The sequence below is a fragment of the Stegostoma tigrinum genome, chromosome 45 (assembly GCF_030684315.1).
Source record: "Stegostoma tigrinum isolate sSteTig4 chromosome 45, sSteTig4.hap1, whole genome shotgun sequence".
NCBI lineage: Eukaryota > Metazoa > Chordata > Chondrichthyes > Orectolobiformes > Stegostomatidae > Stegostoma > Stegostoma tigrinum.
Genome location: NC_081398.1, coordinates 12,270,778 through 12,342,276, shown reverse-complemented (window position 1 = coordinate 12,342,276; position 71,499 = coordinate 12,270,778). Strand labels below are relative to the sequence as shown.

The 71,499-nt window shown below is 46.6% G+C and overlaps 2 protein-coding genes across 8 annotated transcripts; both read right to left on the bottom strand.

Annotated features, from left to right (window-relative positions):
• Nucleotides 1–14,113: 14,113 nt before the first annotated feature.
• LOC125448768 (lysophosphatidic acid receptor 6-like) lies at nt 14,114–22,662 on the bottom strand. 4 transcript variants are annotated; one of them, XM_048524284.2, is made up of 2 exons: nt 22,511–22,662; nt 14,114–16,230 (listed from the first exon to the last, which is right to left on the bottom strand). In XM_048524284.2, the coding sequence occupies exon 2, from the start codon at nt 16,198–16,200 to the stop codon at nt 15,094–15,096; it is 1,107 nt and encodes a 368-aa protein (XP_048380241.2). In that variant the 5' UTR covers nt 16,201–16,230; nt 22,511–22,662; the 3' UTR covers nt 14,114–15,093. The 4 variants fall into 4 exon arrangements, with proteins under 4 accessions (XP_048380241.2, XP_048380242.2, XP_048380240.2 ...); XM_048524285.2 differs by lacking the exon at nt 22,511–22,662 and adding an exon at nt 21,492–21,661 and having other exon boundaries at nt 14,114–15,973; XM_048524283.2 differs by lacking the exon at nt 22,511–22,662 and adding an exon at nt 21,492–21,595.
• A 9,949-nt stretch (nt 22,663–32,611) lies between these two features.
• Nucleotides 32,612–53,409, bottom strand: LOC125448767 (lysophosphatidic acid receptor 6-like). 4 transcript variants are annotated; one of them, XM_048524279.2, is made up of 2 exons: nt 52,821–53,409; nt 32,612–36,372 (listed from the first exon to the last, which is right to left on the bottom strand). In XM_048524279.2, exon 2 carries the CDS (start codon nt 36,360–36,362, stop codon nt 35,256–35,258), a length of 1,107 nt encoding a protein of 368 aa, XP_048380236.1. In that variant the 5' UTR covers nt 36,363–36,372; nt 52,821–53,409; the 3' UTR covers nt 32,612–35,255. The 4 variants fall into 4 exon arrangements, with proteins under 4 accessions (XP_048380236.1, XP_048380238.1, XP_048380237.1 ...); XM_048524281.2 differs by having other exon boundaries at nt 52,828–53,409; XM_048524280.2 differs by lacking the exon at nt 52,821–53,409 and adding an exon at nt 52,401–52,427.
• Nucleotides 53,410–71,499: the final 18,090 nt, after the last annotated feature.

Genomic DNA, 71,499 nt, shown 5'->3' with positions numbered 1-71,499 from the left:
GCGACCCACATTTCATGAATGAATATCATCTAAAAAAGTTCCTGACTGTGTTCCAGATGTCAAGATTTGATTCTTGCTATTCTTTAGGATTATTGCCTGGTCTCACTTCTTAAGATACCACGGTATTAGAGTGGATGAACACAGAAAGGCCAGGCAGAAGATCAGAGGAGCAGGAAAGTTGACATTTTTGGTCAGGACCATTCTTCAGAAATGGCCCATTTCTTAGAGGGATCCTGACCTGTTCTGTACAGTCTTTCTAACGAGAAAAAAGAAACCCAAATACAAAAAAAGCAAAGACATTTTTAACAGATGCAGGAAGAACATATTTATATTTTGAGACAACAGGGCAGGGGTCTGATAACTGAATGGACACCCACCCCCATTGTATTTTAGCAGGAAGACCTCAGACTGTGGTCCTTCCCCACTGCACATTGCCAATAGCTGCCCCAAGCTTTAGAGTTTCCCTCAGCACCAAGCCCTGGACCTTGGAATGTGCCAATCTGCAACACTCAGTTGGGGTCAACTCCGGAAGATCAACAGGTTCCAGGCAGACGAAACAGCGTCTTCCTCCAAGTCGATGGTCCTTCACATGCAGTCAGCGTTTGCCTCTGTGTGTAGAGCACAAAGTCCCCGTGTCCCAGAGCAGCTTTGGGGGTGAACCTCGGCAAAAACCAAAGCATCCCTCTCCAGACTTGTCTTTGTAAAGGCACGTTCCAGAAGGTGAGGTATTGGGCAGCACGGTGGCTCAGTGATTAGCACTGCTGCCTCACAGCACTAGGGACCCGGTTTGATTCCACCCTCGGGCTACTGTCTGTGTAGAGTTTGAACATTCTCCCCATGTCTTGTGTGGGTTTCCTCCTGGTGCTCCGGTTTCTTCCCACAGTCCAAAGATGTGCAGACTGGGTGGATTGGCCATGCAAAATTGCCTGTAGTGTTCAGGGATGTGTAGCTTAGGTGGATTATAGGGGGATGGGTCTGGGTGGGATGTTTGAGGTCCAGTGTGGACTTGTTGGGCCGAAGGGCCTGTTTCCGCACTGTAGGGATCCTATTCTCATCTATGATATATCATGGTCTGTTCACGCACACACACCCATCCTGTGCACCATCTGCTGCCACTTTGAGGGCAGTGTGTGGTGGCACAGACCAACTCAACATACATGAACGATCTCACAGGTAGTGCCCTTCTCACCGCCAGCCAGGCGATTTCATGGTGCTTGTTGGAAAGCTCTGGCGATGAGGCATTTGAGACTTTGACAGGCTGCTCAGGTGAGAGCCCCACGTCAGGAACCAGCTTCTCCTTCTGCCCAGCGTCTCGAGGACCCTACGTCCCGACCGCTTCCTGATGGTCAAAGGTGTTCCCTTTAACAAAGGTGTCCACAAAGGACAGGCGTTGCGGGATGGCCCAGCTTACTTGGGAGTGGTGCTGTGGCAAAGAGGCCAGGGCCACCCTTCACAGCACCAGGGACAGGTAGAACCTCGGTACCTGGCGACACTTGGTGTTTGTGCTCACCTTAATGCAGCCACATACAAATGTGACCGTCATGGTGAGGGCAGCATTGGCTACCTTCTTAAACAGACGTTTGTACAACGTGCCCATGCGACATGGCCTATCTTTGACCCCTGGATGAAGTGGAAGATGTTTGGATGACGGCAATGGCGCAGGTTCTGGGTAAAGTCCAAACCTGCGCCACGTACAACAGCGAGAGTACCTCACACCTGATGACCAAGGTTTTTACCCACAATGGAAAGGGAGCGGTGACCACAGAGCGGCCACTTGCTGCCTCACCTTGGCAATGCCCTCCTCCCAAGATTTTGCACGCATGCCCCAGGTCCCTCCGAACCATATTGCCACCACCTTCAGGTAATCTGTCCTGTCGGTGAAGGGGATAAAGGATCGGTTGGTCCAGTTCCCAGAGAATATGACCTCATGCTTGGCTCGATTTACCTTGTCTTCTGAGGGCAGTTTGAACTGGCCACAGATGCTCATGGGTCTGCTCTCTGACCGCAGATCCAAGCAGCCATCCATGTACAGGGAGAAGTTGACCATCAGGCCCCCATTGCCTGGAATAGTCAACCCTCTCAGGCTCACATCCTCCCTGGCAAAAGGTTCTACACAACACACAAGGTCAAATTTGAATGCAGGATATGGGTTAATGACAGGATTCTCAGCATTGTGGAGGAACAGAGGGATCTTGGGGTTCACGCCCTTGGATCTCTCAAAGTTGCTACCCGAGTTGATAGGTTTGTAAAGAAGGGGTGTGGTGGGTTGGCTTTCATTGGCAGGGGAATTGAGTTTAACAGACGCAAGGTTATGCTGCAGCTCTATAAATCTCTGGTTAGACCATACTTGGAATATTGTGTTCAGTTCTGGTCACCTCATTATTGGAAAGATGTGGAAGCTTTAGAGAGGGTGCAGAGCAGATTTACCAGGATGCTGCCTGGACTGGAGGGCATGTCTTATGAAGAAAGGTTGAGGGAGCTTGAGCTTTTTTCATTGGAGCGAAGAAGGATGAGAGGTGACTTGATAGAGATGTACACGATCATGAGAGGCATAGATAGAGTAGATAGAATGTACTGCTGGCATTGGTAGGATAGTCAATTACTTTAGGGACTCCATTGAAATGTGATAACCTGGTATTAGTTGAATGTTGAAAGGAATGAATGAACTACAATATTGGCATTGTCTCTGCTAAGCAACGCTACGGTGGGAACACCCATTGTGTTTGGCTCAAACAGAGTTCACCCACACAGTCCATGACTAAGGCCGCTATTGCCTTATCAACAAAAAGAAACAACAACCAGCAATGGAATAAAATTCTCCAAGGCACCTCACAAGTGAGCTATACAATTATGTTTCACTCGGGCAATTAAGATCATCAAAAATCCCCTGAAGCTCTGTGATCAAACACTGCATTACTGGGACAGGCGTTACATGATTCAGATGTTCAATGCCTGAGCGAAAAAAAAATCATAATTACATTGTACTTTTAATGAGATATAAAGCCATTGGGGCACTTAATGAACAAAGTTGGAATGCAAGAATACCCAAAACAATATTATGACAGGTTACCAAGTGAGTGGTGCGAAGGGAGAGTTTTGAAAAAGCAAAAAGAAAAATCTATAAGGCCATAAAACTGTTAGAAACAAAACAAGAGGAGGTCAGAGATAATGGGAACTGCAGATGATGGAGAATTCGAGATAACAAAGTGTGGAGCTGGATGAACACAGCAGGCCAAGCAGCATCTTAGGAGCGCAAAAGCTGATGTTTCAGGCTAGACCCATCATCAGAAAGGGGGGATGGGGAGAGGATTCTGCAATAAATTGGGTGAGGGGGGAGGCAGATCGAAGATGGATAGAGGAGAAAATAGGTGGAGAGGAGAGTGTAGGTGGGGAGGAATGGAGGGGATAGGTCAGTACGGGGACGACGGACAGGTCAAGGGGGCAGATGAGGTTAATAGATAGGAAATGGAGGCGCAGCTTGAGGTGGGAGGAGGGAATAGGTGAGAGGAAGAACAGGTTAGGGAGGTGGGGATGAGCTGGGCTGATTTTGGGATGCAGTGGGGGGAGGGGAGATTTTGAAGCTGGTGAAGTTCACATTGACACCATTGGACTGCAGGGTTCCCAAGCGGAATATGAGTTGCTGTTCCTGCAACCTTCGGGTGGCATCATTGTGGCACTGCAGGAGGCCCAGGATGGACATGTCGTCTAAGGAATGGGAAGGGGAGTTCCAATGGTTCACGACTAGGAGGTGCAGTTGTTTATTGCAAACGGAAAGGAGGTGTTCTGCAAAGCGATCCCCCAGCCTCCGCTTGGTTTCCCCAATGTAGAGAAAGCCACAATGGGTACAGCGGCTGCAGCATACCACATTAGCGGATGTGCAGGTGAACATCTGCTAGATGTGGAACGTCATCTTGGGGCCTGGGATGGGGGTGAGGGAGGAGGTGTGGGGCCAGGTGTATCACTTGCTGCGGTTTCAGGGGAAAGTACCGGGTGTGGTGGGGTTGGAGGGGAGTGTGGAGCAGACAAGGGAGTCCTGGAGAGAGTGGTCTTTCCAGAAGGCAGACAAGGGTAGACGACATACCCATCCTGGGCCTCCTGCATGGCCAAAACGATGCCACCCGAAGATTGCAGGAACAGCAACTCATATTCCACTTGCTTCAAAATCTCCCCTGCCCCCACTACATCCCAAAACCAGCCCAGCTCATCCCCGCCTCCCTAACCTGTTCTTCGTCTCACTTATCCCCTCCTCCCACCTCAAGCCACACCTCCATTTCCTACCTACTAACCCCATCCCGCCCCCTTGACCTGTCCTTCCACCCCGGACTGACCTATCTCCTGCCCCCCTATACTCTCCTCTCACCTATCTTCTCCTCCTTCCATCCTCAATGTGCCTCCCCCTCTCTCCCTATTTATTTCAGAGCCCTCTCCCCGTCCTCCTTTTCTGATGAAGTGTCTCGGCCTTAAAAGTCAGCTTTTGTGCTCCTGAGATACTGCTTGGCCTGCTGTGTTCATGCAGCTCCACACAAGAGGAGGTCATTTGGCAGCGCAAGGTTGCCCTGCCATACAATAGGATCATAGCTGGTCTGCCTGACACTACTTGTGCCCATCTTCCCCTGTAACACTGACTGGTGAAGAATCTATCTTTCTGTACATGACGACTTTGAACCCAACCCCCACAGCTTCTATGGCAAGAAGTTTGAAAGACTCACAACCATCTGAAAAAAGAAATTTCTCTTCATCGCAGGTTAAATTGGTGCCCCTTTATTCTGACACTGTACCCTTTGGCCCTGGACTCTCTCATGAGGGGAAAACATCCTCTCACTGTTTACCTTGCCAAGTCCCTTGAGAATCCAACATATTTCAATAGGATAACCTCTTATTCTTCTAAACTTCCCAAGCCGTTTAGTCATTGCTCATAAGACAATTCCTTCATATTGGCGATCACCCAAGTGATTTAGAGATAACAAAGTGTAGAGCTGGATGAACACAGCAGGCCAAGCAGCATCTTAGGAGCAGAAAAGCTGCTTGGCCTGCTGTGTTAATTCAGCTCTACACTTTGTTAACTCGGATCCTCCAGCATCTGCAGTTCCTATTATGTCTGATACAATCCAAGTGATTTAGAATTGGATTCAGTTTAATTTATTTACTCTTGCCACTTAGAGTCATCAAGTAATACAGCATGGAAACAGGCCCTTCAGCCCACATTGGTCCATGCTGACCACTGGTGCCCACTCAGCTATTTCCAACTGCCTGCATTTGGTCCATGTCCTTCTAAATCCTTCTAATCCATGTTCCTATCCAAATACATTTTAAAATGTTGCCATTGTACCTGCCTCAACCACTTTCCCTGGAAACCCATTGCATAAATACACCACTCTCTCTGTGTGAAGAAGTTGCCCCTCAGGTCCTTCTTAAATCTACCCCCTCTCACCTTAAACCTATGCCCTGTATTTTTCAATTCCGCATACCTGGGAAAAAGGCTATATGCATTCATCCTATCTATGCCCCTCACTATTTTATACACCACAATAAGGTCATCCCTCATTCTCCGACGTTCCAAGGAGGAAAGTCCTATCCTATCCAACCTCTCCCTATAATCAGACCTACTAGTCCTCGTAAATCTTTTTTGCACAGTTTCCAGTTTAGCTATGTCTTTCCTACAGCAGGGGGACCAAAACTGTACACAATACTCCAAGTGCAGCCTCACCAAAGACTTATACAACTGTGACGTAACGTTCCAACTCCTATACTCAATGCCTCGACCGATGAAGCAAGCATGCTAAATGTCTTCTTCACCACCCTGTCTATCTGTGATGCTGCTTTCAACAAACTATGTACCTGAGAAATTGTATAAATGGTAAATGGTAAAATACAGCATTCGCTAATATCAACAGATATTGCTAAAACTGAATTAGATGTTTGGTATGCTTGCCTTTATTGGTCAGTGCATTGAGTACAGGAGTTGGGAGGACATGTTGCAGCTGTGCAGGACCTTAGTTAGTACACTGTTGGAATACTGTGTGCAATTCTGATCTCCATGCTATGGGAAGGATGTTGTGAAACTTGAAAGGGTTCAGAAAGGATTTACAAGGCCGTTGCTAGGATTGGAGGGTTTGAGCAACAGAGAAAGGCTGTATATGCTGGGGCTGTTTTCTCTGGAGGATCAGAGGCTGAGGGGTGACCTTGTAGAGTTTTATAAAATCATGAATTAGAATGAGCTTTTATAGTCATGTGCACTCATTCGCATGAGGACAGTGATAAGTTTACAAGCTGCCACTTACCGGGCCATCGTACGTGCAAATGTACCGAGGTACAGTATCTTAGTACAAAGCAGAAAAATAAAGAAAACAAGTTAGGAAGTTAAACATTACAGTCATTCTTAGTACAGCATAGAAAAACAGAGAAACACAGTTGATAGTTCAACATCGCAACTACCCCCAAACCGCCAGACACCCTACTCCGGGCTGTCTGTCCCCTCTCTCACTGCCCCGGGGCTCCCCATTCCCTGTCTCACTGCCTCAGAGCTGCCTGTTCCCACTCTCACCATCTTGGGGATACCTGTTCCCGCTCACCGCACCTTGGGGCTGCCTGTTCCCTCTCTCACCACGTTAGGGCTGCCTGTTACCTCCCTAACCGCCTCTGGGCTGCCTGTTCCCTCTCTCACTGCCTCGGAGCTGTCTGATCCAACTCACCCCACCTTGGGGCTGCCTGTTCCCTCTCTCACCACCTTGGGGCTGCCTGTTCTGTCTCTCTCTCACCACCTTGGGGCTGCCTGTTCCCTCTCTCACCACCTTGGGGCTGCCTGTCCCCTCTCTCACCACCTTGGGGCTGCCTGTAGCCTCTCTCACCGCCTCGGGGCTGCCTGTTCCCTCTCTCACTGCCTCGGAGCTGCCTGTTCTCTCTCTCTCACCACGTCGGGGCTGCCTGTCCCCTCTCTCACCGCCTCGGGGCTGCCTGTTCCCTCTCTCACTGCCTCGGAGCTGCCTGTTCTCTCTCTCTCACCACGTCGGGGCTGCCTGTCCCCTCTCTCACCGCCTCGGGGCTGACTGTCCCCTCTCTCACCGCCTCGGGGCTGCCTGTCCCCTTTCTCACCGCCTCATGGCTGCCTGTCCCCTCTCTCACCGCCTCGGGGCTGACTGTCCCCTCTCTCACCGCCTCGGGGCTGCCTGTCCCCTTTCTCACCGCCTCATGGCTGCCTGTCCCCTCTCTCACCGCCTCGGGGCTGTCTGCCCCCTCTCTCACCGTCATGAGGCTGCCTGTCCCCTCTCTCACCACCTCAGAGCCTCCTATTCCCACTCTCACCGCCTCGGAGTTGTCTGTTCCCTCCCTGACCGTTTCGGGGCTATCTGTTCCCTCTCTCACTGCCTCAGAGCTACCTGTACCCGCTCTCTCCGCCTGTGTGTGTGTGTGTGAGTGTCTGTATGTGTGTGTGTGCGCGTGTATGTGAGTTTTTGTGTGTCTGTATGTGTGTGTGTATATGTGTGTCTATGTGTGAGTCTCTGTGTGTGTGTCTGTATGTATGTGTGTATGTGCGTATCTGTGTGTGTGTGTGTGTGTGTGTGTGTGTCTGCATGTGCGTGTGCGTGTGCGCGTGTCTGTGTGTGAGAGTTAGTGTGTGTATGTGTGTGTCTATATGTGTGTGTTTCTGTGTGTTTGTGTGAGAGTGTGTGCGTGAGTATGTGTGTATCTGTGTGTGTATCAGTGTGTGTGTATGTGTGTTTGAATGTATGAGAGTGAGTGTGTGTGTGTATATGTTTGTGTGTGAGTGTGTGTGTCTGTATAAGTGTGTGTATGGTTGTGTGTATGAGTGTGTGTGAGTGTGTGTGTCTGTATAAGTGTGTGTATGGTTGTGTGTATGAGTGTGTGTGAGTGTGTCTGTGTGTATGTGTGAATCAGTTTGTGTGTGTCTGTATGTGTGTGTATATGTGCATGTCTGTGTGTGTGAGTTCATGTATGTGTGTGCATATGTGTGTGTTTCGGTGTGTTTGTGTGTGTGTGTGTCGGTAGCTATGTCTGTATTTATGTGTGTGTGTGTGTTTGTGTGTGTGTGTGTGTGTCTGTGTTAGTGTGTGTATGGTTGTGTATATGCGTGTGTCTGTGTGTGTGTGTATGTGTGTGTATGAGAGTGAGTGTGTGTGAGAGAGAGTGTGTCTGTGTGTGTGTGTGTATGTGTGTGTGTGTTTGAATGTGTGAGAGCATGTGTGTGAGTATATGTGTGAGTGTGTTTCTGTATGTGTTTCTGTATGTGTGTGTGTGTCTGTGTGTGTGTGTGCATGCATGTGAGCGCGCATGCCTGTGTATATTTGTGTATGAGTGTGTGTGCCTGTATGTGTGTGTGAGTGTCTGTGTGAGCCTGTGTGTGTGAGTTGTATGTGTGTGTGTGTGTGAGTTTGTGTGTGTGTTTATATATGCGTGTCTATGTGTGAATGTGTGAGTCTCTGTGTGAGTGTCTGTATGTGTGTGCATCTGTGTGTGTGTGTGTGTGTGTGTGTGTGTGTGTGTGTGTGTGTGCGTGACTGTGTGTGAGTTAGTGTGTGCATGTGTGTGTGTGTGTGTGTCTGTATGTGTCTGTGTATATGTGTGTGTTTCTGTGTGTGTGTGTGAGAGAGAGTGTATGTGTGTGTCTGTAGCTATGTCTGTATATATGTGTGTGTGCATATGTGAGTGTGTGTGTTTGAGAGTGTGTGTATGTTTGTGTGTGTGTGTGTGTCTGTATGTATGTACATGGTTGTGTGTCTGTGTGTATGCGTGTATCAGTGTGTGTGTGAGTATGTGTGTGTATGTACGAGAGTGAGTGTGTGTGTGTAAGTGTGTCTGTGTGTATGTGTTTGTGAGTGAGTGTGTGAGAGTGTGTGTGTGTGTGTGTGTGTGAGAGAGAGAGTTCTATGAGAGTGTGTGTTTCTGTATGTGTGTGTGTATGTTTGTGTATGTGTGTGTGTGTGTCTATGTATGTACATGGTTGTGTGTCTGTGTGTATGCGTGTATCAGTGTGTGTGTGTGAGTATGTGTGTGTATGTACGAGAGTGAGTGTGTGTGTGTAAGTGTGTCTGTGTGTATGTGTTTGTGAGTGAGTGTGTGAGAGTGTGTGTGTGTGTGTGTGTGAGAGAGAGAGAGTTCTATGAGAGTGTGTGTTTCTGTATGTGTGTGTGTGTGCTTTTGTGTGTGTGTGCATGTGCGTGTGTGTGTGCATGTGTATGTGTGTGTTTGTCTGTATTTGTGTCTGTGTGTGTGTGTAGGTGTGTTAGTGGGTGTGTGTGTGTTTCTGTATATGTGTGCATGTGTGTATGCGTGTGAGTGTGTGTGTCTGGATGTGTGTGTGTGCGTGGGTGTGCGTGTGTATGTGTGTGTGTGTTTGTCTGTATTTGTGTCTGTATGTGTGTGTGTGCAGGTAGTTAGTGTGTATGTGTGTGTGTGAGTTGCGTGTGAGTGCGTGTGTGTATGTGTTTGAATGTGTGTGCGCGTGCGCGTGCCTGTGTATACTGATGTGTGTGTGTGTGTGTGTGTGTGTGTGTGTGTGTATTTGTTTGAATGTATGTGTGCATGTGTGTGAGTGTGTATGTTTCTGTGTGTGTGTTTCTGTGTGTGTGTGTGTGTGCGCTTGTGTGTGTGTTTGTATGTATGTGTATATGTGTGCCTGTGTATGTTGATGTGTGTGTGTATGCGTGTGCGCATGTGTGTGAGAGTCTGTGTGTGAGAGTTGTATGTGTGTGTGTCTCTGTGTGTGTATGTGTATGTCTGAGTTTGTCTGTGTGTGTGTATGATTTTGAATGTGTATGAGTATGTGTTAGGGTATATTTATGTGTGTGTACCTGTGTGTATGTGTGGGCGTGTGTGTTTGTGTGTGTGTCTGTGTGTATGTCTATGTGTGTGCACATGTCTCTGTGTGCGAGAGTGTGTGTATGTGTGTGTGATATGTGCGTTTGTTTGTGTGATATATGTGTGTGAGTGTGTGTATGTATATGTGTGTGTTTCTGTGTATGTGTGAGTGTGCAAAAGTGTAAGTGTGTGTCTGTGAATGTGTGAGTCTGTGTGTGTATGTGTTTGAATGCGTGTGTGTGCATGTGTGTGAGTATGTGTGTGTGTGCACGCATGTGTCTGTGTATACTGATGTGTGAGTGTGTGTGTATGTGCGTGCATGTGTGTGTGACTCTGTGTGTGTTATATATGTGTGTGTGTGTCAATATGTGTGCGAGTGTATGTATGTCTGAGTGTGTGTGTATGTTTTTGTATGTGTGTAAGTATGTGTGTGTGAGTGTGCATGTTTTTGAATGTATGTGTGTATGTGTGTGAGTATGTATTTGTTAGTGTGTGTTTATGTGTGTGAGTGTGTGTGAACCAGTGTGTGTGGGAGCTTGTGTGAGTGTGACTGTGGCTGAATGTGTGTCTGTGTATGTGTGTGTGTGTGTGTGTGTGTGTGTGTGTGTGTGTGTGAGAGAGTTTGTGTGTGTGTGTCTGTATGTGTGTCTATGTGTGAATGTGTGAGTCTGTGTGTGTGTGTGTGTGTGTGTGTGTCTGTATGTGTGTGTGTATATGTGCATGTCTGTGTCTGTGTGTGTGCATGTCTGTGTGTAAGCACATGTCTGTGTGTGTGAAAGTGTGTGTATGTGCGAGTGTGTGTTTGTGCGTGTGTGTGTGTTTTTGAATGTGTGTGAGTATATGTTTGTTAGTGTATGTTTATGTGTGTGAGTGTGTGTGTACCTGTATGTGTGTGGGAGCGTGTATGTGTGTGTCTGTGAGTGTGTGTGTGTGTCTGTGTGTGAGAGTGTGTGTGTATGTATGTGTGAAAATGTGTGTGTGTGTGTGTGTGTGTGTGTATGAGTATGTGTGTGAGTATGTGTGAGTGTGTGTGTGTGTCTTGTGTGTGTGCATGCATGTCTGTGTGTGAGAGAAAATGTGTGAATGTGTGCATATGTGTGTGTTTGTGTTATGTGTGAGTGTGTGTGTGTGTGTGTGTGTGTGTATGTGTGTCTGTGCCTGTGTGTGTGAGAGTGTGTGTGTATGTGTTTGAATGTGTGTATGCGTGTGTGTGAGCATGTGTGTGAATGTGTGTGTTTCTGTGTGTGTGTGTATGTGTGTGTGAGTCTGTGTGTGAGTTGTGTGTGTGTGTGTGTGAGTGTGTGTATGTCTGAGTGTGTCTGTATGTGTGTATGTTTTTGAATGTGTGTGTGTGCAGGTTTTTGAATGTGTGTGTATGTGTGTGAGTATGTGTTAGTGTGTGTTTATGTGTGTGAGTGTGTACCTGTGTGTGTGTGGGAGCATGCGTTTGTGTGTGTGTGTATATATGTCTGTGTGCGCGAGTGTGTGTATATGTGTGTGTGTTTGTGTGATATATGTGTGTGTCTGTGTGTGCATGTATATGTGTGTGTTTGTGTGTGTATGTGTGAAAGTGTAAGTGTGTCTATGTGTGAATGTGAGAGTCTGTGTGGTGAGTGTGTGTATGTGTGTTTTTGTGTGTGAGTGCGTGTTTCTGTAGGTGTGAGTGTTTGTGAGTCTGTCTGTCTGTGTGTGTGTCTGAGTGTGTGTGTCTATGTGTGTGTGTGTCTATATGTGTGTGTGTATAGGATATGCATCTGAGTGTGTGCATGTGCACAGACATGCAGCAACCTAGATGCATTCGAGGTGTGTCGCTGCACCTGTCTCTCAGCGAGTCCATTCTTCTGAAGTGGTTTCAACTGAGCGTATGTGAGTGTGAGTTAGCGCATGGTGGGGGCAGGCAGATGTAAGCCATCTGATAACATCCACAATCTGCATGTCTTTGCTGTCTTACTATGGATACAGTTTGGAATCAGTGGACAAGCAGTTGTTGCTGACCCCACTTTGTGAGCAATTATAACAAAGGGTATGTGGAGACAATGAAATCTGCTATGATCGTCAGGGTAGCAGAGCTAGCTCATAGGGCTGAATGGCCTACTCCTGCTTCTGTTTTCTTTGGTATATAGGTAGAATATATTATCAGTCATTTACACGGTGTTGTGACTAATTGTAGTTGTTTTTAAGAAGCCTTCCCCCGTTGCATCCTTGTCAAACCATCTCAGCACCTCTTCCCGGGTTAATTTTGAGTTGTTTTTCTTTGCCTAATCATTACCAAATCTCATCTCATGCCATAATTAAAAACCATCAATTCTGTCCTCCACCCATTTCCTCCGGGCAGTGAGATTGAAAAACACCCCAGTAAGGATGACATAGGCCGAGGCATGTGCAGCTCATGGCATTTCTACCTTGAAAGTTAATTGAGTTGTACAGAAGAGCTCTTTGATCCCTGAAGTGTGTACTGCCAACAATTTATGACTTCCGACACCAGCCTCTCTTTCCCAAGGTGGGCCCCATGGCCTTGAATGTTATGACATTTTAATTTCTCATCCAAGTACTTTTTAAAGGTTGTGAGGATTCCTACTTCATCTACCCTCCAAGGCATTGCATTCAGACACCCCCCCCCCCCCCGCCCCCGCATCCACCCTGCCCCACTCTCTGGGTGAAAATGCTTTTCCCCCCAACCCCCTGTAAGCCACCTGTTATTGTTCGTTTATGTCAGTGCATTTTATGAAAGCAGATTAAATGCTAACGCTGAAAAAAACCTCACTCCAATATTCCAGTGGCCTCAGTTTGCCTCAGTCTGATATATGTGCACAGAATCCCCTATGGTGGGGTGGCAGGCCTTTCAGTCCGCCGGTCCAAACTGACCCACTGAAGAGTCTGAACCCCTACCCTATCCCTGTGACCCTGCAATTCCCACCCTTACCTGCACATCCCTGGGCACTATGGGACAATTTAGCACGGCCAATCCACCTTAACCCGCACATCCCTGGGCACTATGGGACAATTTTGCACGGCCAATCCACCCTAACTTGCACATTCATGGGCACTACGGGACAAGTTAGCACGGCCAACCCATCCTAACCTGCACGCCCCTGGGCACTATGGGACAATTTAGCACGGCCAATCCACCCTAACCCGCAAACCCCTGGGCACTACGGGACAATTTAGCACAGCCAATCCACTCTAACCTACACATCCCAGGGCTCTACGGGAGAATTTAGCATGGCCAATCCACTCTAACCCACACATCCCAGGGCACTGTAGGACAATTTAGCATGGCCAATCCACCCTAACCCGCACATCCCTGGGCACTATGGGACAATTTAGCACGGCCAATCCACCTTAACCCGCACATCCCTGTGCACTACGGGACAATTTAGCACGGCCAACCCACCCTAACCCGCACATCCCTGGGCACTACGGGACAATTTAGCATGGCCAATCCACCCTAACCTGCACATCCCTGGGCACCATGTGACAACTTAGCACGGCCAAACCACCCTTACCTGCACATCTTTGGACTGTGGGAGAAAACTGGATCACCCAGAGGAAATCCACGCAGACACGGGGAGAACGTGCAAACTCCACACAGACAGTCACCCGAGGTTGGGATTGAACCCGGGTCCCTGACACTGTGCTAACCACTGATCCCATGTGTTTTTGAGTCTTTGGGACTTCCTGTCACTAAGAGCTATAGAAGAAAGCATGCTTGCTTACATTTAATGCTATGATAGGTAGATTCACAGACAGATAGATAGGTCAGTCGGGGAATCAAGGGTTAAGGGGTAAAATGCAAGAAAGTGGATGTATGCAATGTTGGATCAGCCATGATGCTATTGAATGGCAGAACAGGTTTGAGGGTCCTAATAGCCTACTCCTGTTCCAATTTATGACCATCTTGTGACAGGTTCATAGTGTTTATGAAGCAGACACTTGTGCTTTAATGTCAGAAATACTTACTCATAAATCAGAGCACCAGTTGCTGTGATTCATCAAGCATGTCTTCATTTTCAGAGACAGTTATTTCCATTTGAAGGTCCCCCGTTCCAGTCTAGCCCACCCGTATTTGGATGGCTCAGTGGTTAGCACTACTGCTTCACAGATCCAGGGACTTAGGTTCAATCCCACCCTCGGCCGACTGTCTGTGTGGAGTTTCTACCCATGTCTGCATGAGTTTCCTCCGGGTGCTCTGGTTTCCTCCTACAGTCTAAAGATGTGCAAGTTAGGGGGATTGGCCATGCTAAATTGCCCCATAGTGTTCAGGGAAGTGCAGGCTGGGTAGGCTAGCCATGGGAAATGCTCTGTTATGGGAGAGGGTCTGGATGGGATGCTTTGGAGGGTTGGTGCAGACTGAATGGGCTGAATGGCCTCTTCCAACACTGTAGGGATTCTGTGCTCCCTTGAGTCTTAAATGTCTTTCCTGGGGCATTTTAATGTGCATGAGAGGAGGGCACGGATTGAAAACCTGAAGCTATCATCACTTGACAACCAGCTGAATCCATTTCCTTTTATTGCAGTTTTTAACTAGAAAAGCATTTTGCACATATGCAATTAAAATTCTTCATGAGAAGCTGTGAATTGTAACAGTTCCTTGACATTGTGTCAAAACAACTACAACAAGGGATAAGAACAGAAAATACTGGGAAGTTTCAGCAGCTCCAACAGCATCTGGGGAGATAGGAACAGAATCAACGTTCACGTGGAAGGGTGAGGGTTACTACCCCAGGTGTTGATGTGTGTATGTGAGAGAAACAGTGTGTGTGTGTGTGTGTGTGTGTGTGTGTGTGTGCGTTTGCGTGTGAGAATGAGGGTGTGTGTGTCTGTGTGAGTGTGTGTGTGTGTGTCTGTGTCTGTGTTGGAGTGTATGTGTGTGTGAGTTTCTGTGTGAGTGTCTGTGTGTGTGTGTGTGTGTGTGTGTGTGTGTGTTTGTTTAGACCAATATCTACATTGACAGTAATGGAGTTGGCAGAACAGCTACTACACAGGATCTGGCTCCAAAGACTTCTACCAGCCTTCCCATTATTGCATCTCCTTCGCATTAATACAACTCCTTCACATTCACGTATCTCCTTCATGTTATTGCATGTCCCGGCCTTTATGGCACGTCAGTCACATTGCACAAGGGCCAATGCACTGACTGGAAGCAGCTCAGTTCTGAAAATGACCTTCACACTGCTCCGCTGTGGTCCCATCGTGAATGGGAACCCATCAGTACCTCATGGCCAGTGAGTAGAAACTAAGCCGGACTGTGGGGTGTCAATAGCCCGGACGGCGTTTTCAGTGACCGATTACAGAGACCGCTGAGGATTCCCTTTTTCCCACCAATGTAACCTTTTGGCGGAGCCAGATCACCGGCCGATTTCCTTGGCAACATAGCCTCCTCCAGTTGAAGGTGTTGCTCATGAACAAGTAGACGATGGGGTCCAAGCAGCTGTTGAGGCTGGTCAGTGCCATGGTGACCCTTCGCGCCGAATAGGTGAACTGGATGAGGCGGCAGCTGGAGAGCACCTGGATCCGTCGGAGGGTGTGGATCAGCTGGATGAGGTGGTAGGGCACGAAGCAAATGAGAAAGACCACCAGCACCAGCAGCACCGTGCGGAGGGCTCTTCTCTTCACCGTGTGCACTGTGTCCTTGCCCGCGTAGTGCTCCAGAAGCTTCTTGGCGATCAGAGGGTAGCAGATGATGATATTGACCAACGGGATGAAGAAACCGATGACCGCGGCTGCGATGCTGATCCCCGAGATGTGCCCGCTCCAGGTGTCCATGGAGAAATTCTCCAGGCAGGCCCTCTTGCCGTTAGGGAACCGATTAGTCAGGGGCTGCCCAATGGTCAGGTACAGGAGACTGGCGATCAGAAGCAGCCAGATGAGGCAGCACACTGCCACGCTGTAGCGCGTCCTTCGCAGACGAATCGAACGGATGGGATAGACGACAGCGATGTAGCGGTCCACGCAGATGCAGGTGAGGAAGAGCGTGCTGCCGTACATGTTGGCGAAGAAGAGGGAGCCGGTGATTTTGCATGCTACCTCACCGAAGATCCAGTCGTTCTCCAGGGCGTGGTAGACCACTTTGAATGGAAGCAGCGCGGCAAAGATGAGGTCGATGGCGGCCAAGTTGATCATGAAGACGTCGGACGGTGAGAAAGAGCCCTTCTTCCTGAAGAGGTACCAGAGGACACACAGGTTGGACACAGTGCCAAAGGCAAACACCAGGCTGTACACCACGGGAAACATGAGGTACTGGAAGTCGGCGCTGAACTGGCACACTTTTGTGTTATTGGTGAGGTTGGCACTGCCTGTCGAATTGGTTGGAGGTGACGTGTATGATGCCCATCCCAAGGACCAGTCTCTCTGGGTAACAGTGAAGCCAGCTTCAGCTGTCATTACTGTTGGATCACCTATGCTTCATAGGATCTGAAATTGTAACAACATTCAGCACAGGTTGTTCAGAGAGTATGGCTTTACATTTGACTCTACCAAAACACAAAATTTCCAACAGTCAGGCCATTCACCCCATTGACTCTGCACTGACCCTCCAAAGAGCATACTACCCTGACTCAGTCCCCGAAACTATCCCTGTAACCCCAAGCTGTTAGATACTATTTGCCTGAATGTTTTTTATCACACACTTTATTTTACAGTGTTCAAATTGAAGGATTGTCTGTCAATTGGAGTTCAATTAGTCCCTTCCCAAAATAATTAAATAACTATCCTTGATGTTCAAGGCAGGATTTGTTGCAGAGTTGCGGAAGGTCTGTTGAGTGAACAGACCATTTCAAATGCTTACGAATAAATGTGCGCAGGACACTTTAGCCAGAGCCTAATACTAATCTAGGATGAGTTCCTTAAAGATGTTTCAGTGTAGTGGCTCAATGGCATATATGTTCAGAGATGTTATTTCGCACCTTTGCAGTAGACGAGACTTAAGCCATGGCTTTCCTGGTTCAAAGGTAGAAACGCTACCACTGTACCACAATAGTACCATGGGGCTTGGGGTGTGGGTGGTCAACGAGAGATTTGGAGATTGAGATGAGTTGGATAACAGCATTGAAGAAGGGATGGCTGTCGGATGTCTTCTTCGTCATATTTGCTCAGAATGCCAAGGTACAGAAGTATTTCCTACTTTTAAACACTTCCATCAGAACAGCTAACAGCAAACTATAATAGTTGTGGGGAGAACAACAGTCTTGCGGTATTAAAGCTAAGCTTTTAATCCAGTCACCAGACAATGGGAAGGATCTGATTGCAAGTGAGAGGAGATTCGCCAGGATGTGGGATGGGATTGGAACAGCTCGGTTATGAGGAGGACGTGGGATGGGCTGGATTGGTTTTCCTTGGAGCAGAAGAGGCTGAAGGAGGATCTGATTGAGGTACACAAGATTGCATCTGAGACCAGAGGGCATAGGAGCGCGTGGTTAAGAGGGAATCTGAGAATTATTTTTCTCCGGCTAAGAGAAATATGGGAACCTGCTGCCTGAAAGGATGGTGGAAAATCCAGGGTGTGTTGGGGGTGGTGGGGGTGAAAGAGAGTGGGGCAGTTACCACTGGAAATACTGGAACACAACTCTCCTCCATGAAAATGCCTTCCAGCCCACTCTCCTTCATTTTGATCGGGACCATGAAGGCGAACTGATGGTGTGACAGTCACGTGCTGGAGAAGGGGAAGGCCAAGGTGGAGGTGAGGGAGGTTTCCTGAGGAAGGCAGTGTCAGCTCCTCCTCATCTGTTTGGAACACAGTGTACAGGGAGCTTTACTCTTTATTTAACCAATTTATGCATGATCCATGAAATCCACAGCCTCACAGAATAAACAGTTGCTTGGGAGTCTGTAAATCAACCCAACCAATGATAAAGCAGCACATTGAGGTAGCACAGTGGCTCAGCGGTTGGAACTGGTGCCTTACAGCGTCAGGGACATAGACTCAATATCCCCCCTTAGGGCGAGTGTCTGTGTTCCTTGTTCTCCCCGTGTCTGCGTGGGTTTCTTCCAGGTGTTCCAGTTTCCTCCCACAGTCCAAAGATGTGCAGGTTAGGGTGGATTGGCCATGGGAAATTGTCCCATAGTCTCCAGGGATGTGCAGGTTAGGGTGGATAGGCCATGCTAAATTGCCTCTTAGGGCCCAGGGATACACAGGTTAGTGTGGGTTGGCCGTGGGGAATGCAGGGAAAGGGCTAGGTGAGATAGTTCCAGCATGGGCTGAGTGGCCTGCTTACACACTGTAGGGATTCTCTCATTCAATGAAACGGTCAATCCTGTCTGGACATGGCCATTCTGAGGTGGAACATCAACCCCACTCTTAGAGCTTTTGCTTCTTGACAAATGACTGGATCTGTGTGAAAATAGTCCCCTGCTGTAAAACAAAACACATCTCTGCAACGCATCATCCTCCGACACTTCTGCCATCTACAATCCGACCCCACCACCCAAGACATTTTTCCATCCCCACCCCTGTCTGCTTTCCGGAGAGACCACTCTCTCTGTGACTCCCTTGTCCACTCCACACTCCCCTCCAACCCCACCACACCCGGCACTTTCCCCTGCATCTGCAGGAAGTGCTACACTTGCCCCCACACCTCCTCCCTCACCCCCATCCCAGGCCCCAAGATGACTTTCCATATTAAGCAGATGTTCACCTGCACATCTGCCAATGTAGTATGCCGTCTCCACTGTACCCGGTGCGGCTTCTTCTACATTGGGGAAACCAAACGGAGGCTTGGGGACCACTTTGCAGTACACCTCTGCTCGGTTTGCAATAAACAACTGCACCTCCCAGTTGCGAACTATTTTAACTCCCCCTCCCATTCCTTAGATGACATGTCCATCATGGGCCTCCTGCAGTGCCACAATGATGCCACCCGACGGTTGCAGGAACAGCAACTCATATTCCGCTTGGGAACCCTGCAGCCCAATGTTATCAATGTGGACTTCACAAGCTTCAAAATCTCCCCCTCCCAAAACCAGTCCAGCTCGTCCCCTCCCCCCGCTGCCTCACAAAACCAGCCCAGCTTGTCCCCGCCTCCCTAACCTGTTCTTCCTCTCGCCTATCCCCTCCTCTCACCTCAAGCTGCACCTCCATTTCCCACCTACCAACCTCATCCAGCCTCCTTGACCTGTCCGTCCTCCCCGGACTGACCTATCCCCACCCCACCTCCCCACTTATAGCCTCCTCTCTACCTATCTTCTCCTCTATCCATCTTCAGTCTGCCTCCCCCTCTCTCCCCATCCCCCTCTCTGATGAAGGGTCTAGGCCCGAAACGTCAGCTTTTGTGCTCCTGAGATGCTGCTTGGCCTGCTGTGTTCATCCAGCTCCACACTTTGACATCTCTCCTGCTGGTGCTTTGCAATAGAAATTAATAAAGGACAGTAGAAAGGACCAATAACAGAGCTTAAAACCCAGACCTGAGAGCTGCTCTCTAATGTAGAGCAGTTCTTGCAACTCTCTGACAGACAAAGACTAGGAAGTACGCAGTTATTAGTGGAGATTCCTCAGTCCTCACAATTTTGTTGTGATTCTAGTGACTTTATGACTGAAAGGGAAGGATGCTCAGGATTTGAAACTTCCATCTTATGCCAAACGTAACGTCTTGGGTCAAATGTTTGCAGGTTTTGCTACGAATGTAAGGCAGAAAAGTTCAGGACATTGAAGATGCCTGACAACTTTAAAAACCACAGGCCGATGTTTGGTTGAACTGTGCCTCGGGTTCCGGAACAAGGCCATTGACCATCTTATTTAAAACTCGTTCACGGAATGTGGGCCTCACTGGTCTAGCCAACACTTTAATGCCCAGGAAATGTGTAGCTTAATAAGATAACCATTACAGACAATCACTTTCGCTTGTGGGAGAAGCTGTGCCCGCTTGTGAAAGGAACAAGAGGGGCATCGATTTAAGGTGTTGTGCTCAGCAATTGGTATGGAATGAAGCACCTGGACTTTTGGTGGGGTAGGTTCAGCCACTCAGGAAGGGCATTGGATGATTAATTGGGTAGAAAAAGTGTGCAGGGACGTGGGGGTAAAGGTAGCAGATTGGCACCAGGTAATAGAACTGGCACAGGTCTTCTGGTCCCCCCAGCAATTCTGTGATTCTGGATTTGGAGTTACATGTAGACCAGGCCAGGTAGGGAATGGCAGACTTCCCCTCCCTAAAGGAGATGACACACTCCAAATGAGCTTTTACAATGGGTACATGATCACTCTTTGGTTATCTTTCTAATTCCAGATTTTGCTGAAATCAAATTTCCTCATCTGCCTTGGTGAGACTCAAACACATGAGCCCAGAACATCTGACTGAAGTCCTGAATAAATAGCCCACTGACATTGCCATTATGTGCCATTGTAAGTCTGTAAGAAATAGGAACATGCATAGGCTATTCGGCCCCTTGGGTCTGCTCTGCCATTCAGTAGGATCATGGCAGATCTGACATTCCTCACATTCCTGCCTTTTCTCCATAGCCCTTGATTCCTATCAATCTTAGTTTTAAATAATGACTCTGCATCCAACAGCTCTCTGTGTTCAGGTGTTCCAAAGACTCACAGAAAAAAAGAAATTTCTCCTTATCTCAGTCTTAAATTGACATACCTTTATTCTGAGATGATGCCTTCTGATCCCAGGCTGTCCCATGTGCGGAGACATCATCTTACCATTTGCCCTTAACAATTCTATATGTTTCAGTAATGTCAGCTCTCTTTCTTCTAAACTCCACTGAGCGAAGTCCCAAACCTGTTTAGTCTTTGCTCAGAAGACTATCCGTCCATATTAGAGATCAGCCTAGTAATGATTCCAATAAACATGCTACCTTCCCTTAAATAAGGGGATTGAAATTGCTCACAGGACTCCAAATGTGGTCTCACCAGCACCTTGTACAGTTCATAGATATCGTCATAGAGTCCCTACAATGTGGGAACGTGCCATTCAGCCCAACAAGAACACACCACCCCTCCAAACGATGTCCCACCCAGACCCAATCCCGTAATTTCCCACGTCTAATCCAAACATCCCTGAACATTATGGGCAATTTAGCAAGGCCAATCCACCCAGCCTGCATATCTTTGGATTGTGGGAGGAAACCGGAGCATCCAGAGGAAACCCACGTGGACACGGGGACAACGTGCAAACTCCACACAGACAGTCGCCCCTGGGTGGAATTAAGCCTGGGTCCCTGGTGCTGTGAGGAGACAGTAGTAGCCCATGAACAACCATGCCGTAAGACTTCCTGATTCTTACACTCCAACCCTCTTGAAATGAGGGCTGTCAACTCACATTCAATGTTTAATCCATTTCTCCCTCTGTGGAAATTGTCTGCTCTGCCTGGCACTTCAAACAGTTGTTTTAAAAATATTTGAGTTGTGCAGCAGATGGAGGCTGGCATGGTGAGGGTTAACACTTTTCTCTACTACGTCCCAACTCTCCTCCAAAATTGAAGCTGGAATTGGGAGGTTGTAGTAGGATATTAAGGCATTTGGGAACCTTGATCCACACCAGGACCACAATGTGTACAAACAAACTAACAGTCACACTTTCTGGATATTCTAGAGTATTGCTTCAGAAACAATTTTGAGGTTTTGAACTGCAGCAGCTAATTTGTCTGCAGTGTACACTTTCAGTGAGTAATTTATAGTAAACTCACTTCAGTTCAAGTGACTATTGACAGTGAAATACAAAAATGGGTTTACTTACAGAGTCTTCAGTCTCACACTTTGATGGGGCTGAAATAACGAAATTAATTGTGGGATCTCTGAAGTTGTGTCCTGTTTGTCTCTCCTCCAAGCTTTATTACTAACTACCTTGATCATAGCTTGTCTATTTCCCTGGCTTTCTCCATGCACTGGTACCTCCTCTCTACTCAAGTACTTCCCCTCACAGTTTCAGGAAGTGCTTATCATTTTTACTCCTGCTCCTCCCTTCTTTATCTCATCTTCTGCACTGTGAGCTTTTGTACTCTGTTCAAGTTTAATGACGATTGGTCATGTTCAACAAGAGTCTGTTTGCATTATCGCACTCTGTTTCTCTGTGGAAATGCTAAATTGCAAGCAAAATAACAACTGAAAGAACTGCGGATGCTGTAAATCAGGAGCAAAAACAAAGTTGCTGGAAAAGCTCAGCAGGTTTGGCAGCATCTGTGAAGGAGAAAACAGTTAACGTTTCGGATCCGGTATCCCTTCTTCAGAAGCAGTTGTCCCAGAGCAAGAATTTGTCCCAGAGCATTGAGCATGGGTTCGAAACTGGTCAGGCTCCCACACTGTTGGCAAACACGGAACACAGTTCCCATTATCTCAGAGAAACAAAGCAGTTGTCTGCTTAGAAGTACTGGTTCCCAATATGGATACGACTATTATCAATCCAGTCATCAAATCTAATGGGGTTTTAGTGTCATATAGTGTGGAAACATATCCTTTGGTCCAACCAGTCTGTACCGACCATAATCCCAAACTAAACCAATCCCACCAGCCTGTTCCTTGGCCAAATCCCTGCAAACCCTTCCAATTTCATCCAGAAGTATTTTAAAAGTTATCATCATACCCTCATCCATCACTTCCTCAGGACATTCATTCTGCACATGAACCACCCTTTGTGTAAAATATTTGCCCCTTGTATCTTTTTTAAATCCTCTCCTCACACCTTAAAAAGTGACCCCTCGTCTTGAAATCCACCTTCCTAGGTTAAATCCCTTTAGGAAAGGAAATTGCCATCCTTACCTGGTCTGGCCTACATGTGACTCCAGGCCCACAGCAATGTGGTTGACTCTTAACTGCCCTCTGCGCAATTAATGCTGCCCTAGCCAGTGACACCCACATCCTGTCAACAAATAAATACAGAGAACATCTTTCCCCTTCCTTCTCTGCTTCTTCGTCTCTGACTCTGACAGCATGACTGTCGACTTCCTTTTGTGCAAATATTGTCTGATCTGCTGATTACTGGTCCCTCAGCACTGTTTTTTTTATGGCCGGCTGAGAGCATTTAGCTTTTGAATATTCAGAGCTCTGTACGAGTAGGCCCCAGTCTCCCTCCGACCCCAAAAGCACCAACCACGAAGCTTGTACCAAGTTCAGGAAGGTTTAGCAGGCAAATTGCTGTCAATAAATTCTAGGGGAATTCTCTGACACTCAAACGACAAACAAAGAGTTATGATTTACAGTCATCACTGATTCTATTGTTAAGGTATGAATTGTGAAACGTTTGCCTGCTGATTCAAGCTGGTGCAATGTTTGGAATGAGATCTCTAATGAGGGAAACGAGGCACGTAAAAGTCAGAATGAAATGACAATCTCCTTCCTGATCTCTGGATAACTGAAAGCTTTTGACAGCTGCAACAGGCTCTTCAAGCCAGCGGCCAGACAATGACGAAAACATTGATTTTCTTTTGACGTGTGTTATCAAAAACAGAGAGCTGGTTGTACTCACAGCTCACGGCTCTGATGTTACCTAATGGCATCAATGGGTTCCTGAGATTGAGTGATGTCTGAAATTGGTTTCTCTGTCAGTCAGCCTGACAGTCTTTCTTTCCCTCTGACTCTAGCTTTTCTCCCCTCAACACTCTTTCCCCTTCTCTACACCACTCTCCCTTTCGTTCTCTCTCTCTCTCTCAAGTTTTCTCTTTGGCTCTCTGTCTGCTCTTTTGCCATATCTCTATCTCACATGAGATATAGGAGCAGAGTCAGGCCGTTCGGCCCATTGAGTTTGCTCTGCCATTCGATGATGGCTGACCTGTATCTCAATCCCATCCTCCCATCATTTCCTTTGACTGCCCCCCCCCCTCACTTTGCTAACCAAGGACCTATCTGCCTCTGTCTTTATGACACTCAATGACTTGGCTTCCCCAGCCCTCTGTGGTAATAGGTTCCATAGATTCAAAACCCTCTGGCTCAAGAAATTTCGTCCCACCTCAGTTCTAAACGGTTGTCCCCCTACTCTGAGTGCCTCTCTTCTTTAAGCGTTTCTGCTTCTTTTGCAAAGAAGAACCTAGTACAGGAGCAATGGCAGGCCATTCAGCCAACCCAGTGGCTAGCACTGCTGCTTCAAGGTGCCGAGAACCCGGTTCCAATTGCAGTCTCGGGTGATTGACAATACAAGTGGAGTTTGTGCATTCTCCCCCATGTCTGCGTGGATTTTCTCTGGGCGCTCCGGTTTAATCCCACAGTGCCAAGATGAGCAGGTTATGACGGATTTGCCGTGCTACATTGTCTCATACGGCCCAGTGGTGTGCAGAATAGAGTGGATTGGCCGTGCTAAATTGTTCCGTAGTGTCCTGAGATGTGCAGTTTAAGGTGTATTTACCATGCTAAATTGTCCGACAGTGTCCAGGGATGTGCAGGTTAGGGTGGATTGGCCATGCTAAATTGCCCCAGAGTGTCTAGGGATTTGCAGGTTAGGGTGCATTTACCATGCTAAATTGTCTGATTCTGTCCAGGGATGTGCAGGTTAGGGTGAATTGGCCGTGCTAAATTGCCCCATAGTGCCCAGGGATGTGCAAGTTAGGGTGCATTGGCCATGCTAAATCGTCCGATTGTGTCCAGGGATGTGTAGGTTTGGGTGGGTTGGCTGTGTTAAATTGTCCCACAGTGCCAAGGGATGTGCAGGTAATGGTGTAATGGCCATGCTAAATTTCCCATAGTGCCCATTGATGTACAGGTTCGGGTGGATTGGCTGTACTAAATTGTCCTGAAGTGTCCAGGGATGTGCAGGTTAGGGCTGATTGGCTGTTCTAAATTATCCCACAGTGCCTAGGGATGTGCAGGTTCGGGTGGATTGGCCGTGCTAAATTGTCCCGTAGTGCCCAGGGATGTGCAGTTAGGGTGGATTGGCCATGCTAAATTGTCCCATAGTGCCCAGGGATGTGCAGGTTAGTGTGGATGGGCCGTGCTGAAATGTCCCGTACTACCCCAAGATGTGCAGGTTAGGGTGGATTGACCGTGCTGAAGGCCATGATATGAATATTATCATTCTTCTGCTCAAATATCCCATTGCCCTGTGCTTCTGTGTTGCTGTATTCTTATCTAGTAAGTCAAGTGTATAATTGAAATGGGCAGAAAATAAGAACTTCAAAATTTAGAAGGAAAATAGCAGAGCCACCTAACCAAAATGGAATGTACCCAAGGTCACTGACTATAACAATCGGAGCATGAGTGGGGCATGCAAAACCGTGAGCATCATTCAATAAGATCATTGCAAGTTTGATAAGGTCACAAGTTGAGATAGAAGAAGAAGTAGGCCATTCAGCCCATTGATGCTGCTCGATCATTCAGAGGGATCACGGTTGATCTGATCATTCCATCTCCACATATGCCATCACCCTCGATTCCATTGCTGGTTAAGAATCTGTCTATCTCCACCTTGAAAATGATCCAGCCTCGACAGCCCTCTGTGGTTAAAATTTTCACACGCTCACTATTCTCCGACAGAAATAAATTCCTCCTCATCTCTGTCTGAAATGGGCGACCCCTTAGTGTGAGGTGATGATCTCTGGTCCTGGACTCTCCTGCAAGGGGAAACAACCTTTCCATGTCTATCCTTTCAAATCCCATAAAGATGTTGTATGTTTCAACAAGGTTGTCCCTCATGCTTCTAAATTCCAACAGGCACAGGCCCAATTTATTAAACGGCATGGTGTTTCAGTGGTTAACACTGCTGCCTCACAGCGCTTGGGATCTGGGTTGGATTCCAGCTCAGGCGACTGACTGTGGAATTTGCACATTCTCTGCGTGTCTATGGGATTCCTTCAGGTGCTCTGGTTTCCTCCCACAGTCCAAAGATGTGCAGTTTGAGATGAATTGGCTGTGATAAATTGCCCATAGTGCTCAGGGATATGGAGGTTAGGTGGATCATGGGAAATGCAGAGGTAGGTTTGAGATGTGTCTGGGTTGGAACGCTCTTTAGAGTGCCAGCATGGGCTGAATGGCTTGCTTCCACACTGTAAGCATCCTAAGTCATTAATGTGTATTGTAAATAATTGCGGCCCCTGCACTGATCCCTGTGGTTTTGTACTAGTTACAGATTGTCATTCTGAAAATGCCCTTTTCCCAGTTCCCTGTCGTCCGTTAGTTTGACAATCCTCTGTCCTTAAGAAAGTCTATATCTAACACAGTGAAGATACTTCACAGAGATTTTGTTACACTCCAAATAATATGGAGGGATATTAGAAGCAGAGGATTGAGTTTATTGTTTATTTACAGTATGTGAAACTTCCCAGAAGACTAGTATTTGCTGCCCACTTCTAACTGCTGTTGAGAAGTTGGTGGAGAACATTGGTCTCAAAGCTGAATGATTGCTCGCTTGGCCATTTGAGTGAGTGTTTAAAAAGTCAGCCACATTGCCATAGATGTACTGCCACGCAGAGGGCAGATAGGGTAAAGACAGCTGATTTCCCTGGATGAGCAACATTTAAAACAAAGAACAATACAGCCCAGGAACAGGCCCTTCGGCCCTCCAAGCCTGTGCCGACACATTTTGCGCTTCCATCTAAAACTGCCTTCACTTACAGAATCCGTATCCCTGTACTCCCTTCCTATTCATGTATTTATCCAGGTGCTTCTCGAATGCTGCTATCATGTCTGCTTCCACTATCTCCTCTGGCCACACGTTCCAGGCACTCACCACCCTTTGTGTGAAAAATTTGTCTCGCATACCTCTTTTAAACATTCCCCACTCATACCCTGAACCTGTGTCCCCTAGTAATTGACCCCTCCACCCTGGGAAAAAGCCTCATAATTTTCGCGCTGTCCATGCTGTTCACAGTCTTATAAATGTCTATCAGATCGCCGTCCTCAATCTCCTGTGTTCCAGTAAAAACAAACCCAGTCTGTCCAACATTTCTTATTTGCTAAAATCTCCCAAACCAGCAAAGTCCTGGTAATCCTGAGTCTTCCTTATTGCTGTGAACTTCTTCACAGAATCCCTACAGTGTGGAAACAGGCCCTTTGGCCCAACAAGTCAACACCGATCCTCAGTGCATCCCATCCTGACCCATCCCCCTATAACCCACTTAAACTACACATCCCTGAGCATTACGGGAAATTTAGAATGGCCAGTCCACCTAGTCTGCACATCTTTGGACTGTGGGAGGAAACCAGAGCACCTGGAGGAAACCTACGCAGACACAGGGAGAATATGCAAACTCTGCACAGACAGTCGCCCGAGGGTGGAATCAAACTCACGTCCTGAGCGCTAACCACTCAGTCACTGTGCTGCCCACTTACAAACAGCATTTCAGGACATACTTCAGCATACCCCAGAAGGTTTCATAATCCCTGTCTTACGAGGCCAGTGCCTTATCCATTAGGTCACTGGACCAGGCACAAAACACAGTTGTCAGGATTTTACTTCATGTCTGGTCAATTAATTGGGTTGACTGCACTGCAACTCTGCGCTCCCCCCCCCCTCCTCTCCCCACACACACACACACACCCACCCCAACCTAGTGTAGCCAAGGCATTAGCTCTCCGGATTGTGAATGTAAAAGCCGAATACAGATGATGCAGGAAAGCTGTGATAAAAACAGGCAATGCTAGAAGTATTCAGCATGTCCAGCAACATCTGTGAATAGAGAAGCACAGGTAATGATTTGAGGTTTAGGCATTAACTCTGTTTCTCTCTCCATAGATGCCAACAGAGACGCTGAGTATCTCCAGCAATTTCTTATTAATCACCCCTGGTTTAGTAATTCAGTTACACAGCCAATATCGCTGTTCTGCTTCAGTTCAGCAGAGCATTTGTGGTGCAGCAGTAGTCATAGAAATCTACAGCTTGGAAAAAGGCCCTTCAGCCCATCACATCCATATCAGTCAAAAACAACCACTTAACTTTGAATCCCGCACTTGGCCCATAACCTTGTGTGTCTTCGTCGCAAATGTACATTTAAATACTTTAAAATGTTACCAGGGTTTCTGTGTCTACCACCCTTACAGGCAATGAGTTCCAGATCCTCACCATCTTCTGGGTGAAAAGCGTTTTACTCAGATAGAGGATGGAGTTGTAGTGTCATACAGCATGGAAACAGACCCTTCGTTCCAACCATAAGCCCAATCCAGACTAGTCCCAGCTGCCTGCGCTCGGTCCGTCTCTCTCCAAACATTTCTTATTCATGCGCTTATCCAAATGTCTTTTAAACATTGTCACTGTGCCCGCAATCACCACTCCATCTGGCAGTTCATTCAACACATGAACCACCCTCTGTGTAAAAAAATTTGCCCCTTGTGCCTTTTAAAAAGCTTTCTCCTTGCACCTTAAAATGTGACCCCAGTCTTGAAATCCCCCACCATAAGGAAAAGACACTTGCCATTCACCTTATTTGTGCCCCTCACTTTATAATAAACCTCTACACAGTCACTTCCCAACTTTCTACATTCCAGTTTAAAAAGTCCCAGCCTATCCAGCCGCTCCTTATAACTCAAATTTTCAGTTCCCAGCAATGTTCCGCTAAACCTTTTCTGAACCCTATCCAGCTTTATAATATCCTTCTTATAAAAGGGCAACCGGAACTGGACACAGCACTCCAGAAGAGGCCTCAACAACATCCTGTACCAACTTTATACTCAAATGTGTGAACAGTGAAGGCAGCATGCTAAATGACTTTTTACCCACACTGTCTACTTGTGATGCAAACTTCAAAGTGTTTTTTTTACCTGAACTCTTAGGTTTCTACAACATCTACTACACTAACCAAGGCCCTACTTTTAATTGTTTTAAGTCCTGCCCTCGTTTGTTTCACAAAAATGCAATACATCACATTTATCCAAATTAAACTCCATCTGTCACTCTTCAGCCCGTTGACCCAACTGATCAAGATCCCTCTGTAATCTTGGATAACCCTCTTCACTGTCCATTATACCACCAATTCTGGTGTCAGCTGCACACTTACTAACCAGGCCTTCTATATTCTCACCTAACTCATTTACATAAATTATAAACAAGAGAGGACCCAAAACTGACCCCTGTGGAACATCGCTGGTCACAGGCCTCTGGTCCTAAAACTAACCTCCACCATCACCCTCTGTCTTCTGCTGTTTAGCAAATTTTGTATCCAGTTGGCAAGCTCACCTGGAATTCAATGTGATCTAACTTTACTAATTAGTCCCCCTGCGGAACCTTGTCAAAGTCTTTTGTTAAAATCCAAATAAGCAACATCCACCACTCTTCTCTGATCAGCCACTTTCTCAAAAAATTCAATCAAGTTTGTGAGGCACAATCTCCTTCGCACAAAACCATGCTGACTGTCCCTAACCATTCCTTGCCTTGCCAAATGCGTATAAATCCTATCTTTCAGAATTACCTCCAATAATGTAACCACCACCAAAGTCAGACTCACAGGTTTATAGTTCCCAAGCTGGCCCTTACATCCCTTTTTAAGTAAAAGCACAACATTCGCCACTGCCCAGTCATTCAGCACCTCACCCGTATTTAGAGATGATACAAATATTTCTGCAAGGGGCTCTTCAATTTCCTCCTTAACTTCTCACAAAGTCCTGGGACACACAAGATCACATCCTGGAGATTTATCACCTTTATATTTTCTAAGACCTCCAGCACTTGTTCTCCTTAGAAGATTAAAACAAAATATCCTCTCTGGTTTACTCCCTTTGCCAAACTTGAAAGTATAAAGGTGATTAAAGTTTTAGCAAAGATCTGTAGCTCGGGTTGTGGCTGAGGTTGTTGACTTGCTTACCGAGCTGGCTTGTTCTCGTTCAGACAGTTCATCACCATGTTAGGTAACATCACCAGTGGAGCCTCAGATGAAGCGATATTACTCCAGTCTGCTTGGAATTTATGCTGTCTGGTCCGTTACGGTGAGTACTGTCCTTTCTGGTTTTGATCTGTATGGGTTTGTATACAAGGTCCAATTCCATACGTTTGTTGATTGCATTATGGGTTGAGAACCATGCCTCTAGGAATTCCCATGTCTGTCTATGTTTGGCTTGGGCTACTATAGTTACCTTGTCCGAGTTAAACTGATGGCCTTCATTGTCTGTGTGTCCCGATATTAAGGGGAGTTTGTCATGGCGTTTTGCTGCTAGCTGATGTTCATGTGTACTGATAGCTAGTTTCCTTCCTGTCTGTCCGATGTAATGTTTGTGGCAGTTGTTGCATGGTGTATTGTAAACTACATCAGGTCTGCATGTTGTGGGAACGGGATCTTTAATCCTTATGAGTGTTTGTTGTAGCATTGCTGTTGGCTTTTAGGCCACCATGATTCCTAGTGGTCTGAGGAGTCTTGTAGTAAGTTCTGATATGTTCTTGATGTAGAGCAGTGTGGCCAGTGTGTTAGGTCATACTGTGTCCTCCTCTTGTTGTCTATTCAGTCGGCATCTGTGGATGAAGTTGCGGGGATATCTGTTCATAGCGAGGATTTTGTACAGGTGCTCTTCCTCTTTCCTGCATGGTTCCAGAGTGTTGCAGCATGTTGTGGCCCATTTAATCTTCGTAGGATGATAGGTCGGCACAACATCGTGGGCCGAAGGGCCTGTACTGTGCTGTGCTGTTCTATGTTCTTTAAACAGTGTCTAAATGCAGCTATGTTTGTGAATGTTGGGGTGGTTGCTGTGGAAGTTGAGGATTTGATCAGTATGTGTTGTTTTCCTGTATACTGAGCTTGGGAACTCCCTGTTGGTCATATGCTTGACTCTGATGTCCAGAAACGGAAGTTAGTTGTTGCTTTCTTCTTCCGTCGTGAATTTAATCCCCACGAATATGTTGTTCATGAGGTGGTGGGTCTTTTCTAATTGTTGCGTTCAATAATGACAAATGTGTCGTCTACGTACTGGATCCACAGTTTACGTTGATTGCAGGGCACGGTGGTGTGCTCCTGAGATGGGTGACCCCATTGGTGTATCATTGACCTGTCCAATCTAGCTTCATAGCTGAAATGCTTCAGCACAGGCAATATCCTGGTAAATACCCTCTGCACCTTCTCCAGTGACATTACACCCCCTCCTAAAATGTGAATTCGAGCTGTGGCCTAACCATTATTTTATAAAATTACAGCATAATCTCTGCTCTTAAACTTTATGCCTTGGCTAATAAAGGCTGGATTCTAATATGTGTCTCAACTATTTTATCCACTTGTCCTGATACCTTAAGGGACCTTACATGCACCTCAGGTCCCTCTGATGCTTGGTGAAGTGATCCGTTTTGGAAGGTCGAGTACAGGTGGAAATTATACACAAATAGTAGATATGCAGAGGGATCTGGGTGTGCAGGTCCACAGAAGGTAGCAGTGCAAGTAGATAAGGTTGTGAAAAAGGCCAATGGCATACTTGCCTTCATTAGAAGGTGCATTCAGTCTAAGGATAGACATGTTATGCTGCAGCTTTATAGGACTTCAGTTAGGCCATACTTGGAATATTGTGTACAGTTCTGCTCACCACACTACCAGAAAGATGTGGATGCTTTGGAGAGTGTACAGAAAAGGTTTACCAGGATGTTGCCTGGTTTGGAGTATTTTAGCTATGAAGCAAGTTGGATAGACTGGGATTGCTTTTACTAGAACACAGGCTGTTGAGTGGCGACCTGATAGGAGTTTATAAGACTGAGAATGGCATGGATAGAGTGGGAAGTATGAGGCTTTTTCCCAGGGACAGCTTTAGTATGGAAAGACAAAATGTGTTGGTGCAGGCCGAAGGGCCTGTGACTGTGCTGTATTGTTCTTTGTTCTTTCTTCTTTGCTTCCCAGAGTCATATCATTCAGTACGTATTCCTTTATGTTTTGTGTCCCTCCAATTGCATCATTTGACAATTATCTAGATTGAATTCCAAACACAAATGGTTCCACATGATTGTAATATCCAATCATATTATTACATGTTCACTGTAAGTACATCTTCTAACTGAAGGTATGTATTTGTAATCACCAGATAAAACCCATACTATCCATTTTTCCTCCTTTTCATACACACGTACCTGAACTCACACATCTAGACAATGTTGAATTTTGGCCTGAAATGGTGGGAAGTCAGGAGAAGCTTCACATTTCAGTTGAATCTTGAGTGGATTTTGCTCACACTCAGGTAGAATGTGGTGGCGAACCCTTCAGGGTTTCAGTGGGAAACATCATTATAAAGCACCATTAGCCCTTGCAGGAACTGATTGAGTCAATCCATGAAGTCCCTAAGGCATTGTGTCGTAACAAGTAGAACCAGTGCAAGAATTGTTCGAGGTCCTGCACAAAACAGGCTGTGGGGGTGTGGAATCTGTTAATGCACAGGCTGTGCTGAGGGCTGGACTCTCTCTGTACAGAATTTGCATGGTTCTGGAGCCTACTTCAGATTGGCTCGACAACAGAAACTGAACTGTTCACTGGACAGCTATGTTGGGCGCAGAGAATTCCTACAGCATGGACAAAGGCCATTCAGCCCATACCTACCCTCTAAAGAACATCCTATCCAAGCCCACCCTACTTTTTCCATGGCTAATCCATCCAGACACTTTAGCACAGCCAACCTAACCTTACACTTCTTTGGACTGTAGGAGGGAACCTACACAGACACAGGAAGAATGTAAAAACTCCACACAGACAGGTGCCTGAGGGTGGAATTGAATCTGGGTCCCTGGTGCTGTGAGGCAGCAGTGCTAATCACTGAGCGTTCGTGCTGCCTACATTCAGTACCTCCTGTGTTTGACGCTGTATCCTTAACACTTTTTAAGGAAAGATACCATTTCCTTGGAGGTAGTTCAGAGAAGTTTCACTCGGATGATCCCCAGTATGGACGGGCTACCTTATCAGTAAAAGGTTAAATAATTTGGGACTCTACTCACTGGAGTTTAGAAGAATGAGAGGTGATCTCATTGAAACATAAAGAGACTTGGCAGGGTAAATGCTGAGAGGATGCTTTCCCTCATTGTAGAGTCCAGGATCAAGGGGCACAGTCTCAGAATAAAGGGGCACCAATTTAAGACTGAGATGGGGAGGAATTGCTTCTCTTGGGAGCTGTGAGTCTTTGGAACTACTTTCCACAGAGAACTGTGAGGTCAGAGTCTTTGTGTGTATTTCAGGTAGAGAATAGATACATTCTTGATCAGTTGGGGAATTGAGGGGATTTGGGAGGAAAGTGGACACGCTGAGTGAGGGAATCAGTCATAATTTGATTTGATTTGATTTACTATACCTCAGTACAGTGAAAAGTTTTGTTTCACAAGCTGTGCATGCGGATCACACCATACAAAGTTGCATTAGGGTAATATAGCAGAGCGAGGAATACAATGTTACGCTTGCAGAGAAGGTGCACAAAGTGCAAAGTCAACATTAAACTTCAAAATTTTGACAGGTCCATCGACAGCAGGGAAGATGCTGCTCTTGAGCCTGTTCAAGATCCATGAGCCGACTGAATGGCAGACCAGGGTCCATTTGGCCTACTCCTGTTCCTATTTCTCATGGTCTTTACAGTGGGAGGCAAATGCTTGTCCCACTGATCCCGCCTTCTCATCCCCCACCAACCATCCTCCCAAAGCATTGTGCCCTGTTTCGTTGCTGTCGGTGAAAATCTCTTCCCTCGGCTAATTCAAACTGTCTTGCTGAACATCTCTGATCCACGCATTGCTCCCACATACAGAATAACAATATTAAAACCTACAGGATTTCTGCCTCTTCTTACCCCCTTGAAGCTATAAGAATGCAGAGCAGCTCATGAATGGTGAGGATATTCCAGTTCGCAGTTAAGGTAAAAGTGAATATGTTGCTCCTTCAGATTGACATATCCTCCATCCACATTAATACTGAAAACAGTCTTGCTTTTCCAATCATCTGCATCTGCAGTTCCTGCTATCCTCAGATTCTCCAGCATCTGCAGTTTATGCTCCCCTCAGATTCTCCAGCATCTGCAGTTTATGCTCCCCTCAGATTCTCCGGCATCTGTAGTTCTTGCTATCTGATGCTACAGTGTTCATCCAGCTCTACACCTTGTCATCTCACACTCTCCAGCATCAGCACTTCCTGCTTTCTCTTGCTTTTCCTGTTATGTCTGGTCTTGTCTGGGCAGATTTCTATGCTTTTCAAATCCAAGCTCTCACTTCTGGTGTATACAAACTTTAAACTTCCAGCCTCTGCCACTAACAGATTATTTCAGAAAGTTGGAGCAAAAATTTAACCCTTTTGAAATTTCGTCTCTTCAAAGTTCTGTTGGTATGTATATTCCTGCTAGCATTTGCAGGTGAGGGAATTCAATGTGTGAGAGATGTTCATTTCACTGGGAGTGATTGGTTTCATACCCCAACAGTTTGTTGCTACAATGTTATATTCACCACTCAGTGAGGAGCTCCAGTTCAACTCTTGCAAATGGCGCAGAAATGAGCGTGCTGCAGTAGGAGTCAGGACAAAATTGCAAAAAAGCATGACAAACCGGTCAGGCTATTTTTTTGGTTGCACTCTGCTGTCCTCCTGCTGGAAAATGTGTACAAGAGAGTGACTGCTCATGTCTATGTGTTTGTGTATTGGCACATGTGTATGTGTGCGTTGAGAGAGAGAGTGAATTGGGTACATAATGCTGAGAATACTGGAGAAACTGTGCAGGTCTGGAAGAGAGAGTTTTGAGTCTGATATGAGCCTTCTTCAGAACTGATAACAGATGGTAAACGGATTTTATACAGTGACAGAGGGGGAGGCAGACAGAGGGAACCAGATTGTGAGGGTACCCCATATGAAACACCATCTACAAGTCACACATACACACACACACACACACACACACGCAGTGCTACGGTCCCAGAGGACTGCTCTGCTGTTGGACTGATCACTGGTGGTGGTTTAATCTGAGGGTCACTATACCTCAGGCAAGGGGAGAGGTTGGAAGGACAGTCCTTCATGGTAACCTCAGTTGGTGCAGGATTAGAGCCCATGTTTAATGCATTGCTCTATATTGAAAACCAGCCTTCCAACCAAGTGTGGGCCTGTTAGTTCACACCAGCCTCCAACATTAAGTCTGTTTCTCCTTCCACTGATGCTGCCAGACTTGCTGAATACCCCCAGTATTGTCTCTGTTTGTTTCAGATTTCCAGCAAGCCTTTACTGAAGAAATTTAGGTCTATTGATCGAACAGTAACACACTCAAACAGAAATCGCTGGAGAAACTCAGCAGGTCTGGCAGCATCTGCGGAGAGACTCAGTGCTCAAATTTCAGCAGTAGGTAGGTGAGCGGGTGAAGAAATATTGAGCGCACGCCTATGAGGGGGAGAATGTAAACTGTGAGTGTGAGATAAGGTTTGTCTGTGTTAGTCCATGAGAAAGGAGATGGTATTTCTCAGAGAAATTGTGTCTAAGAGAAAGGGCAGGTCAGCGACACCTTTGTGTGAGGAGGATAGATAGCATGTGTGTCTTCGATGGAGATGTCAATGTTGACAGACTCCTTGCTCAGAGCTCACCCACCTCCCCACCCGACTTCACCAAGCACTTCCACCCTCAACCATTCATCTGTGACAGTTCAAGCAAAGACTGGGAAAGGATAAGGAAGTCTCAGGATCTCAGAGAGCAGCTAAACGTGTTGATTTTCTTTCCGATGTGTCTTTGGTGGGAAAGCTGATTGTGAGCCGATCTCCTTGGCAACATAGCCTCCTCCAGTTGAAGGTGTTGCTCATGAACGAGTAGATGATGGGGTCCAGGCAGCTGTTGAGGCTGGTCAGTGCCATGGTGACCCGTCGCGCCGAGTAGGTGAACTGGATGAGGCGGCAGCTGGAGAGCACCCGGATCCGTCGGAGGGTGTGGATCAGCTGGATGAGGTGGTAGGGCACGAAACAAATGAGAAAGACCACCAGCACCAGCAGCACAGTGCGGAGGGCTCTTCTCTTCACCGTGTGCACTGTGTCCTTGCCCACGTTGTGCTCCAGAAGCTTCTTGGCGATCAGAGGGTAGCAGATGATGATAATGACCAACGGGATGAAGAAACCGATGACGGCGGCCACGATGCTGATCCCCGAGATGCGTCTGTTCCAGGACTTGGCGTTGAAGTTCTCCAGGCAGGCCGTCTTGCCATTGGGGAACTTACTGGTCAGAGGTCCTCCGATGGTCAGACAGAGCAGGACGCAGGCCAGAAGCAGCCAGATGAGGCAACACGTGATCACGCGGTAGCGCGTTTTGCGGAGCTGGAGCGAACGGATGGGATGGACGACAGCGATGTAGCGGTCCACGCAGATGCAGGTGAGGAAGAGCGTGCTGCCATACATGTTGGCGAAGAAGAGGGAGCCGGTGATTTTGCATGCTACCTCACCGAAGATCCAGTCGTTCTCCAGGGCGTGGTAGACCACTTTGAATGGGAGCAGGGCGGCAAAGATGAGGTCAATGGTGGCCAAGTTGATCATGAAGACGTCGGACGGTGAGAAAGAGCCCTTCTTCCTGAAGAGGTACCAGAGGACACACAGATTGGACACAGTGCCAAAGGCAAACACCAGGCTGTACACCACGGGAAACATGAGGTACTGGAAGTCAGCGTTGACCTGGCACACATTTGTGTTATTGGTAAGGTTGGCACTGCAATTGGTTGGAGGTGACGTGTATGGTGCCCATCCCAAGGACCAGTCCTGCTGGGTCAGAGTGAAGCCAGCTTCAGCTGTCATTATTGTTGGATCGCCCATGGTGAAGAATCTGAAATTGTAACAATAGGAAGCACCAGAATCAGATTAGCACATTTGATTTTCATTTGTATTTTCATCTTCCTTGTGACACTGAAGTGCACTGGCATTCATTTACCCATTTTACAATCCTTGCACGTGGCAAACTCTTTGGTAGTACAGACTTTATGGGCTGAAGGGCCTCATTGTTACTGTTTGATTCAAACTGTCCGCCATTAAAATTGAAATCTACCCTTTTTGAGCGAAATCCTGAGGGGATAGGAAATGGAGGGAACCATTTGCCTGTTTGAGGCTTTTGCTGCATCATTTGATTAAATCAGAGGCTTTTATTTTGCTTTATTCACTCTGGAGGGCGTCACTTACCAGGCAGAATTTATTGCCCATCCCTAATTGCCCAGAGGGCAGTTAAGAGTCAACCACATTGCTGTGGATCTGGAGTCACATGTAGGGTAGACCAGGTAAGGATGGCAGTTTCCTTCCCTATAGGACATTGGAGAACCAGATGGGTTTTTCTGACAATCTTGGTCATTATTGGACACTTAATTCCAGAATTTCTGAAAACTGAATTGAAGTTCCACCATGATGGGATTTGAACCTGTCTTCCCCCAGAACATTAGCTGGGCCTACAGGTGAACAGTCCAGTGATAAAACCACTATGCTATCATCTCCCCTTATTTATTCATTCATGGGATGTACTTTTTAAAAATTAATTAACTAATTAACTAAGAAATAAATCGTTAATTTATTTGTGCTGAGCCTTGCAAGGTTGTGAGCGAAGTGCTGGAATATGGGATTAGAATCATATTGTGTTGACCTTTGACTGGTGTAGATTCAGTGGGCTGAAGGGGCCTTTCTTCATGCTGTTGATCTTGATGAACATTCTTCACTTTTTTTTCATCTCTTCCACGCTTTTTGTTTCCAGTTTCAACTTTTCCCTTTTGCTTTCCCTCTCTAGCTCCCTTTCCACCTGCATTTTTCCACCTAAGCATCCCCTTCCTTATATCTTCATCTTTACCCTCCTCCTCAAATTCCACACATTCTGACGTCATTGAAAATATAGCACTCGCGAAGACATTGCCATAAACACCTCAGGAACCCTGCATATTCAAATCTAGAATAACACGAGATTAAAAACAAAATTCCTCCGTCTCCCCCTTAAACCACTTGCCTTACACTTTAAAATGATGCCCCCTTGATTTGACTAAATCAGATGCTACTTATTCACTTTGACCACATCTGTCATAATCCTGTACCCCTCTACATGGATCCCCCCGTCAGCCTTCTCTGCTCCAAAGGAAACAACCTGAGCTTATCCAGCCTCTCCTCCAAACTGCTCCATCCCAGGCAATATCTTGGTGAATCTCCTGTCTAATCACATCCTTCCTGTACAGTGGTGACCAGAAACTACATACAGTACTGCAGATGAAGCCTAAACAAAGTTCTGTACAGCTCCAACATAACCTCCTTGCTCTTAAAATCAATGCCATGACTGTTTAACAAGGCATAGAGCTGGATGGACACAGCAGGCCAGGCCACATCAGAGGAGCAGGAAGGCTGACATTTAGGCCCGAAATGCCAGCCTTCCTGCCTGCCTGATGGTGCTTGGCCCTGCTGTTGTGTTCATCCAGCTCTACACCCTCTTATCTCAGATTCTGTAGCATCGGCAGTTCCTACTATCTCCACAATTGTTTAAGTTGTGTCCTGTATGCCTTTGTACTTAACCCTATTAACCTGTCCTACCACCTTCAAGGATAAGCATCCTAAAATTCCTCTGAACTTTGTAGCATCTAGTCATTCATTCAGTACTCCCTTCTTCAAAAGTGTATCACCTCACGTTTATCAGAGTCAAGTTCCACCTGCCAATGACCTGCCCAACTGACCAATCCCAGTTACATCCTCCTGTAACCTGACACCTAGTTCATGGAACCCTTACTGCTTGGAAGGAGGCCAAGCTGATGTTGAGAGATAATGGGAACTGCAGATGCTGGAGAATTCCAAGATAATAAAATGTGAGGCTGGATGAACACAGCAGGCCAAGCAGCATCTCATGTTGAGTTCAGTTTAGCTTGGTTGAAATCACAGAATTCCTACAGTTTGGAAGCACGTCTTTTGAGTCCACACACTCGGTAAAAAAGCAGCCCACCCAGGCCTGTTTCCCCCTGCTCAATTAACCTGCATTTCCCACAACTAATCTATCTACCCCATGCAATTTAGCAGAGATAAACTGCACATCTTTGGACTGTGGGAGGAAACCCATGCAGACACAGGGAGAATATGCAAACTCCACACAAACAGTTGCCCAAGACTGGAATCAAACCTGGGTCCCTGGCACTGTGAGGCAGCAGTGCTAATCACTGAGCCACTGTGCAGCATTAGCTGTTGCATTAGTTAACTTGAAATCTGAGTTCCATTTTTTCTTTTCTTTAAGCAGTTATTAAAGGCATGGAGTTAAGCCACATATCAGCCATGATCTCATTGACAACTGAAATAGTGCCAAGGGGATAACTCCTGTTCCTACAAAAAAAATTAATAATATTACTCAAACCTGGTCTGGATTGTACAAACAGCTTTCAACACTCCTTGACAAACACAGGTTCCAGTTGCCTCTTTGTTATTCTGCTGTGAGATTACAACAAGCTGGCAAAGCCAATGCACGTGCCCATCTCTTAACTGTCCATGGGAAGGCACTAGTGAGTCATTGTTCTTGAACTCCTGCTGTGGGTGCACTCATAGGGAGGGAGCTCTGGCGTTTGGACCTGGCAGCATTGAAGGTGCCACAGATATAATTAAAGGTCAGGGTGATGCATGACTCGGAGGGGCATTTGCACGCAGTGTGTGCCTGCTACGCTTGTCTTACTAGGTGGCACAGTGCATGTGGATTTGAAAGTCGTAGTCAGCAGAGCGCTGGCTAAATTTTCTGAAATGCATCTTGCGTAGAGATGCACACAAGCTGCCACTGTGTGTTGGTGTTGGTCAGAGTTAATTTTTTAAAAAAAATTTCCAGCATATACTTTATTCATAAAACATATCTTTATATGCATGCATTGTCACTAGAGCAGTCTGCTTCAGTTGTTGGGTGGCACACCAAGATAGTGGGCTGATGTACACTAGATGGTGTCAAGATTCCCTAGCTGCGTTTAGCCACTCTAGGCTGGGGGGAGGGTGGGCAGCAGAGCTGGCTATTTCTTCATATTCCTGATACGTGCCTCGTGGAAAATGAACTGGCTTTGGGGAGTTGGGGGTTGACTTAACTCAGAATTCACAGCCTTAGCTGCATGGTTCAATCAGCAGTCAAATGTAAGTAGCAACAAGTTGATATAGTAGGGGAATTCAGCACATTGAGTGCCAATGCGTTCCCATATTTTTATTTGTAAAGTCTCTTGCTCTTTTTGGAAGGCAACACAAAACACAGCCGCTCAGCTGCAAACATTCCATGTTTATTTAAATTCCTGGGACCTTTGCAATATTCTGTAGTGCACCTTGTCCAAAGCCAGTCCAGTTCTTCAAAGCTTTGTGAGTGGTGTGTAACTAAATCACATACACCCAGCCATTCCTCCACCAATTCACAAAAGAGCTCAGTCAAGCTGGTTAAACATTCTTGGCATTCCATTCTTATCACAGAGGCAGGAAATTGCTATGGCCCACATAGAGGCCATTCGGCTTAAAGGTGCTCCTTGCACCAGCTCTCTGAATGAGCAACTTGCTTACTGCCATTACCCAGACCATAATGCCCACACCCCCCTTACCCTTTACCATGACAGTCAACTCCCCCCACCACCCCCCACCTCCCCCTTTCGAAGGCTTCAGTTGAGCTGGAGCCTCATCTCATCGCGATGCCTTGGCAGCATTGAGGTTAAGACAAGGCAAGCTTCCTCCTGATCGAAAGACCATAAGGGCAGAGGTAGGCCATTCAGCCCATTGAATCTGTTTTGCCGTTTAATAATATCATGCCTGATCTGAAAATCGCCGGCCCCCCTTGCTTCCCTTCATGATTAAAAATCTCAGCCTTGAGATCAATTTTAAATCTTCCTACTGTATTAATTCCTGCCTCCACACTGTGGGCTGAGTAACAGCATCTCTCTTGTCTATAATGAACTGGCCTTGGGGGTCAGGGGACAACTTAACACACAAGATGTAAAAATATTGATTTAATACCTCACCTTCTGGGCCCCTAAATGAATTTACTCTTCCTTTATGACCTGTTTACTATTCATATGCTGTAAAAGATGTTGGTATTCCCTTTTAGATTGGCCATCAGTTTATATTTGCACACTCATGTTCTGCTTCTTTCATATGCTTTTCACTTTCTCTCAACCTTCTGTGCTCACTTTGGTTCTCCATTATATTACTCACCTGTCACTTACCAAGAACACGTCTCACCTTCTTCACATCAAGCTGTCTCTTTTGTCATCCAGGGAATGATGCATTTGTTTACCTTCCCTTCCCTCTTTCAGAGAATGCACATTAACTATGCCCAAAAATACCTGAACAAAGCCCATTGCTCAGATACTGCAAGCTTTTCATTCCTCGGGCCGAGATTGGGATTAGTTTTTTTTATCCAGTTATTGACTCTTACTCTGTGTTGTTCTTTATCCTTTTCCACAGTGAATCTAAAACATACGATAGAATAATCGCTGTCCCCTAAATGCTGCCTGATTAATATTTGACACACTCGGGCATTAAGCGTAAGGATAGGCAAGTTACACTGCAGCTTTATAGAACTTTAGTTAGGCCACACTTGGAATATTGCATACAGATTTTTAAAAATTGAGTCCCTACAGCATGGATGCTGACCATTTGGCCCAACATGTTCACACTGAGTCTACAAAGAGCATCCTACCCAGATTCACCCCATCCCTGCATTTCCCACAGCTAATCCACCTAACCTATGCATCCCTGGATACTACAGGCAATTTTCCATGGCCAGTCCGTACAACCTGCATTTGTTTGGACTGTGGGAGAAAACCAGAGCACCCAGAGGGGACCCAAATAGACATGGGGAGAATCTGCAAACTCACACAGGCACCAAAAGCTAGGATTGAACCTGGGTCCCTGGTGCTGTGATGCATCACTAGTATCACTGAGCAACTGTGCCATCCTGGTCACCACCTGGTTACCAGAAGGAGGTGAATGCTTTGGAGATGGTACAGGCAAGATATACCAGGATTTGCCTGCAATGGGGGACTTTAGAAGAGAGGTTGGATAGACTGCGTTTGGTTTCACTGGAATGCAGAAGATTGAGGGGCGACCTGATAGAAGTTTATAAGATTGGCATGGATAGAGTGGAAAGTGTGAGACTATTCCCAGGGTGGAGGTGTCAATTATGAGGGGACACAGGCTCAAGGTGCAATGGGGGTGAGATTAAAAGAGACGTGTGAGGCAGATTTTTCACACAAAGTGGTGAGTGCCTGGAAAGTGCTGCCAGAGGAAGAGATGAAAGCAGACATAATAGCAGCATTCAAGAAATACCTGGATAAATACATGAATAGAGTCCAACAGCACAGAAACAGACCCTTTGGTCCAACATAATCCCAAACTAAACTAGTCTCACCTGCCTGCTCCTGGCTTATATCCCTCCAAATGTTTCCTATTCATGCAATTATCCAAATGTTGTTTAAACATTGTAACTGTACCCACATCCACCACTTCCTCTGAATGTTCATTTCACACATGAGCCACCCTCTATATAAAAAGATTGTTCCTTGTGTCCTCCTCACACCTTAAAAATGTGTCTCCTCGTCTTGAAATTCCCCATCATAGGGAAAAGACACTTACCATTAACTCTATCTATGCTCCTCATTATTTTATAAACCTTGATGCGAGTTTGCTCGCTGAGCTGGAAGGTTAGTTTTCAGACATTTTGTCACCATTCTAGGTAACATCATCTAGGTGACGAAACATCTGAAAACTAACCTTCCAGCTCAGCGAGCAAACTCACATCCAGAACCTCAACCTGAGCTACAAATCTTTTCAAAACTCACTATTTTATAAACCTAATCAGGTCACTACTCTCTAGTGAAAAGACGCCTAGCCTATCCAGCCTTTCCTTATAACTCAAAACTTCCATACCTGGCAACGTCCTGGTAAATCTCTGCTGAGCCATCTCTGGCTCAATAACATCCTTCCTACAACTGAGCGACCAGAACCGAACAAGGTATTCTAGAAGAGTCCTCGTCAGAGTCTAAGGAAAGCAATAGAAGGATACGGATCCTGGAAGTGAAGACAGTTTTGGTATGGAGGGCAAAATGTGTCGGCGTGGGCTTGGAGGGCCGAAGGGCCTGTTCCTGTGCTGTGTAGTTCTATGTTCTAAGTTCTAAATACAACCAGATCCCCCTGCTCCTGTACTCCCTTTTAGAACTGTACCTCCTATTTTACATTGTCCTTCAAAGTTCTTCCAAATGAAGTGTGTCACCTCACACTTTTAATCCATCCAACTTATTTCCAATTCATGATGTGGAGGTGCCAGTGTTGGACTGGGATGAACAAGGTCAGAAGACACATGACACCAGGTTATAGCCCGACAGGTTTATTTGAGATCACGAACTTTTAGAGCTACGCTCCGAAGTTTTGTGATTTAAAATAAAACTGTTGGGCTATAACCTGGTATTGTGTGAATTCTGACCTTATTTCGAAGTACTGGGTCTTTTTGTGTTTCCCCTTGTGCAGGATGGAAATGTAACGCTGAAGAATACTTTCAGTCTGAATTGTTGCCCACCTTCGCACTTCACACGACTTCCATCTGAGCTGATCTTCCAATAATCAAACTGCACCCACCCCCGGCATCGCCACCCCGTCCCTCTCAGACATTATCAGCACTTTCTAGTTCTTGTGTCTGCCTGCACCTACATTTCAAATTTGATTTTCTACAAACAAGGTAATTAAAGGCAGGATTTGTCCCACCTGCACTTTACACTTGCCGCTGTTCAATAAATTAATGGCTGGTCTATTTCCTCGCCATTAGCTTGTAGACTATTCCAGTACGTGTTTAGGTTTGCATAATTAATTTTGTCCTTTAGCGCTCCCCTTGAAACCTTGCACCACATTCTAATCTCCTTGCAAATTTGTTTTTCCACTTCCTTCCCATCAATTAGAGGCTTATAGATTCCAAAGTGCAATGTAATTGCAGTCCTTTTGAACAACCTGTTCAGATGTGTTTTGACACGCCCAACCACTGAGGCAGGAGACTCGAGTGCTGCACAAGATCCTATCCAAGTAAATTTCACCCAGTTTGAACGCAGATCACTAAATTCAGAGTCCAGACTGCTCGCTGTCACTCTTTGGAGTCCACAACTTTATCATAATCCATCTGTTCAACATAATTGGGCAGCAAAGTGGCTCAGTGGTTAGCACTGCTGCCTCACAGCGTCAGGGACCCAGGTTTGATCCCATCCTCGGGCGACTGTCTGTGTGGAGTTTGCATGTTCTCCTCATGTCTGCGTGCGTTTCCTCCAGTTTCCTTCCACAGTCCAAAGATATGCAGGTTTGGTGGATTGGCCATGCTAAATTGTTCATAGTGCCCAAGGATGTGCAGCTGGATAGATTAGCCATGGGAAATACAGGGATAGGGTAGGGGCGAGGATGGGTTGGATGAGGGCAGAGAGGAAGATGCTATTCTTCTTTATTGGAGTCATAGACTCTCCAAGGTATAATTTAAAGGGGTAAACCATGGCAGGAGAGCTCAAAATCTTGGTTTGCTCCAAGTGACAGACTGGAGACAGTTCTAGTCCCCCTGGGTCAGTAAATGTGCAAGATGTGTCTCCAGCTACGGTTCCTGGAAGCTCGAGTTTCAGAGCTGGAGCAGTGGCTGGGGACACTGCGGAGCATCTGTGAGGCCATGAATATTATGGATAGCATGTGTAGAGACGCAGGCAGGAAGGGAATGGGTGCCCACCAGGCAGAGCAAGAAAGATAGGCAGGTAGTGCAGGAACCTCCTGTGGCCATACCCCTGCAAAACAGTTACATCGTGTTGCATACTGTTGAGAGGAATGACCTCTCAGGGGAGAGCAGCAGCAGCCAAACTCATTGCCCCATAGTGGGTTCTGCTGCAGAGGGGAGGGGTAAAAGGTGTCCCAGGGCAGTAGTTATAAGGGGTCTCAATTATAAAGAGAATAAGGCAGGCATTTATGTAGCTTCAAACAAGATTCCAGGATGGGAATTTGCCTTTCTGGTGTGAGGGTCAGGTATGTCTCAGAGCGGGTACAGAACGTTCTGGAGTGGGGAGGGTGAACACCCAGTGGTCATGGTACACATCGGCACAAGCGACATGGGTTTACAAAAGGCATGAGGTCCAACAAACAGAACACAGGGAGCTATGGGGAAAGTTACAAGCTCGGGCCTCAAAGGTAGAGATCTCAGGATTATTACCAGCGGCCCGTGCTAGTCAGAATAGAAATAAAAGAATATATTGGATGAATACATGGCTGAAAAGATGGTGTCGGAGGGAGGGGTTCAGATCCTGGAGCTTTGGGACCGGTTCTGGGGGAGGTGGGACTTGTACAAACTGGACAGTGTACACCTGGGGAGGACTGGGACTGATGTCCTGGGGGGCTGTGTTTGCTGGGGCCATTGGGGAGGGTTTAAGCTAAAATTAGAAAAGGGAGTAAGAAAATTGATAGGCAGAGAAACCAAGGACAAAATTCAAACAGGGCTATACAGCAAAAGAAGTGTGAGACAAACAGTGTTAAAAAAAACAAGCTTAAAGGCTTTATGCCTTAATGTGTGGAGCATTTGCAACAAAGTGGATGTACTAACCACACAGATAGATGTAAACAGGTACAATATAAGTGGGATTACGAGACGTGGCTGCAGGGTGATAAGGGATGGGAACTGAATGTCCCAGCATATTCAGTTTTGCGGAGGGACAGGCAAAAAGGAAAAGCTAGTGGAGTGGCATTGGTGGTTAGAGGAAATTAACGCAATAGTGGTAAAAGATATTAACTCTGACAACAAGGAGTCTGTATGGGTAGAGTTACGAAATGCCAAGGGGCAAAAAACGTTAGTGGGTGTCATATATAGACCCCCAAGCTGCACTGGTGATGTTGGGAATAGTGTTAAACTGGAAATTAGAGATACGTGTGATGAGGGAATATCATGGGTGATTTTAATCTGCAAATAGATTGTGCAAATCAAATGAGCCACAATGCCGTAGAGGAGGAATTGCTGGAGTATATACGGGATGGTTTTCTTGACCAATATGTGGAGGAACCAACCAGGGAGCAGGCCATCTTAACTGGGTACTGTGTAATGAGAAGTGAATCATTGCTAATTTAGCTGTGTGGGACTCTTTGGAGATGAGCAACGATAAGATGCCAGAATTTTTCTATCTAGCTGGAGAATGAAGTTGTTGATTCAGAGACTAGGTGCTGAATGTTAATAAAGGAAACTACAAGGATATGAAGTGTGAGTTGGCCTTGATAGATTGGGGAGAGTTACTTAAAGAGATGGCAGTGGGTAAGTAAGGCAAACATTCAAGGAACGCGGGGGGGAGCTGTAAGAACTGTCTATTCCTGACTGTTGCAAAAGCAAAATGGGTAAAAGGGCCACTCCACGGTTTACAAAGGAAATTAGCGATAATATCCAATCTAAGGAAGATACGTACAGATTGGCCAAGAAAAATACAATGCATGAGGATTAGGAGCAATTTAGAATTTAACAAGGAAGGACTAAGGGATTGATTATGAAGAGGAAAATGCAGTACGAAAGTAAGCTCGCAGAGAACATAAAGGTTGACACTAAGAGTCTATAGAAAGAGATTAGTAAAGACAAATGTAGGTTCTGTCTGACTACAGACAGAAACGGGGGAATGTATACTCGGGGACAAAGAAATGATTGAGCAACTGAATACATACTTTGGTTCTGTCTGAACAAAAGAGGGCACAAATCAGACACTAGAAATGCTGAAAGGTGCAAAATTTAGCAAGAGGGAAGAATAAGGGAGATCGATATTAGTGGAGAAATGGTCCTGGGAAAATTGATGGGATTGAAGATGGATAATCCCCAGGACTGATAATCTACATCCCAGAGTACTTAAGGAAGTGACTCTAGAAATAGTGGACCTGTTGGTGGTCATCTTCCAGGATTCTATAGATTGTAGAACAGTCCCTGTAGACAGACAGGATACTAATGTCACTCCAATATTCAAAAAGGGAGGTAGAGATAAAACAGAGAATTATAGACCGGAGAGCCTGACATCAGTAGTTCGGAAAATTCTCCAATCCATTATCAAGGAATTTATAGCGGAGCATTTAGAAAACAGTGGCTGGATCAGACAGACATCAGCATGGATTAATGAAGGGGAAATCATGCTTGACAAATCTTTTGGAATTCTATAAAGATGTAACTAGTAGAGTTGACAGGGGAGATAATGTGGTATATTTGGAGTTTCAGAGAGCATTTGACAAAGTCCTACGTAAGAGATGATTGTGCAAGATTAAAGTGCATGGGATTGAGGGAAATGCACTGAGATGGATAGAAAACTGGTTGGCAGAGAGGAAACAAAAAGTAGAATTAATGGGTCCTTTACAAATTGGCAGAGAGTTAACTAGTTGGGGTGCCTTGAGAATCGACGCTGGGAGCCCAGCTGTTCACAATATATATTAATGATTTTGATCAGTGAACAAAATGTAATATCTCAAAGTTTGCAGATGATACCAAGTTGGGTGGGAGGGTGAACGGTGACGAGGATGCAGAGATCCTTCAACATGATCTGGAAAGGTTGGGTGAGTGGGAAATCCAATGGCAAATGCAGTATAATTTGGATAAACGTGAGGTTATTCACTTTGGAAGCAAAAACAAGAAGGGAGAGAGGAGTATGCAGTGGGACATGGGTGTCCTTGTGCACCAGTTGCTGAAGGTAAGAATGCAGGTGCAGCAGGCGGCAAAGAAGGTAAGTGGTATATTTGCCTTCATTGCGAAAGGTTTTGAATACAGGAACGGGGATGTGTTGTTGCAATTGTACAGGGCCTTGGTGAGACCACACCTGGAATATTGTGGGCAATTTTGATTTCCTTTTCTGAGAAAGGATGCTGTTGCTCTCAAGGGAGTGCAGCGAAGGTTTACCAGGCTGATTCCAGGGATGGCGGGTCTCATGTCTGAGGAGAGATTGACCAGGTTAGGATCGTTTTCGCTGGAGTTCACATAAATGAGGCGGAATTTCATAGAGACTTATAAAATTCAAACAGGACTGGACAGGGCAGATGCAGGGAGGATGTTCTCGATGGTGGGTGTGTGTAGAACTGGGGATCACAGTATGAGGATCGCATAAGTCCATTTAGGACAGAGATGAGGAGACACTTCTTCACCAGAGAGTAGTGAGCCTGTGGAATTCATTACCACAGCAAGCAGTTGATGCTAAAACATTGAATGTATTCAACAGGCAGATGGATATAGTACTTGGGGCAAATGGGATCAAAAGTTATGAGGAAAAAGCGGGATTAGGCTATTGAGTTGGATGATCAGCCATGATTGTGATGAATGGCAGAGCGGGCTCGAAGAGCTGAATGGTCTACTCCTGCTCCGATAACTCTCCATTTCTATGTTTCTGTAAATGACTGGGGAGGACAGAGATTTAAGGCGAGGGGATATGACAAAAAGCTTTTCCACCCGAAGACTGCTGGGAATCTGGAACTCCCTGCCTGTAAGGGTGGTAGAGAGAGAAAGATCAAAGAACAACACAGCACAGGAACAGGCCCTTCTGCCCATCAACCATGTGCCTACACGTGATGCCTTTCTAAATTAAAATCCTTTTGCCTCTCCATAGCCAGTATCCCTCCATTCCCTGCCTAATCATGTCTCTGTCAAGATGCCTCTTAAATGTAGCTAATGTATCCATCAGAACCACCCGCTCTGGCAGTGCATTCCAGGCACTTGCCACTCCCTGTATGAAAAAAATCTGCCCGTCACATCTCCTTTAAAATTTCTCCCTTTTTACCTTAAGCCCATGTCTCTAAATATATATATATTTCGAACATTAGAACAGTAATTACTGGAGAAAGCTCAGCACGTCTGGCAGCATCTGTGGAGAGAAAGTGGAGTTCAAATTTTTGCTCCTGTGACCTTTCCTTCAGTACTGTTATTCCGAGCTGCCGAGCTCTCCCAGAAATTTCTTTCGTTTCTGACTTCCAGGATCCGCAGTTCTTAGGCTGTTTTGTTTAGTTGTTGACATTTCGACCCTGGGAGAAAAAGACTCCAACTGTCCATTCTATCTGTGCCTCTCGCAATTTTGTAAACTTGTATCAAGTCCATGACATGTCCCCACGGACTTTGACAGTCAATATAAACCAGGTTTGTCCAATCTCTCCACAGAGCTAATACCCTCCAAACCATTCTTGCACCCCGTAGCTCTCGAGAAGTGTCAGTGGAATCGAAATGTTAACTCTGTTTTTCTCTCTCCACAGATGCTGCCGCAGCTGCTGAGCCTGTCCAGCAATTTCTGTTCTGTCTTAACCCCTCCCTTATAATGTGAGCAAATAAATTAGTCCTTGCTGCTCGATTTAGAACAGAGAGCAGTACAGCACAGTACAGGCCCTTCAGCCCATGATGTTGTGCCAAACTTTTATCCTAAACCTAAGGTCGTTCTAATCTGTACCCCTACCTTATACCTATATGCCTTTCTAATAACTGCTAAAATGCCCCTAACAAGGCCAACTCCACTATCCTCTCCAGCAATGCATTCCACACCCCGACTGCTCTCTGAGTGAAAAACCTACGTCTGATGTCTCCCCTATATCTACCTCCACTCGCTTTAAAACTATTCCCCCTCGTAATAGCTACCTCCACCCTAGGAAACAGTCTCTGGCTGTCCACTCTTTCTATACCTCTGATCATTTTGTACACCTCTATCAAGGCAGATTTTTCAAGTATTTAGGTGCCACCTATCCAGACTATGAAGCTACCATTTGTCGTAACACGTACGTGACTAACAGACTGTTAAACTTGTGTTGCAATTACCCTTTCTCAATTCCCTCCACACCCACATGACCTCAGTTCGAGAGGAAGTGTTCTCACTGGACATATCCCTCTCATTTCTCTTGAGTGAGCAACTGCCTAACTTTTGTAATCTCCTCTGAGGCTGCCCACATTTTGAAGGAAGATGGATAATTTTTGGCCAGGGATGTTCCTTTTTTCATACATTGCTCGCTAACTATGATGCATTCTTAACTGGCCTGGGTGACATTTCCACCCTCAGCGCTGTCAGCAGTTTCAAGTAGTTCCCCTTTGTCTACTGTAACCAAATTTGATGTCCCTGCTGCCTCTAATGTTACATTTATATTGACTGCACCATCTCCTTTTATGAGGGCAGTGGTATTTTGTTAGAACCTCAGCGATGCTGTTTGTCCCAGTAGAGGATTCCCAATCTCAATCTAAGGTTATGCAAAGTCCAACATTCCTTTGCCTTTTTTGGTATCAGCTTGGTTTTTTTACCGTATTCCAAAACTACATCTAATTCCCTCTCGAGGTGGGGGCTTCACTAGGCAGGGTGCACTGCCCATCCCGAGTTGCCCAGAGGATTGTTAAGAGTCAAGAATGCAGGTCTGGACTCCTAGCAATTGGAGTGGTGTACAACATTGTGGAGAGGGGACTTGGGACTCTGAGATCTGGACTTTTCTTTTTGCTTACCTTTTGGCTCAGTTAAAATCTGGAGCCAAGTGGTCATCAGTCAATGGCACTTCACTGTATTTATGTATTCCTCTACGTAGTACAAGTGACAAATAAATACATCTAACATACAGGCCATACCAGATAAGGATGGCAGTTTCCTTCCCTAAAGGACATTAGTGAATCAGTTGGGTTTTCTCCCTGACAAACAGCAACGGTCCTTAGTAAAACAACTCAAACTGTATTCACCATTGCAAAGTCTGGGTTATCTCTGATTTTGTGTGACTGTGGGAGCACCAAGAATATTTTTAACGGTTTTGACCATGACTACAGGAAAGCCAACATACCAGACAACATATGAGCGAGGAAAGATGACTGAAAAATAGGCAATTAGGTTTCAGAGGGGACTCAGTGACTCAGTGGTTAGCACTGCTGCCTCATAGCACTAGGGACCCAGATTCAGTTCCAGCCTCAGGTGACTGTGTGCAGTTTGCACATTCTCCCCTTGTCTGTGTGGGTTTCCTTCAGATGCTGCGGTTTCCTCCCACAGCTCAAATATTTGCAGGTTAAGATGGATTGGCTGTGCTAAATCACCCTATGGTGTCAGGCATTTGCAGACTCGTGGATTAACCGTGGGAAATGCAGAGACAGGGAAGGGCATGGGTTTGGGTTGGATGATCTTTAGAGGAGTAGTGCAGACTTGAAGGGCCAAATGGCCTGGTTCCACACATTAGAGATTGTATAAAGCTCCCTTGATACCCATTTTAGTCGTAGAATCCTGATGAAAGGAAGTTTATAGTTCTTAGGAAAAGTTAGACAAGGGTGTCTTGCCTGATTTTGTCTTATCAAAATTGAGACAAAGCGACAGGATGTTAGGGAAAGTTGGTAGCAAAGCAGTGATGTCATTCGGTTAGTAATCCACCTGTGTGCTTGGGAGCATTGAATCCCTACAATGTGGAAGCAGGCCCTTCAGCCCATCACATCCACACCAACCCATTGAAGGGTATCCCACTTAGATCCACCTTGTCCTGCATTTCCCATGGCTAATCCACCCAGCCTGTATATATTTGGACACTATGGGTAATTTAGCATGGCCAATCCATGTAACCTGCACATCTTTGGACTGTGGGACAAAATCCAGATAGACACAAGGAGAACATACAAATTCCAGGCAGACAGTCACCTGAGGACAGAACTGAGCCCAGATCCCTAGTACTGTAAGGCAGTAGTGCTAAACCACAGAGCCACCATTGCACATGGAACTGACTCCAACCATGGTGCAATTGATCTTATTTTTTTTTAAAAAATCTAGAATGAAAAGCCAGCCATTGGCGATCACTGATTGAAAAACCTATCTGGAGCACAAAATTTCCTTTCATGAAGGAAATCTGCCATCCTTCAGTAGCTTGGGCCTACATGTGACTCCAGACCCACAGCGATGCAGTTGTCTCTTATCTGAGCAATTAGATGGGCAGTAATACTGCTGGCCCGAGCCTTTAGCACCCAGATCCCATGAACAAAATTAAAAATAACATTCTGTCATTACTTCCCTTTTGCAAATTTTGATGTTTTCTATTTTTGTCATCAGTAATGGTCAAAACGGGGCCAACACCCAACAGGGCAAAGGCTGAGAGAGCTTCCTTACAGCTTCCTCAAAACTGCAGATTACACATTTGAACTGCTTTGTCTACGCAGGGCTCAGATTTTGCAGCGTTTTTGAGTTTGGGGTGAGATGAAGGGTAAAGTCAGCATAATCTTACCAGACCATAAGAATGCTGTCTCTCAGGGAGAGACAGTTGGTAGACAAACAGGAGGTGGAAGAATGCAACAGGCCAGGCAGCATCTGAATGGAAGGAGCAGTCAACATTTGAGTATGACCTCAGGCCAGAAAGTTTGTTACCAGGCAGCAACTGTTAATATTTACAAAGTTTGCCCAAAAGCAGTTGGTCAGTTTGCATCCAATCACGAATATTTTAGATCATAGAATCCCTACAGTGTGGAAACAGGCCCTTCAGCCCAACAAGTCCACACTGACCCTCAGAGCATCCCACCCAGACCCATTCCCCTATAAACCAATTAATTTCCACCCCGCTGAACACTATGGGCAATTTAGCACAGCCAATCCACCCTAGCCTGCACATCTTTGGACTGTGGGAGGAAACCCACGCAGACATGGAGTGAATTGAACCCGGGTCCCTGGCGCTTTGCTAACCACTGTGCCACCCTAGCATTCTCCCTCATAATCTGATTGGCAATGTGAGCTGCTAACCCCCAGAGGTGAAGTCACACGCATGGGAGCAGAAGGATGTCATTCTGCCCATTCAGCCTGCTACCCACAAGATCATGGCTGATCTGATATTTCCTCAACTCCACCTTCCTCTCTATTCCCACCAAAACCCTCCAGTTCATTTACTGATTAAAAATATTCTGCCAATTGCACTCACTCAGCCGTGTCTGTGTCGCTCCTTGGATTTTTCATCTCAATCCTGCCCGCTGGCGCTGCCAGCTACTTTTGTGTCAGTTCCCAAATCTGACAACATTCACTTCCCCCTCAAACTGAGACACTTATTACATAGCCCGGAGTGGAACAGTGGCTTTGGGAATGAGTCCTTTTCATCAGGCTGCAACATCATCCAAAACGGTTTCGAGACAACCAAAGGTGAGTTTCTCCAGGAACTTTCGAAGTTTGCAATTTCACGGATATGTCCTTCAATAACTTCGCTCCAAAGTCAGACCCCCGCGTCCCCTCAAACACCCCGCTTCCCCCCCCCCACCCCCGACCAACACCAAGAGGCAATGATGGGGAGTCACTTAATTTGGAGTAATGCTCGATTCCCTTAAAAGGCAGGAATAGAATAACTCACCTCTAACCTGGGTCTTCTGAGAAACCCCTTTCGATGTGAGTTTCAATCGAGCGGTTTGTGGAGTCTATAACGTCCTTCTTAGTTAAGACAAGTCTTCCTTTCTGTCTGATGTATTGCTTTTTCTCTCATTTGTGGCATCTGAATCATTCAAGTCTTTCCAACTCTCATTTTCTGGATGTTCTGCTAACAGTCTCTCTGCCCACTTCTGGCTGTTCCTTCCTCTCACTGTCTCTCTCAGCAATGTGCGCGTGTTTCTCCCTTGCTTTTGTTTAGAGTGACATTCTGTGACTGAAAAGTCCTGGTGACTAATCGATGCTACTGAGCGGCTTCCAGTAAAGCCTCTCTTTCGGATCTCAGTTCCTTTGTGTTTTTTTTTTGTTTGCAGTGTTATTCTTAGCGTTTGGAATTTCCACTTTGTGCAACTGAAATGGGTTTAATCAGAGATTGCTGACCGGGAGCCTGTTTACAGCATCTTCTTTAATCATGCTTTTGGGCACAAGGACGGAACATGAAAGCAGTGAAAGTGATCCAAGCAAATCCTCACGGCTGCTTGATACTCGGAGTCTAAGGAGAGAGAGATGAGCGGTTTCCTCACCCAGACAATGTGGAATTCTCTGCCTCTGCAGGCGATTGAGGCCAACACATTGAACGTGTCCCAGCCGGAAAGGCTAGAAAAAAAAACTCAAGGCTTTTTTTTCCCTTCAGGCTTGATAGTGCCCATATATGATTGACGGTCAGAATCTTTTATTCCCCTAGAGTCGAAATGTTCAATACTGGGGAGGGGTTGGGGGGCATGCATTTAAGGGTGAGAGGGGAAAAGTTCAAAGGAGGGTGGGAAGGGCACTTTTTTTATTTACACAGGGAATAGGCAGAGGATGGTGCTGGAAGCAGATAGGATAGGATAGGGGCATTTAAGAGACTCTCATATCAGTACATAGATGTGGGGTGTATAGGTGCGAGGGGAAATCACAGCAGGTCAAGCGCGCCAGAGGAACAGGACCCAAACTCTTTGTCAGGACTGGGGAGCAGGAGGGGAGCCCAGAAATAAATGATGGGGGGTTTTGGGCTGGGTGGAGGGTAGGAGATGGTGGATGGAAAGGGGTTATTGTAATCAGTAGGTGGGAAGGGTGCAGCGGATAGCGAATAGGAAAGGTGGGGCAGGTCAGGAAGGTGAGGGGGAGGAACTGGACATGAGCTGAGGCTGGGGGGCTGGAGGGATTTTGAAGCTGGTGACAAAATCAATGTTAGAGGGCCATTGGGCTGTCTGCTCCCAAGGCGAAGTGTCAGGTGTTGTTCCCCCTCACCAGTTTACACCTGGCCTCACTCTGAGAGTCCCACCCGCCAGCCTTGTCCTATGTCCATCCCAATCCCTCCTCCTCACCTCTCTGACCTAACCTTCCTACTCATCTATACGCTCCACCCTTCCCACAGACTGATCAGAATACCCAATCCTCCCACCCCCTCATCGCCTCCGTCCACCGACTCTCCTACCCTATCCCCAGCCCCCACCTCCCCGCCCTCTATTTATTTCTGGGCTCCCCTCCCCAGGCCTGACCAAAGTTTTGGGCCAAAATGTTGACTGTCCTGCTCCTCTGACGCTGTCTAACCTACTGTGCTTTTCCAGTCTCACACCTATAGATTCTGGCTTCCAGCATCTGTGGTCCTTATTGTCTCCAAAGCACATGAACATGCAAGGGATGGAGGAATATGGACCAAGGGCAGGCAGAAGGGATTAGTTTTGTCTAGCATCATGTTCGGCACAACTTTGTGAGCTGCAGCGCCTGTTCCTGTGTCATACAGTTCTATGTTTTAAGTAGATATGGTACTTAGGACAAAAAGGGTTGAGGGATAGTGGGGAAAGAGGGAACAGGATAAATGATCATGTTGAACGGCAGAGCAGGCACAAGGGCCAAATGGCCTCCTCCTGCTCCAATATTCTGTTCCGAATGTTAAAACCAGCTGGACAAGGTGCAGTCAGGGTGTTGCTGAGCTCAAACATGGATCGAGGAGTCACAAAAGGGGTAGATCTTACAGCATAGGAAGTTCAGAGGGGCCTTGGTGTGTGAAGACAGCAAGGCAGGTGGTGAAGGGAGTTTGGGGTATCTGACGTTTATCAAATAAGGCGTTGAATACAAGAGCAGGTCACAAAGGGCACCTCATGTAACACCCAATGAAAAAGAAACTGGGTAATTTTCTTTTTTATTCATGATTTTATCGCCATCTGTATTTCACAGCTTTTCCACTGTTGCCATGACCCAGCACCATAGCTTCAAGGAAAGGAAAAAGAAACATTGAAAGATTTAGCTTAAAGAGACCCCACCAGTCCAGAGCCAGCTCATTGTCGATGGCGTCTCCCCGGCATCCCACGCCACTGCCAACATCACACTCACATCTCTCGCCGCTGGGTCCACCTCCTCACTGTCGCAGTGAAGCCCTTCACCACCCCCCCAACCCGGACACCACTTCACCGCTGTCAGTGCCAGACCAATCCAACGATGGAGTTGCTGATTCTCAGGAGCGATCTTTCACTGCTGGGCCCAACCCGCCGACATCACCTCCGCCGATGCAGCATTGGACTGATTCCGATGGCAAGTCTTGTGCTTGCCCCGGAAAAGTAAATAGGGGCTCACTTGCTGCTGACACAAGTTGTGCACTGGGCACACTCGGGTCAGCACTGGGCCCACTCAAGTCTGTACTGGGTTGCACTGGGTCTGCGCTGGTCTGTACTGGGCACTCGAGTCTGCACTGGGCCCACTCAAGTCCGCACTGGGCCCACTCGAGTTTGCACTGGCCCACTTGGTACGCACTGGGCTGCACTAGGCCCACTCAGGTCTGCAGTGGCCCCACTCGAGTCCGCTCTGGGCCCAATCAAGTCTGTACTGGGCTGTCCTGGGCCCATTCGAGACGGCACTGGACCTACTCGAGTCTGCACTAGGCCCACTCCAATCTGCACTGGGCCCACTCGGGGTTCCTCTGGACCCACTCAACTCTGCACTGGACCCACTTGAGAATGCACTGGGCTGCAGTGGGCCCACTCAGGTCTGCACTGGACCCACTTGAGAATGCACTGGGCCCACTCGGGTCTGCACTGGACCCACTCGAGAATGCACCAGGCTGTACTGGGCCCACTCGGGTCTGCACTGGGCCCACTCGAGATTGCACTGGCCCACTCACTACGCACTGGGCTGCACTGGGCCCACTCAGGTCTGCAGTGGCCCCACTTGAGTCCGCTCTGGGCCCAATCAAGTCTGCACTGGGCTGTGCTGGGCCCATTCGAGTCCGAACTGGACTTACTCGAGTCTACACTAAGCCCACTCCAATCTGCACTGGGCCCACTCGGGGCTCCTCTGGACCCACTCGAGTCTGCACTGGGCCCACTCGGGTCTGTGCTCTGCCCACTCGGGTCTGCGCCCGGCCCACTCGGGTCTGCGCTCGGCCCACTCGAGTCTGCACTCGGCCCACTCGGGTCTGCACTCAGCCCACTCTCGAGTCTGCACTGGGCCCACTCGAGTCTGCGCTCAGCTCACTCGAGTCTGCACGGGGCCCACTCGGGTCTGCACTCAGCCCACTCGGGTCTGCACAGGGCCCACTCGGGTCTGTGCTCAACTCACTCGAGTCTGCACTGGGCCCACTCGGGTCTGCACTCAGCCCACTCAGGTCTGCACTGGGCCCACTCGGGTCTGCATTCAGCTCACTTGAGTCTGCACTGGGCCCACTCAGGTCTGCACTCAGCCCACTCGGGTCTGCACTGGGCCCACTCGAGTCTGCACTTGGCCCACTCAGGTCTGCGCTCGGCCCACTCAGGTCTGCGCTCAGCCCACTCGGCTCTGCGCTCGGCCCACTCAGGTCTGCGCTCGGCCCACTCGAGTCTGCACGCGGGTCTGCACTCGGCCCACTCGGGTCTGCACTCAGCCCACTCTCGAGTCTGCAGTAGGCCCACTCGAGTCTGCACTCAGCCCACTCGGGTCTGCACTCAGCCCACTCTCGAGTCTGCACTGGGCCCACTCGGGTCTGCGCTCAGCCCACTCGGGTCTGCACCTGTTGCTGAGGTCTGTACTGGGCCCACTTGAATCCGCAGTGGGATTCCAAGCCTCTGCTAATAGTGAACAGAAAGAAGTGAGTGAAGTAAAAGAACAAAACCTAGAAAAGAGAAAAGAAAGAAAAGTTATTGGAGGGGATGCGGCCTGACCTGGAAACTCTAATGCATCAAGGTGGAAATGTTAATTGTTGGTACTGATAGCCTTTTGCAGAGAAACAGAGAGACGAGCTGATATCAAGCATCAATAATCTGTGTTAATATACACCAAATAAGATCCAATGTAGACGAGGTGAGCGTTTCGCTAAAACCTTCGCCTGACCCATAATGGCCAGCCCAACCCCCTGGTCACTGCCCATTTCAACTGCACTCTCCCACCCACTCCACCTGTGACATGTCCATCCTTGGCCTTGTCCAGTGTCAGAATAACTCAAAATGCAAGTATGAAGAACAGCACTTTATCTTCCACCTGGGCACCCTACAACCCGAAGGACTCAACATTGAGTTCTCCAATTACAAATAACCTTCCCACACATCCCCCTCCTCCCTTCCAGCCACCAAGCAGATTCATCCCTCCCATCGACCAACCAAGTCATACCTACTACCAGTGTCTACCTATCACCACTATTCTGCTAACCCCCACTATATCTGCAGCTCCCCCTACCCCCACATCCAGTCGTGAAGAAGGGTAATACCTGAAACGTTAACTGTTCCTTTTCTCCAAATGTTGCCTGGCCACTGTGTTTTTTCTAGCCTCCTGTTTGTCCACCTAAAACCAGGAATTTAAATGATGTTGAATTGGGATGGAGGCTCTTTCTGTTTCTGGGGTTTGTCCAAACTGGAGATCGCTTTGTTCTTGCAAGAAAGGAACTCAAACACCTGACTTTCTCCTGTGTCCCTGTTCGTGGTCACAAACAAGAAATTTTTTACACAGCACGGTTTGTGTGTGAAATGAACTTCCAGAGGAAGTGATGGATGCAGGTACAGTTATTACTTTAAAAAGGTATTTGGATTAGTCCTGAATAGGAAAGGTTTGGAGGGATATTGAGCCAGGAGCTGACAGGCCAGAGTAGTTTAGTTTGGGATTATGTTTGGCACGGACTGGTTGGACCGAAGGGTCTGTTTCTGTGCTGTATGACTCTGTGACTTTGTTTTAATTCTGGGCAGGGAGGGTTGTGGGGAGAAAAGGCTGTGGTATTCATAATGGTAATTATTAGGCTAATAATCTGAAAGTTTGGACGAATGATTGAAAGACATAATCTCAAATGCCAGCACAGCAGTTGAATTCAATGAGTTAAAATAAAGCTGAGAATATTTTGAAAAAATCTAAAAAGCTGTTATAAGCACAGTGAAACTATTCACAACAGTTCATCATGTATTCCCTTGCCTTGTTTGTCCTGCATCATCTCACCTTAAACAGCACGGTGGCTCAGTGGTTAACACTGCTACCTCATAGCGCCAGGGACCTGGGTTTGATTAGACTCTCAAGTACCTGTCTGTGTGGAGTTTGCACATTCTCCCAGTGTGTGTGTGGGTTTCGTCCGGGTGCTCTGGTTTCCTCCCACAGTCCAAAGGTGTGCAGGTTAGGGTGGATTGGCTGTGCTAAATTGTCCCGTGGTGTTCAGGGATGTGTAGACTAGGTGGCTTATAGGCGGATGGGTCTGGGTGGGATACTGTGACAGTTGGTGTGGACTTGTTGGGCTGAAGTGCCTGTTTCCACACTGTAGGGATTCTAAGTCTAAGGACTCCTCTTCGGAATGCCTTAGAAATGCTTTGAGTTATAAGGAGAGGCTGGATTAGTGAGGAGAGGTTGGATAAACTCAGATTATTCAGAATGAATTCCAATTGCTGCCCACCAGCCCATCTTTCTCCTCCTGTAATGTAGTCTTGTGTATGAAAGTTTCAGAGTGGTATTCCGTTCCCAAGATGAATTGCCAGGAGTGAGACACTGACAGTGACAATGGCTTAGCTGGTGGATGGGCTGATGTTTGGGTAGCAATTTCTGTTTCATTTCAGGTTCTCACCTTCTTCAGTGTTTTGCTTTTATTTCTAAGGAGTAAATTGCAGAATGACACGCATTTGTGGTTGCAGGAGTGTAGCGCTGTGTTCTGAGGCCAGACATGAATGGCAGAGTAAGGGAAACAGTAGGCCAAGCAGCATCTCAGGAGCACAAAAGCTGACATTTCAGGCCTAGACCCTTCATCAGAGAGGTCCCCCCTCTCTGATGAAGGGTCTAGGCCCGAAACGTCAGCTTTTGTGCTCCTGAGATGCTGCTTGGCCTCTGTGTTCATCCAGTTCCACACTTTGTTATCTTGGATTCTCCAGCATCTGCAGTTCCCATTATCTCTAAGGGAAACAATAGGAGTATTTGTAAACCAGATGGGTCATTAGATCTGTAAGATTGTAGTCACTTTGGTTCCCATTTTAAAGAAAAAGCATCATTTCATTGGCGAGAGCTCAGAGAAGGTTCACGAGGGTGATCCCTGGTACAGACGGACTTTTTTTTGTAAAGGTTAAACAGTTTGGGCCTCTTCTCACTGGAGCCTAAGAGAGGGAGAGGTGATCTCATTGAAGCATATTGGATTCTTAAGGAGCTTGACAGACTAAAGAGGATGTTTCCCCTCATGGGAGAGTTTAGGACCAGAGGTCATAACCTCAGTGTAACAGGGTACCGATGTAAGACTGAGATGAGGAGGAATTTCTTCTCTCAGAGGATTGTGAGCCTATGACAGTAAGTTGTGGTGCACAGTCCGTGTGTGTACTTCAGGCTGAAAGAGCTTGAATCTTGATCAGTCAGGGAATCAAGAGTGACAGAATAAAGGCAGGGAAGTGGACACGAGGAATTCTGGATCAGCCACAATCCTGGTGGAAGAGGCTCAAGGGGCTGAGTGGCCTACTCCTGGTACAATTTCTTACAGATCTTAGTGGAATGGTGACCAGATAGGTCAGGATTCAAATCTTGCCTGCTTCAGTGACTTTCGGAGCAGGTCAATTTAAACAAAAGAAAATTTAAAAGATTGCTGAATTGTCAATATTTCTGATACTAGAAGCCTTTTGTGAATGGCACCCCAGCTGCCATATTTGACATTTGAACTCATATATTCTAGACCATAAATCTAGATTGAGCATTTTTATTCCAGAAAATGGCCAAAAAGTTCAAAGTCTTCCAGTTTTCTACATTTAGTCCATGAATATCTTTAAGCTTCCTCAACAGTCGATAATCAACATTTACATCCATTTCTTCTTCCCACATCCAATATCTACTTTGTATATAAAATTTGTAGAAGTACAGTGCTATACATTTTTACTTGGTAATGAGAGAAAGTGCAGTAGAATTTAACTTGTCCCCGTGGAGCATGCTCCCCTGTGATAAAAACAACATACTGTAGATATTGGAAATCAGATCAAAACACAGAGAGTGCTGGAGAAATTGAGCAGGACGGGTCAGCATCTGTGAAGCGGGAAACAGAGTTAACATTTTAGGCCAGGTATGAATCTTCTTCAGAACTGCTCTTCACTTCAGAATTCTCCATTGCCAGGGTAGTAAAGTGAGTGCTGGGCTCTGACAGTTAATGTTACAGCTGTGCAAAACTTTAGTTAGGCCACATTTAGAATATGCTGCTTGGCCTGCCGTGTTCATCCAACTCTACTCCTTGTTTTCTCTATTTTTAGAATATTGTGTTCTAACTGCTACACTGCAAGAAGGACGTGGATGCTTCGGAGAGAGTGTAGAGAATGATGTTGCCTGGACTGGAGGGTTTGTGATGAGGAGAGGTTGGATAAACTCAGATTGTTTTCACTGGAATGACAAAGGCTTGGTGGTGGGGGTGTGTGTGTGATGGGGACGACCTGATAAAGCTCTACAAAATTATGAGAGGCATAGAATAGGATGGAAAGTCAGAGGCTTTTTGCAAAGGTCAACTAGAAGAAGGCACAGGCTCAAGGTGAGAGGGAGAAAGTTTCAGGGAGAATTTTACACAGAGGATGGTGGGTGCCTGGAACACACTGCCAGTGGGGGTGGTGAAAGCAGGTGCATTAGCAAATTTAAAGGTGTATCTTGATATAAGATTGAGCGGGAAGTGAACAGAGGGACAGACAATGCGTATGGGGCAATTTGTAGCAGATATAAGTAAGAATTGGAAGTGGGTCAGAGGGCCTGTTCCTGTGCTGTATTGAATTGCATTGTCTGTTTGAGGAGGGTGTGAAAAGCAGAAATGTGGAGATATTTAATGGTTTAAGGAGCAAATTGTTGAGTTTAAGACTCAGCCAACTGAGTACATGGGCCTCAACAGTGGAACAAAAGCAACTGGGGACATACAAGCTGCCAGGAAGGGCTGCAAGGCAGAGGGCTGGTAGTTGAATGACACTTGCATCTATCCGTGCTGAGATATGGGTAGTGATTCAGAGCAATGAGGGAACTCACTTGCATTTATTTGGATTGTCTAATGTTGCAACACACTTCACAACCAGCCTTGTGTAATGGGCTGGTAAGGTAGCAAAGCACTTGAGCAATAAGATGTCACGAGCCATAATGAGATAATGTAAGTGGTTCTTGGTTCAAAAATTTCTTGCTCAAGACCCAAGGGAGAGTTCAGCTCAGCAATGATGCAATGAACATCTGGATCACTGGGGTTTTCCATGATTCAGAGCCCAGCAGTCATAGAATTATAAAGTCTAACATCATTGAAGAGGATTTTCAGCCAATCAAGACATTCCAACCTATCTCGGGCAATATGGTGGCTCAGTGGTTAGCTCTGATGTCTCAGTGCCAGGGACCTGGGTTCGATTCCACCGTCAGGTGACTGTCTGTGCAGAGTTTGCATGTTCTCCCCATGTCTGTGTGGGTTTTCTCCGGGTGGTCTGGTTTCCTCCCACAGTCCAAAGATGTGCAGGCTAGATGGATCAGCCCCTACTGTCCAGGGATACGTAGAGTCAGTGGATTACCCACACAACATGCAGGGTTTAGGGATAGGGTAGGGGGATAGGTCTGGGTGGGATGCTCTTCAAAAGTTTGGTGGGCCGAACAGCCTGCTTCCACACTGTAGGGATTCTATCCACGCTAATCCATCTTTTTGTCACTTGGCACTGAGCTTCACATGTTATGACATTTCAAGTGCTCACCCAACTACGAAGAATCGCAGAGCCGTAGAAATGATACACCACAGAAGGGAGCTGTTTGGCCCATCTTGTCTATACCAACCCAGATGCCATTTCTAACCCCATCTTCCTTCACACGGCCCATAACCCTGCAGCTTACAGAATTTAAGGAGGAGGTCCAAGTACTTGTTTAACATATTAGAGGGTCTGTGCTCCCACCAGCAACTCAGGCAGCAAATTCCAGACACCTGTACGCTGTGCATAAAAAACACTTTTCCTCATGTCCCTTCTAGCCCTTCTCCCACTTCGGTTGAATCTATGACCCCTGGTTTTTGAACTCTGTGCCAAGGCAAGCAGGTTTCTCCTGAGTGCGCTCTCCCTACCCCTCACAATTTTGCATACAGGTATCTCAATCATGCCACCCTTCACCGATCCAAGGAAAACAGCCCCAATCTCTCCTTGTAGCTACAATTCTCCAGACCTTGCAACATTCTCGTAAATCTCCCCTACTCTCTCCAGAGCAATTATCGTTTTCCTGTTATGTAGTGACTAGAAACTTCACAGCACTCCAGGTGTAGCCTCAGCAGTGTCTCATATGGTTTTAGATATTGTGAGGCTTCCTTGTCTCTACTACCTGACCCCCCACTGTACAAGTGAGAATTATTTTCCCCTCTGAGCCGAGAAATCTACACAGTGCGGAAAAAGGCCATCCGGCCTATTGTGACTATACTGACCCACCGAAGAGCATACCACCTAAAGCTGCATTTCCCATGGCTAACCCACCTAGCCTACCTATCCCTGGACACTAGGGGCAATTTATCACGGCCAATCCACCATAATCTGTGCAGCTTTGGGCCATGGAAGGAAACTGGAATACCCACAGCAAACCCTCACAGACACAAGGGGAGAATGCACAAGCTCTACACGGACAGTTGATGAAGGCTGGAATGGAACCTGGGTCCCTTGGATTGTGAGGCAGCAGCGCTAACCATGGAGCCACCGTGCCCTCCCATGACGCCTCCTGCCCCCTCAGCTTCAAATGCTGCCCCTCGATGCAGTTTTATGGTGAAGAGCAGGAGGTCGGGAGGGGAATTGAGGAACAAAAATGTGCAATTTCTCACCAAGTGATCACATTTCTCGTGGAGATAGTAGGAACTGCCGATGCTGGAGAATCTGAGATAACAAGGATGCTGGATGAACACAGCAGGCCAGCAGCATAAGAGGAGCAGGAAAGCTGACGTTTCGGCTCTGGACCCTTCTTCAGAAAATAACTCAGAAGAAGGGTCCAGACCTGCAATGTCAGCTTACCTGCTCCTCTGATGCTGCTCGACCTAATGTGTTCACCCAGCTCCATACCTTGTTATATCACGTTACTTGTGCAGTTTTTTTTTGCTGCCCTGCTATTTCAAAACTCACTGACTGAGTCTTGAGGTTGGCTGCTCTTTTGATCTACAAAGCAATTAGGAGGAGAACAGATCAAACTCGTATGTGGCAAGACCAGCAAGAGACAATGTGCTTGTTGACATAACTGTAAGGATTAAAGCTGTGTGGGTGGCAGGGACATAATCTCCTGAGGAAGTGCCACTGGATTCAAACTGTTAATTGTGCAAATTTCACACAGTCACCTGAAGGCAGAATTGGACCCAGGTCCTCAACTCTGTGAGACAGCAGTGCTAACCACTAAGCCATTTTCTGAAGAAGGGTCCTGACCAGAAATGTCAACTTCCCTTCTCTGACGCTGCCTGGGTTGCTGTGCTCCTCCAGCTCCACACTGTGTTATCTCTGACTTCAGCTTCTGCAGTTCTTGCTATCTCAAACTGTTAAAATGTAGCTTTCTCCCCTGCTGCTTTTCTCTAGCGGTGTTTCTGTTTGTCTCATAACGCCCTCCATGGCTGATTAAACAAAGGTTGCTCCCCTGACCTGATTGCAAGCAAGGATTAAGGGATCTATCCAGCCCTGATCATTGTAGTTTATTACACCTCAACCATAGAATCCCAACAGTATGGAAACAGGCCCTTCAGCCAAACAAGACAACACTGATCTGTCCACCTATAATCCACCTAATCCCTGAACATTACAGGCAATTTAACGCGGCCAATCCACCCTAACCTGCACATCTTTGGACTGTGGGAGGAAATTGGAGTAAACACACACAGTCACAAGGAGAATGTGCAAACTCCACACAGTCGCCTGAGGGTAGAATCAAACGCAGGTCCCTGGTGCAGTGAGACAGCAGTGCTAACCACTGAGCCACCGTGCCACTTGTGGTGGAATACAATTCTACTGAGAACACACCACACTTTAGAACATTACTTCCGCAGGCAGACCTTACTCAGCCAGTTGTCACAAGGCAGCAGATAGTCAAATAAGTCCTCTCCCCCAGAAAGCAGCTTCTTCATGTTGGTTCTGTAATTCCTTCCCAGGATGGCTCATTACAGATTGGTGTCACTCCTTTTATGAACAGTTTCTCATTGTTCCTTTCACCTCTAGAAGAAGTTCACGCTGGGAAGAGTTATTGCTGATTCTTTCGATCCCTATGTAACAGTTAGTCGTTGTTGATTATTCCAGTCCACGAACAGTTCCATAGAATCCCTGAGACGGGCCTTTCAGCCCACCAAGTTCACACCAACACACCCCCTGAACAGCACCCACCCTGACCCATTCCCCTTACCCTTATCCCTGTAAGTTTGCATTTCCCACAGCTGATGCACCTAACCTGCACATCCCTGGGAGCAATGGGGTAATTTAGCCAATCCACCCTACTTGCATATCTTTGGACTGTGGGAGGAAACTGGAGCACCCGGAGGAAACCCACGCAGATACAGGGAGAAGGTGCAAACTCCACACAGACAGTCACCCGAGGGTGGGATCGAATTTGGGTGCTGTGAGGCGGCAGTGCTAACAACAATTACTGAACTTCTGAAGCTTATAATGTCAGGCAGTGCAATCCAGATCCCAACACAAATCCCCTCTGAACCCGTTTTTCCCACTTTAAAATGATGCCCATTACTGTGCACCCTTTGGCAAGAGGGAACGGCTGCTTTCTTTTCACCTGGCCATGGCCCTCATAATCTTAAACACCTCTATCAGGTGCTGACTCGATGGGTTGAACGGCCTCTGACTTCACTGCTGAAATTCTGTGACTGTATCTTCCTGAGCTCCTCCGTCTCTTCCATTTCCCAATCGATGACTATTTCTGGAATGTTCCTTGTACCCTCTGTAAAAAAAAAATCATGGAATCGTACAGCACAGGAGAGGCTCTTTGGCCCATTGAGGGTATACTGTCACGAATTAACTGCCATCTACACAAGATTCCACTTCCCTGCACTTGGCTCACAGCCTTGAATGTTGTAACAGCCCATGTGTTCATCCAGGTACTTCTTAATTTCAGACCCCCACCATGCTTTGGGTGAAAAATATTTTCCTCAAATCTGCTCTCTACCACTGCCTTTCACTTTAAAATTATACCCCCTTGGATTGACCCTTCAACTAAGGGGAACAACTGCTTGCGATTTACCCTCTCCATGCCCCTTATAATTTTACATACCTCTATCAGCTCCCCCCCGCTCCTGAGCTTATCCAGCCTCTCTTTGTTGCTGAAATGTTCCATCTCAGGCAGCATCCTGGTGAATCCCCTCTGCACCTCCTCCCATGCAATCACATCCTTCCTACAGTGTGGGGATTGGAACTGCACGTAATTTCCCAGCTGTGGCCTCCTCATACTTTTGAACAGTTCCAACATGATCTCCGTGCTCCTGGCCATTTCTTCCAAGGCTAACACATTGCATTCTGAAAAGAAGTTCACATCATCTTGAACTTTCAATTTGTTTTTCTCTTTATGCCAAGTGTAGACCTCCAATTGCATACCCTAGAAGGAATTCATCGCCAGCTTTGGTCTGTATTTGGAAGCAAAGTGACTCAGAGAGAACTCAGTCTAGAGGTCTCAGGGCATGCTACCGGCCCAACGACACCCGCAAGCTCAGCATCACTCAGAAGAACCTAGGTTCCAAAGTGTCACCTGAGAATGGCCATAACTCACCCTGCCTTGCCAGGCAAGCAAGGATTCAGCTTTGGGTGGTCATAGTTACAGGCATGGGGTGGGGATGAAGTGGGGGATCCTTGTTCAATGTACTGCATCAAGCCATGGAGTCATAGAGGTATACAGCACAGAAGTTTCAACATTGCATTCAGGCCAGTCAAAACCAACCACTTAACTATTCTAATCCTGTTTCCCTGCACTTGGCCTGTAGCCTTGTGCACCTGCACATCACAATCACACATCTCAACACTTCTTCAATGTTAGAATGTAGAACATAGAACAGCACAGGCCCTTCGGCTCACAAAGTTGTGCTGACCCATTATCCTACTGAGATCAAACTACCCAGCATACCCTACCTTATACTATCATCTGCTTATGGTTGTGAGGGTTCCTGTGCCTATCACCCTTATTGACAGTCAGCTCCAGATTTCCCCCACCTTCTGGGTGAAATGGCTTTTTCTCACATCTCCTGTAAGCCTCCTGCCCCTTAGCTTAAATCTGTGCCCCCCTCATCAATGATTTCTCCGGTCAACACAGTGTGGAGCTGGTGGAACACAGCAGGATCAGGCAGCATCAGAGGAGCAGGAAAGTTGACATTTTAAGGCAGGACCCATAGTATTGACTTTCCTTAGATGAAGGGTCTAGGCCCGAAACGTCAGCTTTTATGCTCCTGAGATGCTGCTTGGCCTGCTGTGTTCATCGAGCTTCACACTTTATTATCTTGGATTCTCCAGCATCTGCAGTTCCCATTATCTCTGATACAGTATTGACTTTCCTGCTCCTCTGATGCAGTTGACCTGCTGTGTTCCTCCAGCTCCACACTGTGTTGACTCTGACTCCAGTACTGCAGTTCCTGCTATCTCCCATGGATTTCTCCATCAAGAGGAAATGTTGCTTTTTGTCAACTAAATTAATGCCCGTTATACTTGTGTGCATCTCAATCATGTCCCCTCTCAATTTTCTCTGCTTGATGGAGAAACACCCCAGCCTGTTCAATCTCTCTCTCTACCTCCAGTAAGGGTCTATGAAACAGCCCCCCAAAAGGCTGGTGGGAATGTTCTACCATAACCCAGGAGCATACTTTGACTGGAACCCCCGAAATATGAGAACTCCACTGAGGTTGGTATCCCGTCACCAAGTCACCCTCTCCGTGGAAAGTCCTTAACACTGATCCAGCTCTGTCAGAACCAGCTCTCCGACGCTCTTGTTCATTTCTGTCAATGAGAGCTCCCTGATTGGACCAGGTTAACAGGCCTAATCAGGGAACTCATGTTCTCTGAGGTCCATCTGGTTCACCTTGTTACAATAACTGTAGCCCATCCCCTCCACGTCTGAGGATGTTGGCTTATTCTTTCTCTTGTAGCTCCTCCTGGGATGTTTTAGCACTGGGGTCAGGTTCCTCTGACTCTGCCCCCAATATGGGCACTGCGTAACATGCATTAGCTCACCTGCTGTGCCCGGAGCGTCTCAAAAGAAACTCATTCTCTTCTTCAGGCACTAAAGGCATTTAAATGGTGACATCTGCTGTGCCCACCTCGGACTCCAAGGAATCTTCAGCTCTCGATGAAGACCTTGTGTCTGGGGGTTGAGGGGGAGCCCACTGCATGTGGAACTGTCGGAAATGCAAACGAGGAGCTGGGCACATTTTGCCCCTGCAACGTTTGCGAGTTTGCAGCTTTCACAATGGTCCACGTGCTTGTTCAGATCCATTGCACCTACCTGGCCTTTATACGTCTCTGGACCTGACCTCACATCGACCAGGCCTCTTACCCACCCAGTGCCATTCCCATGATTCCTACACCAAAACTTTGTTCCCTGAAGTCTCACGCATAGGGGAGGCTTGCATCCGAGGTTTGGCCCATTTCACCCAACCCTTCTGCCCCAGTACCTCCACCAGTACCACCTTCCAGATTTAACCTGGTGTGGCGTCTTCTCCCCATTAGCATCTCAGCCAGAGCTGTCCCTGTAGTTGCATGAGGGGCGATCCTATCTATCAAACAGGAACTGGGATGGTTTGGCATCTGGTGAATCTGTAGGCTGTTTCTTCAAGCCTGCCTTCAAAGTTTGGAGTGCTCTTTCGGCCAGACCATTGGATGATGGATGGTGTGGAGCTGTCCTTATATACCAAATACTATTCAACTTTAGGAAGTGCACAAATTCCCTGCTGGTAAACGATGACCCGTTATCTGTGACCAACATTTCCAGGAGCCCATGTGTTGCAAAAGATGCCCACAGCTTTTCTTATTGCCATCCCCATGTCACTTGAGTTGGCTTTGACAATAACTAAGAACGTTGAGCCCACAAAGGATCGGCATAGTCAATGTCTACCTGAGACCAGGGTTTGCCCATCTGATTCCACAAATGCAGGGGAGATGCTGGCATTAATTTTGTCCTCGTTGGCACTCTGGACACTGCCCCACCAATGCAACTCTGTCTGCATCCAATCCTTGACAACATCTTCACTTTGGATGATGCTGGTGAATTTCAGCCTGTTAGCATCCTTTACTCGGGACAATTGCTCTTGCTCCCCATAATAATGGGCCATATTCTCCTATGACCTGGTCTCTCTGGGTCCAGAAAGGTTTCAGTTCTGGTTGTGATGACCCTTTGGTATCCACCATTCCATCAGCTGTTTCATGCTTTCACAAGACAAGATTTTTCTGTGTCCTAAGTCTAATATTGTCACCTGTGATGGGAAGTGCATCTAGAAAATTTAAAACCATGACAGAACCTTCCAGTGGTGGTCCCACCAATGAGTACCTGCCAGCAGGAGGCAGCTTAATGCATGCACATTTGATACTTAGCCTCCCGGAATATGTTACAACTTGTAATTATACACACTTATATTAGAGGCCACTGTTGAATTCAGCCTGAAATTATGGATGGTGCTGCCTTGTCCTCTTTAAGGAGACCTAGCAGGGGTTTGTAGTCCATTATTATTCCCAATTTATTTCTGTAAATATAGTGGTAGAATGTCCTGATTCTGGATATGATCACCAAGCCTTCCCTCTCTATCGGGACATATTTATGTTTTGCATTAACCAAAGCCCCGGATGCATACGCTATTGGGCATTCCTCTCCATTGGGCCCCCCAATGCTGTATTGGGGGAGTATCACATGTCAATATCAGATCTCGCTTGGGATCATACTGTGCCAACAGTTGAGAGAGTAATAGTTGTTTCTTCACTTCTCTGAAAGCTATGGTTTGGCTACACAGCCATTTCCACAGCTGGCCCTTTATCATCAAAAGATGATGCAAAGGTGTTGGGATAAAGGCCAGGTTATGCATGAGATTTCCAAATAATTTACCAGCCCAAGGAAAGACCTAAGCTGTGGTACAGTCATGGGAGCTGAGGCTTCTTTGATTGTCCTCACTATATCTGCGAACAGGTTTAACCCTGTCTCTTTTGACCAAGTTGGTCACTTAGGATGCCTGGAACACACAATTTTCCCTTCATAGGCATACACCTACCTGGTAGGAATATCTAAGGACTATGTCCAAGTTCTCTTAGTGTTCTTTATTGGTCTTTCCTGTTATTAGCACATCATCTGCACAAATAGCAATCTGGGGTAGATCTTGTCAAATGTCCTCCATTGTCCACTGAAAAATGGCACAGGCTGATAATACCCCACATGGCAGTCTCGTATATTGGTACAAACCCTAATGAGTATTAATTGTAGCATCCTTCTGGTAATCCTCACCTCGTCGCATTTGCAGGTATGCATGGTCCAGCTTCAGAAAGGACAGCACTGCTTGCCAGCTTTGCCTATAAGGGGTGGCATGGTGGCTCGGTGATTAGCACTGCTGCCTAGCAGTGCTAGGGTTCACTTCCACCCTCGGGCAACTGTCTGTGTGGAATTTGCACATTCTTCCTGTGTCTGTGTGGGGTTCCTCTGAGTGTTCCAGTTTCCTCCTCCAGTCCAAAGATATACAGACTAGGTGGATTGGCCATGCTAAATTGCCCCATGGTGTTCAGGGATGCATAGATTAGGGGGATTGGTCTGAGTGGGTTGCTCTGAGGGTTAGTGTGGACTCGTTGGGCTGAAGGGCCTGTTTCACACCATAGGGATTCTATGAAAACAGGCTTCTATGAAACTATGAAGTCCACCATGTGAGGGGGTTGAGTATTTATCCAGCTTTGAGAAGCTGTTTACCATTTGTTTAAAATCCCCACAAAGTTGAACTAACCAATTGGTCTTCACAATCCGTACGACTGCTGCTGCTTATTCTGCAAACTGCACTGGTTTGATGTGGATGTGCCGGTGTTGGACTGGGGTGGACCAAGTCAGAAATCCCACGAATCCAGGTTAGAGTCCAATAAGTTTATTTAAAATCACAAGCTTTCAGAGCACGTCGGGTGAAGTGGAGGGAAGCACACAGGCACAGAATTTACAGCCAGAGAGATAATTGCAGATATTTAAGAGTGTCAAAGGATTGCACAAATGGTGTAAGTGGAATGTCTGCAGGCTGAATAACAAGTTTTTGCAGGTAGTCAAGTGTCAAACAGTATGAGTAATGTGACCACAGCTGATTAGCAAGTGAAGGGATGACCTATAATCAGAATAATTAAGACAGAGGGATAATTACAAAAAATCAAAAATGAAATGGTGTTCGAGACAAGCCAAATGGCTGGAATAATATGATAGGTATAAAAGGTGCCAGGGTCGAACCAAAGTAATGAGTAATCCAAAACTGTACAAATCAATCAAGTTAGAGAGCTCAGAACTAGTTACTAAGGTCATGGTGTCAAAACAGGACAATACGGGAAGGTTTTACAGATACAGAACAGAATGGTGGGGTTACATGTAGCGTGACATGAATCCAAGATCATGGATTGAGGCCATACTTGTGAGTACAGATTTGAGCTATCAGTCTCTGCTTGGCAACTCTGTGTTGTTGTGTAAATTGAAGGGCAGCTTGGAGGACGTTTTCCCATAGATCGGAAGCTGAATGTCCTTGCTCACTGAAGCGTTCTCTGATAGACAGCGAACATTCCTGTCTGGCAATTGGTGCACAGTGTCCATTCATCCATTGTTGTAGCATCTGCATGGTCTCACCAGAATACCGGTTAGACCCTCAGCATACGGCTCTTATACCTATCGTGTTATTCCAGTCATTTGGTTTGTCTCTCGCACCACCTTTGCCATTTGCAGTAGAAAAATGTTGAGCCAATCAAGGTGAATCTTTCTCAATCAATTTCATCCCATCAGGCTTGGGCCCATTTACTACAATTGGTGATGACTGAATGAGCTGCTTCTCATAAGAGACTGGAACTGAAATTGTACCCTTCATCTGTAAAGGTTCCCCAGTATCAGCTGTGAGTCTAGCCAAGGTCGTATTATAAACTTAAGGCTTGGAGTCCAGGGCAAATGTTGTTAAAGTCTGGTTCTGCAATCACTGATACAGCCACACAAGTATTGATCTCCATTAAAACTGGATGACCATTTAACCAGACGTTTATTTTGATTGGCTCTGATTTGGGTGTTGCTAAGCAGCTTAACTGTTC

Bases quoted from the DNA above. Each gene is read 5' to 3' on its own strand.
- LOC125448768 (XM_048524284.2), bottom strand. From the start codon at position 16,200: ATGACAGCTGAAGCTGGCTTCACTGTTACCCAGAGAGACTGGTCCTTG.
- LOC125448767 (XM_048524279.2), bottom strand. From the start codon at position 36,362: ATGGGCGATCCAACAATAATGACAGCTGAAGCTGGCTTCACTCTGACC.